The 68,133-nt window shown below is 60.7% G+C and overlaps 3 protein-coding genes across 4 annotated transcripts in view; 1 reads left to right on the top strand and 2 right to left on the bottom strand.

Moving 5' to 3' along the window:
• Positions 1–9,583: 9,583 nt before the first annotated feature.
• MRGPRD (MAS related GPR family member D) lies at positions 9,584–10,537 on the bottom strand (the record flags this gene model as incomplete). Its single annotated transcript, XM_081099293.1, has 1 exon — positions 9,584–10,537. The coding sequence occupies one exon, from the start codon at positions 10,535–10,537 to the stop codon at positions 9,584–9,586; it is 954 nt and encodes a 317-aa protein (XP_080955419.1).
• A 12,229-nt stretch (positions 10,538–22,766) lies between these two features.
• MRGPRF (MAS related GPR family member F) lies at positions 22,767–31,265 on the bottom strand. The gene is made up of 3 exons (XM_081099906.1): positions 30,876–31,265; positions 27,606–27,719; positions 22,767–24,581 (listed from the first exon to the last, which is right to left on the bottom strand). Exons 2-3 carry the CDS (start codon positions 27,651–27,653, stop codon positions 23,598–23,600), a joined length of 1,032 nt encoding a protein of 343 aa, XP_080956032.1. The 5' UTR covers positions 27,654–27,719; positions 30,876–31,265; the 3' UTR covers positions 22,767–23,597.
• An 11,844-nt stretch (positions 31,266–43,109) lies between these two features.
• TPCN2 (two pore segment channel 2) overlaps positions 43,110–68,133 on the top strand; it is a 28,415-nt gene continuing 3,391 nt past the window's right edge. Inside the window, exons 1-23 of one of the 2 annotated variants that reach the window (XM_081100386.1) lie at positions 43,110–43,275; positions 46,053–46,117; positions 46,816–46,892; positions 47,253–47,430; positions 49,271–49,387; positions 52,614–52,720; positions 53,062–53,134; positions 54,152–54,254; positions 55,175–55,240; positions 55,881–55,945; positions 56,324–56,421; positions 57,008–57,089; positions 57,292–57,378; positions 59,183–59,302; positions 59,445–59,504; positions 59,843–59,971; positions 60,727–60,776; positions 63,227–63,326; positions 65,130–65,201; positions 66,503–66,579; positions 67,095–67,173; positions 67,252–67,334; positions 67,815–67,896. In XM_081100386.1, coding sequence (XP_080956512.1) covers positions 43,182–43,275; positions 46,053–46,117; positions 46,816–46,892; positions 47,253–47,430; positions 49,271–49,387; positions 52,614–52,720; positions 53,062–53,134; positions 54,152–54,254; positions 55,175–55,240; positions 55,881–55,945; positions 56,324–56,421; positions 57,008–57,089; positions 57,292–57,378; positions 59,183–59,302; positions 59,445–59,504; positions 59,843–59,971; positions 60,727–60,776; positions 63,227–63,326; positions 65,130–65,201; positions 66,503–66,579; positions 67,095–67,173; positions 67,252–67,334; positions 67,815–67,896 — 2,064 coding nt within the window. In that variant the 5' untranslated portion in view covers positions 43,110–43,181. The remainder of the gene's footprint in view (positions 43,276–46,052; positions 46,118–46,815; positions 46,893–47,252; positions 47,431–49,270; positions 49,388–52,613; positions 52,721–53,061; positions 53,135–54,151; positions 54,255–55,174; positions 55,241–55,880; positions 55,946–56,323; positions 56,422–57,007; positions 57,090–57,291; positions 57,379–59,182; positions 59,303–59,444; positions 59,505–59,842; positions 59,972–60,726; positions 60,777–63,226; positions 63,327–65,129; positions 65,202–66,502; positions 66,580–67,094; positions 67,174–67,251; positions 67,335–67,814; positions 67,897–68,133) is intronic. The other variant, XM_081100387.1, reaches the window with a different exon arrangement.

Below are 68,133 nucleotides of genomic sequence, written 5' to 3' on the forward strand. Positions count from 1 at the left end.
GATTGTCCTGCCACTCAACTGAGTGGTCAGCCCCAGGGAGGAAGACTTCAGCCGTCGGGCAGTCCTGGCCCGAGCTGGCCCTGCTTTTCTCTTGGGGTGCACAGAGCAGGCCCTGCATGAGGCTATGCAGTTGGGCTTTTTGGGGGTGAGTTGGGGTTCACCCTGCCCATCACGTCCCTCGGAGGGAGGGCTCCGGCCTCTGATTTGTGCAGAGATGCTGCCCAGGCAGCTGGGGCCCTGGATGGATGGAAGGAAGCTGTGGGCAGGGCTGGGGGCACCCAGGGTAGATCACACAGCCCAGTGATGGGGAAATTTCTGGTGTATCATTTTTAGCAAATGAAGGGATGCCTTGGTGCCCCAGTTCCATGTACACCCTGTCCTCAGGTCGCGAGTACGGAGTGTGCAGCTTGCTGGTGCCGTCTCCTCCCCCGGATTCATGCGGCCAGGGCCCGGCAAGTCCCCCAGAATGCCGGCTCTCTCTCCGGATGAACTGGGTGGGCGCCCTAAAGCGGGAGCCCGCGGGGCTGTGAGCTGGGGTGAACCTGTGCTGGGTCCCCAGGCACAGAGATGCCGGAGCAGGCCCGGCTGCACAGCACGCTCAGGACCGGGGGGAGGCACAGGCCCCACTGGGGGTGCCCCGGCCCCCACCAGGGAGGGGCAGCCGGTGTGCAGGAGGCACAGAATGGAGACTTCTGGTCAGGATGACAATGCAGATCTTGCTTAGGGACACAGCACCCCCATCCACACGTGACCCTCGGCTGTGATACCAAAAACCGAAAATGTTTTCAAAACATGGAGCCTTTCTTAAAGGGAGATACAGAACCTGTGTCCCAGGAAACAGACAGACAGGGCAGGCGGAGGGTGGGAGCTGGGGCGAGCCCTGCTCTGGCCGTATGAGGGCTGCTTTCCTGTGGGCGACGGGACGAAGGGCCAGGGGGGTTGGGGCCAGGGAGGAAGACTTCAGCCGTCAGAGGTGGGACTGGAGCCCGGTTCCTAGGGCAGGGCTTTCTGACGCATCAGAGGGAATGATGGCTGTGCCCGTTACTATGGCTGCGTCACACATTTACCCAAAACCTTGTGGTTTGCTCCTGGTTCTGGGCTCAGGAACTGGGACAGCACAGCGGGACTCAGAGGTTCAAATGCGGCCCCTGGCCCGGAGGCCGAGGACGCCGGTGTCCCCAGGCTGCTGTGGTCAGGCTCGCTCTGCTCCCCGCTCTCCCTCTGAGCGCCCTGTCCCTGAAAACCACATGCACCTGAGGCCCGCTGGGCTCGCTTCAGGGAAACCGGGCCAGAGCCGCTTCCCCAGCCTTGTGGCTCTGACCTCTCCCCCCAGCTCCGAGCAGAAGCCACTCGTGCCTCACTGAGAGGCATCTCTAACTCGGGGGTCCCGGTCTGAGTGCCTGGGACTAGCCAAGCCTGTGCCCTCCCAGGCGTGGGCCCTGTGTGTCTGCGGGGGCCTCACCCAGCAGCTGGCCAACACCGGCTCCCTTCTGCCCCAACCCCACCCGGCAGGCCCACATGCCGTCAGTTTTTTCCCATGTACTGCCCAGCGGGCTGTTTCCGACCTCTGTCCCACCCCTGACAACCTAGCTATCACCTGGGATGTATCTCCTTCTCCCCATCTCCTCATCCCCATTGCCATCTCCATCTCTATGCTCAACCCCATCCCCATCTCCTCATCTCCATCCCCATCCCCATCTCCCCATCTCCATCCCTATCTCCATCTCCATCTCCATCTCCATCTCCATCTCAATCTCCATCCCTATCCCCATCCCCATCCCCAGCCCCAGCCCCATCCCCATCCCTATCCCCATCCCCATCCCCATCTCCATCTCCACCTCTATCTCCTCATCCCCATCCCCATCCCCATCCCCATCTCCTCATCTCCATCCCCATCTCCATCCCCATCCCCATCCCCATCTCCATCCCCATCTCCATCTCCATCTCCATCTCCACCTCTATCTCCTCATCTCCATCCCCATCCCCATCTCCTCATCTCCATCCCCATCTCCATCCCTATCTCCATCTCCATCTCCATCTCCATCTCCATCTCTATCTCCTCATCCCCATCCCCATCTCCATCTCCATCTCCACCCCCTCCCTATCCTCATCTCCATCCCCATTCCATCTCCACCTGTATCTCCCCATCCCCACCCATCCCATCCCCATCCCCATCTCCATCTCCATCTCCATCTCCACCTCTATCTCTTCATCTCCATCCCCATCCCCATCTCCTCATCTCCATCCCCATCTCCATCCCTATCTCCATCTCCATCTCCATCTCCATCTCCATCTCCATCTCCATCTCCTCATCCCCATCCCCATCCCCATCTCCATCTCCACCCCCTCCCTATCCTCATCTCCATTCCCATCCCCATTCCATCTCCACCTGTATCTCCCCATCCCCACCCATCCCATCCCCATCCCCATCCCCATCTCCATCTCCATCTCCTCCTCTATCCTCATCTCCATCCCATCCCCATCCCTGTCCCCAACTCCATCTCCATCCCCATCTCCATCTCCATCTCCCCATTTCCCCATATCCACCCCCATCCCCATCTCCTCATCTCCATCCCCCTCTCCCCTCCCCCTCCCTCTCCCCATTCCCCTCTCCATCCCCATCTCCATCCCCAGCTCCCCATCTCCATCCCCATCCCCATCCCCATCCCCATCCCCATCTCCATCTCCATCCCCAGCTCCCCATCTCCATCCCCATCTCCATCCCCCGCTCCCCATCTCCATCTCCATCTCCATCCCCAGCTCCCCATCTCCATCCCCATCCCCATCTCCATCTCCATCTCCATCCCCCGCTCCCCATCTCCATCTCCCATCTCTCCATCCCAGGCTCCCTGCTGACCTCGCCCCGCATTTCCTGTTAGAGCCACTTGGCACGATGCCGGTCCAATAATGAACCGTGTGATTCGCTGTGTGGCAGCCGCTGCCCCTGCGGGAGTGTTGTCCGCGTCATGGCACGGAGCCTGGTGCACACAGGCTCACGGTGGGCACTCAGCGAGGGAAGAAGAGGAGCACAGATTGTGGGCCCCCGGCCAGGAGAACCCCTCCCGCCCGAGCCTCGCAGCTGCCTTTGCAGGAATGTTCTCGGCCTCCACGCCAAGCGGGGAGCTGGCTGCAGGCCTCTCCCTTGCTTCCAGCATAAACAACCACTCGGAAAGCCGTGGCGTGGACGGGGTTCTGTGTCCCTTGTTTGTGCCGGCGAAATAGCACCGTCTATAAGGAGAACAAAATTTGCCTGAAATTGTTCCCCCCCAATTATTCACAAATCAATCCCCTCTCCATTAAAGTAGATGAAGAAAGTCATTCCACTCTTTCGAGTCTATCTCTTCTCTGAACGCATAGAAGCTTGTCATGTGCTGGAAACGATTGGGCGCGGCCGCATTCGCCAGGGGTCTGCTTTCTCAGCGGGCATTTCCCGCGTGCGGCAGCGTGGACAAGCCAGCAGCCCTCAGGGTGCCGTGAGTGTCTGGGGTCCTGTGGGCGGAAGAGGAGGCGACACTGAAAGGTCAGAGGAGCGGCCCAGGGTCAGCCAGGGGACAAGTGAGTGGCATGTTTCTAACCACTGGGCCCCCCTGCCTCCCACTCCACCACGGGGAGTTGCGCTGAGTCCTCACCTGCGCTGGCGCTGCATCCTGTCCTGGGGGAGGGTCTCGGTCACTCCCAGGCCCCTGCCAGTGCCCATGGCTGCTCCCCGGGCAGGGCCGGCTCAGGGGGCTCCTGGGGCTCCTGGTGTCCGCCTGGTGGTGGTAACTCTGGGCCGTGAGCTCTGGCCTCAGGTGGTGAGGTGCCAGCCACGTGGGTCCCGGGAGACCAGGCAGCTCCCGTCCCTGAGGGACACTGTTTCCGTCCCTGCTCAGCACTCTGTCTGTCTGATTAAAGCCTGCGGGGGCCGCCGAGCTGATCGCGCCCCGAGAACAGCCTGGAGAAAGTGCAGGAACCCCTCGGGGTCAGAGTGGCCGGGGCCTTCCCTGCTCGGCCGCCTGCCTCGAGCCTCAGTTCCCCGGGAGTGAGAGGGCCACCTGAGTCCACGTAAGCGTGTCCTGGGGCCACCACAGCCAGTGACCACAGACCAGTGGCCTAACACGAAGGTTTCATTCTCTCCCGGTCCTGGAGGCCGGAAGTCTGGGCCCACAGTGCTAGGGGTTGTTTCCCTCCGGAGGCCGGGAAGGATCCGGGGGAGCCCCTCCCCCCAGTTCCTGGCTGTGGCCGCTCACCCCCTGCTCGGCCTCCCCTCTGTGCCTCTTTGTCTCTTCACATGACCTTCTCTCGAGGACATCGGTCTTGGGCTTTAGGGCCCACGCCAACCCAGTGTGACCTCATCCTGACGAGTTAAGACCCTTTTTTAAAGTCCCACGTTGCCCGGCCGTGTGGCTCAGTGGATTGAGCGTTGCCCCATGCATCAAGAGGTCACTGGTTTGATTCTCCCATCAGGGCACATGCCCAGGTTGTGGGCTTGATCCCCACCAGGGGGCGAGCAGGAGGCAGCCGACTGATCTTTCTCTCATCACTGATGTTTCTCCCTCACTCTTCCTCTCTCTCTCAAATCAATAAAAACATGAAAAAGTTTAAAATCCCACTTTGAGGCTCTAGGGCAGTGGCTCTCAACCTTCTGGCCCTTTAAATATACTTCCTCATGTTGTGACACAACCATAACATTATTTTCGTTGCTACTTCATAACTGTCATGTTGCTACTGTGATGAATCGTCATGTAAATATCTGATATGCAGGATGGTCTTAGGCGACCCCTGTGAAAGGGTCGTTCGACCGCCAAAGGGGTCGAGACCCACAGGTTGAGAACCGCTGCTCTAGGTGAACATGAATTTTGGGGGACAGTATTCAGAGTTGTCTGTATTCTCAGTTGTCTGACGTGATGAGAAGAGGGTTTGCAGGAAGGGGGCCCTTCGGTTCCCGAGGCAGAAGGTGCGGATCGAGACTTGGGGGAGATGGGCCTGGTGCAGCCACTGTGGGAAACAGTGAGGAGGTTCCTAAAAAAATGAAAGCTAGGCCTGCCATTTGACCCAGCAGTCCCCCTTCTGGGCCCACATCCAGAGGAGGTGAAATCAGCATCTCTGAGACCTGCCTGCACCCACGCTCAGCGCAGCGTTCGTTACAACAGCCACGACTTGGAGGCAGGAGGCAGCGTCCGTGTCCGGGACCGACCGATGCAGGGATACAGGAGGTGCGTGCGCACCCAGTGCAACACTGTTCAGCCGCAGGAGGAGGGGACCCTGCCGTCTGCACCCACAGGGTGAACTCCGGGGGCGTCATGCTCCGTGATCAGCCAGACACAGAAGGACAGAGACTGTCGGAGCTCACGTACAGGTGGAGTCTAAAAGCCCGACTCCTAGAACCAAGGTCCAGCCATAGAGAGCAGGGTGGGGGTGGCCCGGGGCTGAGGGTGGGGACATGGAGACACGCTGGTCAGACATCGCAACTTCTGGGTCTGCGATGAGTGAGCGCTGGGCGTGAAGCACACACGGCAGCTGGAGCTTACCATGCCACATCGTAAACTTGAACGTTCTTTCAGCTGTGTTCTCACCACACACACACACACACACACACACACACACACACACACACGTACACACACACACGACACGCACACGCACACACGCACAGCAGTGGTGATGGACAGGTGACGGATTTGGACTTGACTGCGGTTATCATGTCACAATGTAAGTGTATTTGAAATCACTATATTGTGCACCTTTAAAAAACCACATCATACAACCTAACCCCCCCAAAAAAGTCTGGGAAGCCATTCCTGCAGAGGAGGTTGTGGTTTCTCTCGAAAGGGGACTGGCCGTTGGACCACCTGGCTACAAGCCCATCTGCACGCCCTTCTCCGAGTCCACTCATTTCCAAAACATCCGTCCCTCACTGCCCAGCGCCGTGGAGTGTCCTGGCACTGCCTGCTCTGGGTCCCTCGGGGTCCTCCCTGGGGTCATGGTGGGTGCAGGGGGACCCCAGCCCACATGCCCTCCTTTCCCCCAAGGACTTGGGGCCCTTCCATCTACATGAAGCTGCTCTCTGCCACCCGAACCCCTGGCCTGGGGGAGTTTCGGATTCGTGTCGACCGCCGTGCAAATGCCTAGGACCACGTCCAACCTTGTGGGCGAGGACTCGGGTACGGTTTCTATAAACACACGCGCATCGAGACATTCCTCTTGGTCTCAGTAAGCGAGCACCTCCCCCGTTATGCTCTCTCCTACACGCGTTCCCTCAGAAGTCACCCGGGGGGCTTACTGGCGTAGTCTGAACGCCTGCTTTTCCCTCCGCCCCGCACTGCACACATGGGGGTCCATCCACAGCAAGGAGGGGGGTGCCGGGGGGCGTGGGGCCAGGCTCTGCCCTGTGGCTCCTGGAACCTTCTCAGTGTCTCTTTTTCGGCCAAGAGACGTGCAGCCCCTTGGGAGCCGTGCCTGGCTCCGAGTAAGCGCTCCTAAACGTTTGCTGAGTGAATAACAAAACTGTGATGTTGTGAATTGAACAGAATGGGCACATTGCAGAAGTGCGTGGCTCTCCCAAATCAGTCAGCCTCCCGTCAGCAACAACAACAACAGCAGCGCTGCTTTCGGCATCCGCTCAGGAAGTCCTCGAGTTTCAGTCCAGATCACAAAACAAGAAATTGGGGGTCTGAGTTGCCACTCTGTTGACCTAAAGAATTCAGTGCTGTCGGAGGCAGCCCCTGCCCAGGGCCCCGGGGCTGTGTGGCGGCCCCTCAGCTGTCCAAGGGTCCTGCTGACCATCTGGAGCGTCAATGGGAGTCCCTCTGCCTTCCACCCATGCTACACTTTGTGGAGCCCAAAGCTTATCAGCAAGAGGGAGGGTGCTGAGGCTGGGTTGGAGCGCTGCCCTGTGCACCAAAAGGTCGCGGGTTCCATTCCCAGTCAGGGCACATGCCCAGGTTTTGGGTTCAGATCAGGGTACAGGAGGCAACTGATTGATGTTTCCGCATTGATGTTATTCTCTCTCTAAGACAAAAACTTTTTTTAAAAAGAAAAAGAATACCAAGGTAGATATGACAACGAATATTTATTTAGAATGGGAAAAGTCATCACAGCAGACCACCGATTTTAAAAAGCGGACCGATACCACAACTAATACAAGATACAAGACATTGTAATGTTTTTTTTACCTTTCTTGGCCGCACACTCTTCGACTGCCTTTTCACATGTCGACGGGTTGGAATATTTTCCAGAGAGCAAGCTGAAAGGCGATTTGGCCTTTTTGGCATGGCTGGCCGCAATGTGTTTCGCATCACGACTGGTTTCACAGCGTTTCTCACCTCACCCGCCTGTCTTGGTAACGTCTCAGGATCGTTCCAAACCTGGGAAGGCCTCTCTCAAGGTTTCTCATAATGAACGGCGGGACTGCAGGGCACCTTGGGGTGTCCTGTGTATGCTTCACCTGAAGTGGACTTTGAGTTGACCCCACCCTTGACTCTGTTGTTGCCGGTGCTCTGGCTGTCATGGGAAGCTATGTACAAGGGTGTTGTCGAATCAGCACACGATTGAAATTACTCCCCCCATGTGCATACGGTGCACTCCTGTTCCTTTACTTCATTATGAAAAACCCAAGAGCCTATTGATGCCTTCTATTCCCAAATGGCTTCTTCCTCTTAATGAGCTACTTCTTAAATTTTTTAACTAGAGGCCTGGTGCATGAAATTTGTGCACAGTGTGTGTGTGTGTGTGTGTGTGTGTGTGTGTGTGTGTGTGTCCCTCAGCCCAGCCTGCACCCTCTCCAATCTGGGACCCCTCAAGGGATGTCTGGGGGGATCGGGCCTAAATGGGCAGTCAGACATCCCCCTCACAATCCAGGACTGCTGGCTCCCAACTGCTCAACTGCCTGCCTGCCTGGTCACCCCTAACCACTCCCCTGCCAGCCCGATTGCCCCTAACTGCCCTCCCCTGCAAGCCTGGCCACCCCCAACTTTCCTCCCCTGCAGGCCTGGTCCCCCCACAACTGCCCTCCCCTGCAGGCCTGGTTCCTCCCAACTTCCCTCCCCTGCCAGCCATCCTTGACCATATGGGGGTGGCCATCTTGTGTGTTGGAGCGATGGTCAATTTGCATATTACCGCTTTATTAGATAAGATTACAGTTGACATTCAAAATTAGTTTATATTAGTTTCAAGTGTACAAATAACGATTAGACATGTATATAACTTTCAGAGTGGCCCCCCAATAAGTCTAGTACCCACCCAGCACCATACATACTTATTACAATATTATTGACTATATTCTCTGTGCTGCACTTTACAATCCCATGACTGTTTTATTTATTTACTTTTAAATATATTTTTTTATTGATTTCAGAGAGCAAGTGAGAAGGGAGAAAGAGATAGAAACATCAATGATGAGATCCCTACTGGGGATCAAGCGGTGCAACTCGGGCATGTGCGGACGGGGTGCTCACATCTGCAGGCTGGGGCGCTTGCTGCCATGGGCTAACATTTATGGACCATTAGTGGGTTTCTCTAGCTTCTCTGAGGATCTGACCTTTGCCCCAGCTGGCTCGAAGCTCCCTCTTTTGGGATAAGACTGGGAATTGCTTCAGAGGGTGCCAGTCGGAAGGACAGGTACCCTTTGGCTTCTGACACTCCTAATAGGATTACGCAGCAAGATGCCAGCCCTGTGGGCCGGGCCACGATGTTTCCACTTCTTTCTTTCCTCCTCCCTCCTCTCCGTGCAGGGCAGCTCTGTGGGGACCCCCCTGCCAGGTGCCCTCCACCCGAGCCCCCAGCCCTGGGGCTAGACACAAGACAGCAGCAGAAGTCCACTCCTTGTTGTGACGCAGGGAGGACGGCAGAGCACGTGCCCACATCGCCTGGTGGGCTCTGTCCCCAGAGGGGCAGAGAGTTTGGGGCAAGCTGAGGGGGACTCTGGGAGGGGCAGTGGATCAGGGACAGCTGCCGACCCTGCTTGGCATCGCGTGGGCCTCTGGAAGGAAGCTGCCTCCAGGCACCGTGCGGGCGCAGTCCCGCCAAGCTCAGCTGAGCATTTCCAGTGTGACCTCCGGGAAAAGGAGCTGGCCTGCCATGGGTGCAGGGCTGGTGCACGGCGACCCGCAGGCAAAGGTCAGGGGTCGAGGACAAGGAGCGCGAGGCAGTCCCGTGGCCTGCAGCCAGCCACGGCTGGGTCAGCAAAGGCGACACGGTTGACTGGCTGCAGGCTTGCAGGGTGTCAGCAGGACACTGGTGGGAGGGGACCAGGGGCATCGCCTGGGGGCCAGTGGGTGCCGCCAGCACATGCCCGAGGACCAGCAGGGCCAGGAGACCCCAGGAGACCCCAGGAGCCGCATCTGAGGGGGAGGAGGCGGAGAGAATGTGCTAGGCCAGGGTGACGGCTAACCTTTGTCCTCCAGCCAAAGATCCTCAGATGCCAAGAGATTACATTTCATCTTCCAGCTGAGTGTCACGTGAGGCCCGGACCGTGCTGGGGGAGCTTTGACTGTAGGAAAGGGACCCCGACAGGGGAAGCGCAGAGTTCCTGGGGGCAACAGCAGGCCAGCCAGGTGCCGGGCTGGAGCAGGCCTGCAGGGTGTTGCAGGGGGCGGGGGGCGGCTCAGACCCCTTCCTCGTTGTTGTAGCCGGAGGGGGTCTCTCTCCCCTCCAGCTCCGGGGCCTCCTGCAGCGCCCTCTGCAGCACGGCCTCCAGGGGCTCCCGGGGGCCCGCGTGGCGGCTGCCCACCAGGAAGTAGATGACCGGGTTGGCGCCGCAGCTCACGGTGGCGGACAGGCGCGACAGGCAGCTGTACAGGCGCACCACCTGGGGCCGCAGGTGCAGCCAGAAGAGGAGGAACCAGTAGAGGCCCAGGGGCAGGGCGCAGACGAGGAACACCAGCACGGAGGCCAGGATGACCACGTACAGCCGCGTGGGCCGCCGCCGCCGCCACCGCCGGGAGGTCCTCCGCACCTGCACGAACAGGGTGGCGCTGGACACGGTCATCACGGGGGTGAAGATGCCCAGGATGAGCACGCTGAACACCGCGTCCACCACGAAGCACTGGTTCTCGTCCGAGCGCCAGTACTTGCTGCAGAAGACGGCGGCCAGGGTGTTCATCACCAGGGACAGCGTCCAGAGCGCCGCGCACACCCAGGCGGACAGGCGCGGGGACTGGTGCTGCCGGTGCCAGACGGGGCAGACGACAGAGACACAGCGCAGCGTGCTGATGGCCGTCAGCATGCTCAGGCCCGCCGTGTAGGCGAAGTACTTCACCCTGCGCAGCACCTCGGAGGCCATGGGGTGCGCCTCGGCGGCCTCCAGGCTGAGCACGGAGACCATGCAGAGCAGGAAGAGGAGGTCGGCCAGGGCCAGGTGCAGCACGTAGACGGTGCAGGGCGTCCTCCGCACGCGGCAGCTCAGCAGCCACACCACCAGGCCGTTGCCCGCCAGGCTGCACACGCAGGTGAGCAGGGTCAGGGCGCTCAGCACCCAGTAGGGCACGCCCAGCGCCCGCGGCTCCGGGCTGCTGGGGTCGGGCGTGGGCGCCTGGCTGTCATTCAGAGTCTGGTTCATCCTGTGGCAGAAGGTGGACCTGCGTGAGGTTCTGTGCTGCGTGGACCCTGGGGACTTCGGGGAGCCCCACCCCGAGTTTCATGCTTCCGGGCCCTCAGGCTTTTGGCAACAGGCCCTGCCCAGGAGGCGACCCTTTGCCCTCCCAGCGGCTTCCAGCCCCCCTGAACCTGCCACCAGGGCCCCTTAGGTGCCCAGAGCTATGGAGGCCCTTGGCCATGTTAAGAGGCTCTTCTAGTTTTTTTTTTTTTTTTTTTTTTAATATATTTTATTGATTTTTTTACAGAGAGGAGGGAGAGGGATAGAGAGTTAGAAACATCGATGAGAGAGAAACATCGATCAGCTGCCTCCTGCACACTCCCTATTGGGGATGTGCCCGCAACCAAGGTACATGCCCTTGACCGGAATCGAACCTGGGACCCTTCAGTCCGCAGGCTGACGCTCTATCCACTGAGCCAAACCGGCTAGGGCAAGAGGCTCTTCTAGTTTTGAGCTTATTTTTTTCAATCACGAAGAGACATCGATTGACTTTTCTCAAAGGCTCTTCCTACATCTATTGATAATATCATTTTTCTCCTGTAATTCAAATCCTGTGAAGTGAACTTCAGGTGCAAAGAGTAGGATGAGTCACGCCCTCCCGCTAGCACACAGGACCAGCAGGCCGTTTAAAGGAAAGCAAAAGCTGCCCAGCCAGCCTGGCGCAGTGGTTGAGCATTGACCTATGAACCAGGAGGTCACAGTTCGATCCCCAGTCAGGGCACATGCCCGGGTTACAGGCTCCATCCCCAGTGTGGGGTGTGCAGGAGGCAGCTGATCAATAATTCTCTCTCATCATTGATGTTTCTCTCTCTCTCTCCCTCTCCCTTCCTCTCTGAAATCAATAAAAATATATTTAAAAAAATAAAATCATTTAGTTTCCCGCTTATCTCCATCCCAGCTCCCCCACCCCCAGCACTTACCTGGAAATGCTCTTAACTACTTTACATGGATGCTTGCTGTTGTTATTTTTTTGTTTGTTTGTTTTTTGTCAACGCTATGATTTTAGGATAGTTACAGGTGATGGCATGGAAAAGCAGTTTTTTGTGGTTTGAAATTTTATTGCTCGAACCAAATGAGCCACTGGCCAGGGCTGTGGTATTATCTTTTTTTTTTTTTTTTAAATATATTTCTTTATTGATTTAAGAGAGGAAGGGAGAGAGAGATAGAAACATCAATGAGGAGAGAGAATCATTGATCGGCTGCCTCCTGCCTGCCCCCCACTGGGGGACTGAGCTGCAACCCGGGCAGGTGCCCTTGACCATAATTGAACCTGGGACCCTTCAGTCCGCAGGCTGATGCTCTCTCCACTGAGCCACACTGGCTAGGGCTGTGGTATTACCTTTTATCAAGGTGAAGAAGTTCCCTTTCTGGCTTTCTGACCATTTATTTATCATAAATGAGTGACAAAATTTATCACAATTTCTTTTTCTGCATCTACGGAATCATTTTCCCCCTCCCTGAATCTGTTTCTGTGGTGAATACACAGTGATAGGCTTTCTGATGCTTATTTAGCCTTCTGTGTCCTGGACAAATCATTTCCAATTTGCTGTTTGCCCCCTGCTTGGGTGCTGGGATTTTTTTTTGGCAAATTTTCACCCATGTCCGTAAGTGAACTGGGCCATGATTTTGCCTTCTGGTGCCGTCTTTGTATGCTTTGTATTCAAAGCTGTAAGGCTTCTCTGGCTTCATGAAAGGACTCAGAGAGATGGCCCTCGCTCTCTCCCCTCTAGAACAGTTTCTATCACGTGAGGATTATCTTTCTTTGAAGGTTTGGCTGAAAGTGGACCATCTGGCCTGGCGACGTTTCTGTGGCTGCGGACAGGCAGAGCGGTGAGAAAACCCTACAGCTCCTGCTGATTTACTGTGAGGTGTGTTCAGATTCTCCATCACTTCCTGACTTAGAGTAGGTGACATTATTTTTCCAGAAAATTGTTCCTGTCCTCTGGTTTCATGTTTATTGGTGTAATGCTTTTATAATTTTTAAAAGTTTAATTCTATCTGCCATTTTTAATTTGTGCCTTTGCTTCTTTTGTCCTTCATCTATCTGCAGGAGGTTTGTATTTTGAGAATTGTTTTTTTGTTGTTAATCCTCATTCGAGGATATTTTTCCATTGATTTTTTTTTTTTTTTTTAGAGAGAAACATCGATGTGAGAGAAACACACCGATCGGTTGCCTCCTGCACAAGCCCTGGCCAGGGCCTGGGCCGGGGAGGAGCCTGCAACCAAGGTACGTGCCCCTGACCAGAATCGAGCCCAGGACCCCTCGGTCCACAGGCCGACGCTCTATCTACTGAGCCAAACCGGCTAGGGCTTTTGAGAATTGTTTTATTTCAAAAATCATCTCTATTGTTTCTTTGCTTCCGAGCTGCATAGGTGCCCTGTGGCTACAATCAGAAGCCTCTTCCTTAGGTTCAAGACAAAGTGAAATAATATTTATCAGACTTATACCATGTGCCAGATACATAGTGCTATATAGAGAGAACATATATACATACAGAATAACACACATACCTGGTACATACACACAGCGATATACATGTATAACGCACATAGGTAAACATAGCATGTACACACGTGCACACATATACACAACATACAATACAGACATATATGTGTACACACACACACTCAGCAGTGACCACGATGGACAAAGCCTGTGCTCAGAGAGCACAGTCCAGGGAGGAAACACACGCTTAGATACAACTACCTGCTACGACCACGGCAGAAAAGTAACAAGGTGGGGACTCAGAGGTCCTGAGGGCTGAAGGCAGCTGGGAGAAACCGGGTGAAGGGATGAAGGACCGAGCAAGGATCCCCTTGGCCTCCCTTAGCAGACCGGACCCCTCCTTCAATGCCACTCAAAGGCCACGCTCAGGCGTGTTTGGGCAGCTCTCCCAGGAGGGAGGATGTGGGCTGAGCGGACAGGGCGGGGATGCACACTGCCACCCCCAGTCCTTATGACACTGGGCCCCCAGGCCAACACCTCCTCCACCTCCCCGCTCACATGGGGCCCTGCCTGCTCTGGGTCAGGGGTCCCTCCGCCTGGACAGGGGCCCTGGAACACCTGGGCCTCTTCCTAGTGGTCACTAGCTGTCCACCCGCAAGTGCTGACTGAGGACAGACTGGGCCGGTGCTGTTCCAGGTCCGGGGGCAGAGGGACAAGCAGACAGACGCTGTGCCTCCCGGAGATGATGTTCTGAGGGGAGATTGTCAGTGAGCAGGAAGAGCGTGGCTTCCCACGTGACAATGTCCCCGTGGAGCGGGGACGCTGTCACGGAGGAGCCGCTCGGGGAAACGCCAACAGATAACGGCTGGGCGAGGGGATGGAGCACTGAACGGAGGGGCTGGTGTCTAAGTGGGGTGGCTCCAGAAGACGGCCCCAGGGGGCGGCCCTCAGCAGCAGAGACACTGTTCTTTCTTAGGCATCCCCTTTTCCAGCAAAAGTAGAAGGGAGGTCAAATACTGGGATCGAGGAAAGAGAACAGAGATTTGGGAGGTTGGAAGAGAGAGGAGCCCTTATCCCGACTGCTGTGAACTGAATTGTGCCCTCTTCAAATTCACCTGTTGAAGCCCTAACCCACAATGCAACTGTATTGGGAGATAAGGAGGCACTTAAATGAGGTCATAAGGGTGGGGCCCTGATCTAATGTGATTAGTGTCCTCTTCTGAAGAGACACCAGAGGGCGCTCCCTCCCTCCTTCTCTTGTGTGCATCTCTCCCCTGCCCCCCAACCTTCCCAACCCTCCTACCCTCCTACTCCCCAGTGTGAGGACAGAGAGAAGGCGCCAAGAAGTGAGCTCTCCATGGCCAGCACCTCCATCTTAGACTTCCAGCCTCCAGAAGTGTGAGAAACAAACGTCTGTTTGGAAGCGACTGCCTGCTGTGTTTTGTTGTTTTGTTATGGTACCCGAGCGACTAATGCACTAACTGGCAGGAACTCAGGACCTGTGAATATTTCCTAATGAAAGCAAACAACACATGCACTGTGTGGAAATGGACCACATGATTCTCTCTTTCTAAAATATATTTTACTTGTTTATTGTGTGTTCTCCATGGGAATGAAAGCTCCTCGGGCAGGGACTTGTCTGTATTCCCTGGGACCTACCGCTGTGCCTGTACACAGCAGGTGTCCAATAAATGTTTTTGTAGACTGGATGGGCATGAGTCCGGCAGATCTTTGGGGTTTCTGCGGAGGCTGGTACCGGAGAGGGGGCTAGAGGGGAACCCTGCCACCTCCCATTTTCACCTTTCAGTGTTGACAAGTGGGTGGAGCTGGACTCAGTGGGGGTCCGTGGGTGCAGAGGTACCCCAAGCAGCCTTTGGGAAGGGATGGGGGAGCTGGGTTCCTGCCTGTGGACCCCCTGGTCTGGGACGGACCCCGGACCTTGAGACAGAACATACACATTTGGGGGAGTCACCCTTCAGGCACCAGCTCCCCGAGGAGCCGGAAGAATGGGTTCTCCTGGGCTTGGAGACACTTGGGGATGGAGGGGGAGGGAGGGATGGGAGGGAGCTGACCCTTCTCCCCCGCTCCAGCCCCTAATCTCTGCGGGGGGCCCGGCTCCCTCTGGGCTCTGTCTCACAGCCCCCAGAGGCGTAGGGCCCCATCCCGAGTGGGGTCCCTCTCATGGAGCCAGCGTTGGAGTGCCGGGCCCAGCAGAGGCGAACCACACGATTCTTAACTCCGGCTTCTCCGCCGTGATGGGAGCTGCACGGTGGTGGGGATGGATGTGCGTGTCCCGGCCAGGCCTGAATCAGGTCCTGGCACACAGTCGGCGCTCAATAAATGTGGACTGGCCCCTGAGCTAAGTGTTATGTTCTGTGCCCCCAGACTTCCAGGCCCTCCTTCCCTCGGCATGGTCTGACCACGCCTGCTCAGGCGGTGTGCCCCTTGGACTGTGAGGCTCACCCCGGGCCTGCATAGGACTTGACCCATCTCCGTGTCCCCAGCACGCAGCCGACGTAGCGAACGCTGAATAATGACCTGCCGCTGGATGAGGGCTTAACATACAGACTCTACCGTTAGCTTTACTCTAAAGCCCCGTCCTCCAAAGCCTGGTCAGGATTTTTGTTGGTTCCACGGGAGACTGGTGGAAATGTGTTATCTCCCACGACTGCTATCATATTGCCCATTTCTCCTTGTGCTTTAAAGATTTCAAAAAAATCTGCACAGAGGGAACACCAGTCTTACTTGAAAAGATCCGAATGCTAAGCAGAAAGTACGATCTCGCCCCGATCTCATCCTCATGGCACTGCTAATGTGTGATCATGTCCTTGCAGGTTGTTTGCTGTGCATTTCCATAGGAATTTGTTTTCACATCAATGAAAATATATTACCCGGCTGTTTCACAAGCTGCTTTTTCAAAACCTAACTGGATGTCTTTTCCTCCCACTGTGCCCCCGGGAGCTGCCTGTCGCACCTCCGTCCTGGCTCTGCCATCTCGTTGGTGGGGGTGCTCCGTGCGGCAGCGCCCGTGGGCCTCATACACTCAGAATGGGAGCGAGACAGGCTCCATCAGCCCCGGGTACAAGAGGCGGGACCGGAGAAGGCGAGACGCCTGCCAGGGGCTGCAAGGTGTCGCTTGTTCCCATCATGCTGTCCCGCCTCCGCCCGGGGCAAACGCAGGGCCTCTCACCTGCTTCCGATGTGGCGCCCTGTCCTTCCGGGACGGTGGCCGCCCCCTCCGCACGCCGCTGGTCCGACCCTTCGGCAGGTCCCCTTGGCCCCGGCCTTGGAGCTGTTTTTCCTCAGTCTCCCACCCGGGCCTCAAAGGAGCCCAGTCCCCCGGAGCCTTCAAAGAACCTTCTGCTCCTTCTGAGGAGCCAAAGGGGAGCTGAGGTATAAATGCAGGAAGGCCCCCGCCCCCGGGGCTGTGGGAGAGCAGCTGGGGCTAATGGTCTGCCAGGCGTGCCCTCAGCTCCTGCCCAGGGGAGGGCTGGGATGCAGGGAGATGGATGGGACGGGGTGGGGGGGCCTTCGGGGAGCAGTGGGAGGCTCCCCCTCTCCCGGCCATCCTTCCCGGAGGCCACCTGGGACAGCCTCCGAGACCTCAGAGCATTAGCAGCTCCCTTGTCGGAAGTCAGGCTCTTGTGGGCTGGGAGAGCCATTATGGCTGCCCGTCCGCCTGCAGGGTGAGGCGCTGGCTAATGGGCTTGCCAGGGGCTCTGCGACGAGGGGTGGGAGGAAGGAGCACCGGACCCCGAGTCCAGGGCCTCATTTCACATCCGAGTTCTGCAGCTTGCTAGTTGGGGGCCCTGTAGTTCAGGTGACCTGAGCGCCCACGTCCTCACCTAGTTGCTCGGATGCCCTCCCGTGCCGCCCTCAACTCCGCCCAGGAATCGGGGGGTTTCAACCGAATGGGGCCCCAGGTGACTGGGAGGAACTGGACTCTCTCTCCCTCACATCTGCTGAGCCCACTCTCCCGCCTAGTAATTGAAGAATCAGATGAAACGGGGTCCCTCCGGGGCAGGACGGAGGCTGACACTGTACCGGGATCACCTGGCATGCCAGGCCGCCTGCTGGACCGAGCAAGGGCAGCGTGTTGGGTGATGGAAGTTGGAGGCCCCTGGGACTGCGTGTTCACCCTCCCTGCCCCGCCCTGGAGTGGAGGGGGGAGCGTGGCACACGCTGGGCACCAGCCTTGGAAACAAATGTGAGCGAGGAGAGGAAAGGTGGGACCTCAGACCTCGAACCCATGAGCGACGCAGATCGACGTTGATAACAGGGGGGACCCAGGACACCCCAGGGGACCTGGACCACCCGCTCTTGCAGGAGCCACTCCAGCTGCCAGGGGCTCTCATTCGGGGCCATGGAGGCCTTCTTGCCTCAGGAGCCTCTCCCGGGCGGTGGTTCTCATCGCTGCAGGGGAGGCCGCTCAGCCGAGTGTGAGAATGGGCCAGCGAGGAACACGGGGCCTCAGCCCTGAGACAGACACGCTGCCCGGGAGGACGGGGGCTTCCCCAGGCAGGAGTGCTCCTGCTCCCGCACCTCCTGTGCCTGGCGTGTGCAGAGGCTCACATTTCTTTACTAATTGTGGATGCATGGACCTGGATCCAGCTGTCCCCGGAGCCCATCCGCCCCTGGACTTTTCTGTCACTCGGACTAACCCATTCTGTCTGTGCGCCCGCACGCATGTGCGTTTCAATGGGGATTCTGTCACTTGCAACCGAGAATCCTGACCAGCGGGGAGCTGGGACCTACGCGAAGGAGGCAGGTTGCAAATCCCCGCCCTCAGACCTGTGCTTGGCTGGGCCTGGCGGGATGACACACACGGTGACGTACTCCCTGCGACAGGAAGCAGCTCGGCTCTCCTCCCCTCGCCAAGGCGGGTGTTTTCTTTGCTCCAAGGTCTCAGGGAGGCCATTCAGCCGAGGCCCGAGCGGGGCCTGAGTCCCCGAGACCTGTGCCGAGTGAGAACGCCCGGGCCCGGGTTTAGAATCAAGGCCTGGGACTCTACAAGGGGCCTGGGTTTGGTTACTAATTCATGGAGCCGATGGCAAACAAGGAAGCCAAGTACTGTTATGTTCCTTGCAGGCTGTTGGACGGAGAGACTCGTTCTGCGTGGGCTTTGCGTGGGCTTGCAGCGGTTCTCAACCTCTGGGTCGCGACCCCTTTGGCGGTCGAATGACCCTTTCACAGGGGTCGCCTAAGACCATCCTGCATATCAGATATTTACATGACGATTCATAACAGTAGCAACATTACAGTTATGAAGAAGCAACGAAAATAATTTTATGGTTGGGTCACAACATGAGGAGCTGTATTTAAAGGGCCAGAAGGTTGAGAACCACTGGCTTAGAGCCAGAAGCTACCGGCAGCTCTCAGGGGGTGGGTTTAGGTGAGGTGGGCGGGGCTTCCTTCCTTCTCCCCTGACCCCGCCTCCTGCTCCAGGGCCCAAGTGTGACCCCGTTTGGCCAAGTAAGATTCAGGGGAAGATGACTAGAAATGCCCCCTTCCCACAATTTACACCACCCCCAGCTAGATTAGAGTTAGGTTCCTGTGCTTGTCACCACACCTCCTGGCTGCTGTGGTATGAACATCTATCTGTCTAGGGAGCTAATCTATAATCGGTCATCGATACTCTCTAGTGGCATAAAGCAGAGTGGCTGCCTGCGGCTGGGGGCAGCAGCAGGGGGAGGGCTGCCTGGCTGGGTTCGCGGGGAGATTTTTGCGGGATGACGGAAATGTTCTTTCTCGGGGGGATGCAAACATCCATGTCTTGACTTGGTGAAGACACGGCGTCCGCACGTGTTGGAGATCATCAGACTATATACGAAATGGGTGCGTGCACCAGTATATAAATCAGATGCAATTAAGCCAATTAGAAAACCTTTGAAAACATGTCTGAGCGGGGAGCCTTCGGAATTGCCAGGAAACTTCGCGCTGGCATTCCGACGCCCTGAAGCCGAGTTTTCCATGAGTCCTCGCTCTGTGAACTGCGCCGTTGTTTCCTCCGAGCCCCTCCTGGCGGCTCTCCAGCCCCACTGGCTCCAAATATGCTCTCTTGCGCTCGCACTCGGCTGTCCCGGTCCGGAGGGTCTGCGTCCTGTGTGCGCGTGCATAGCTTCGGCCTGGTCAGCCGAGGTGGGGGCGCATCTCCCTGGACCTGGCTTCTCCCCATGCACTGGGAGGCGGGGCCCGAACGGCGCCATCTGTCCAGCCTGCCTCCGGCACGAAGCCCGGGCTTCCCGGGAAGGAGTCCTCTGGCCTGAGAGAGCTGTGCTCACGCCGAAGATCTTGGGTTTTAAAATCCTGGCAGAAAAGCCAGGTTATTGCAAATCCGCGGCGGGCGGGGCATTCGAGAAAGCTGGGCGGGTGCCAGGCAGCGTGCACTCCCTCTGGGAAGATGGAGACAGGAAGAGGCCTCGGCCTGCAGGCTGTTCGAGTGCTGCCTGTGGAACACGTGTCGGCCTCCCACCCCCTGCCGGTTGCAGATGCCTTCGAAGCCGTCCCTTTGATCTCAGTCGCGTGTGGAATCCAACAAGGATGGTCTGGGTCCTTGGGCTGTGACGGCATCACCCAGGGCCCAGCTCCCAGGGCTTTGCTGATGGGAGACACGGAGGGCAGAGGCCTGCACTTCCAGGGAAGCGAGATGATTGCTGCGGGGCCTGTGGACGATGACCGGGCTCAGCCAGGGCCCCCCACCTGCTGGGCTGACCTTGGACCCGGAGCTCCGTCTGTGAGCCTGTTGTGAAGATCAAATGAGACGTGTAGGCGGAGCTCTCAGCACAGGGCTCACTGCATATAGTAGTTAGTCCCTTGATAAATGGCGGTCACTGCCTTCATCGCCTGTGCCTGGGATGGGCTGTTACGTGCGGGTCCCTCCTTCCGTGGCCACCTTCTCCCTTCCCTCCTCGTGCCCCAATGCCTGATCGCAGAACTCGAGGAAACAGGCACAGCAACACCGACCTTGCCCTGGACGTAGCCTGCACATCCCTGGCATTGGCTGTGCCTTCTCCTCGTGTTTATTTCTGCAGAGACGGTGGTGGGAAGCACGGGGAAGCATAGAGGTCTGTCCTGACCCCGGCCCACCCTGTCCCTTTCCCCTCCCAATCCTGCATGTCCCATGGGATGGAAAATCCGGTGTGCCGAGCCGTCAGGGCCATGGGTGAACCTGCACTCAGCCCCATGTTGGGTGCCATATGTGCCACGCCCACACAGCCAGGTTCGGTGAGCCTGAGAGGGGGCGGTGAAGGATTAAGAAAAGACAGACAAAAGAATAAAGCTGGGCACTAGGTGGGACGCTGCCCTCTCTGATGGAGAGGCAGCACCACGGCTTGCAAGGCGAGTCTTTATTTTATAGACAGATTCCACGAGGCAAAGTAAGGGCATGGTTACAATGTTCTCACGGGTTTCGAATCTACTCAATTACATGCACCTGATCAAGCTTTGTTTACTTGCTGCACCTCCTGCAGCCCATGTCACTCAGCCACGTGGGGCCACAGGTTCGGACCAATAAGGTCAAGCTTACAACCACAGCCTTTGGCTATAATTGTGCTGGGACTTGCACGTGGCTTTGCCAGGAGAGGATCGTGCCCTCTCATTAGTCCCAGGCTTGAACCTGTCCAAATGCTGTAGCCGCTCTCCACAGTCGGGCTTAGTAATAACCAGAGGAGAAAGACCATCAGTCTTTCTTTGTTCTTGTAGGAATGGTGGTACCCACTCCCTGCAACTCAGTTCTGTTTTCTGTGGACCAGCGAGTGTCAGGGGCGAGTGGCTAGATCCCTGGTTCCAGACAATTTCAGGGTGAACATCAGCAATGCTTGGAGCCCTTGCCTACTGCTTTCACTCAACACCCAGAAAGAAGGCAGCTGGGGAGGGCACTGGGGCCCAGCTGTGCTGCCTTAGGGAGTGGGGTGGGGTGGGAGGACAGCCCATCGCCCCATCCCTGCCTGGCTCCCTGGCCTGCTTGAATAATTAAACACCAGAGGAGGGAAGAGGGAGAGGGAGGAGGGAGCCGTGAGGCCTGCGGCTGCTGCCCGGCGGTCATCTGCCCTCCATTAGCCCAGAGGTGAGGTGGTCCAGGGCGTGGGCGGGAGGTGCAGAGATGCTCCAGGGATGTGGGTGGTCACAGAGGAAGTCTTGCTCCTCAGCCGACTAGCCATCAGCACAGGAGAAGTGGCTGCCGGCTGCAGGCCTAGTTCCTGGGTTCACGCCCCACCCTCCCAGGCCTGGTGCCTGCCAAGGGCAGATTCATGTTCACACCCAGGTCCTGGTCATGGGTAAGGGATGCCCACCCACCCACCTACTGGGTCTGGGCTCTGAACCTCGGCAGGCGGCCTCTCCAAGCTCCTGGGGAAGCTCCCCACAAAGGCTCAGGGCTGGAGGCTGGGGTGGGGGCTCCTGAGGAAGCGGTGAACTCCAGGCACTGAAAACCCAGGCCCCCAATGACCGCCAATGGCCCCCAATGGCCCCCTCAGCCCCTTCAGGCCTGGGAGGGGTTCTGCCACAAGGAGATGCCAGGGGAGCTTTTGGGTGGAGGGTCCTGGTCTGCTCCCTCACGTAGGTACTAGGACCCTCCCGGCTTCTCTGAGTCCCCAGACGTGATAGACATGGTGGCCGAACTCTGCTCTCCTGGATCCTCTGGGTGGCGTGGGGAGGGCACACCCCAGCTGCTGGGAGAAAGGCAGGCCGTCCCGACTGCCTTCACCTGAGGCTCTGGAACCACACAGGGTCCCCTCTCTCTCTGAGCAGGGCCTTGCGGGCAGGCGTGGCTGGGACTGTCGGGAGGGGAGCTTGGGAGCAATGGCCTGCAGTGGCCAGGAGGGACGAGTCCTCAAGGAAGTGCATGTGGGTAGAATGCCAGCCTCTGGCAGTGCTGCTGCCTTGCTGGGCAGTCCACTCCGTTAGCCACCCCTCCTGCCCAGAGCGTGGGCACAGCCCTCCCCCCCTCCCCTGGCTCTCCACAGAGGAGGGGCCTGCCCCGCCTGGTCTCTCCTTGGGCCTCTGCAGTGAGCAGGCTCCCCCGGAGCTTCCGCGGAGCGGCCGGGGCCCGTGCTGGACACCAGGAGCCCAAGGTGGGGGAGACCGGAGGCCAGGGGGCGGTCGGGACGCTTTTGGGCCTGGAAGCCACCTCCTGGGAGGGACCCGGCCTATGCTGTGAAGTAGGGGGGTGCCGGGCAGAGGGGCGGCTCTGCTTCATGGAGTTTGGGAGGGGGAGCAGGAGAGGATGCAGCCCCCAACCAGGAGGCCTCCATGTGGACACACCGTGTTCCCCACAGTCAGGGCGTGGCGCCAGGTGGGCGTGATGAAGACCGAGGCGGCACCGAGGGGAGCAGGGCACCTGGGTGGGTGAGAGAGGGCTCAGGAGGATGGTGTGGCTGAGGAGCGGAGCTCACATCCGAGGAGCGGACAGAGCAGCCGGGAGAGGACACACAGGGGCTGGGGACAGAGCAGGTTGCGCTGGGGGTGGTGCATGGAAAGGAACAAGACTGCCAGGGCGGCCGGTGTGGCTCAGTGGTTGAGCGTCGACCTATAAACCAGGAGGTCACAGTTCAATTCCCAGTCAGGGCACATGCCTGGTTGCGGGCTTGATCCCCAGTAGGGGGCATGTAGGAGGCAGCCAATCAGCGATTCTCTCTCATCACTGATGTTTCTATCTCCCTCTCCCTCTCCCTTCCTCTCTGAAATCAATAAAAAATGTAATTTTTTTAAAAAAAGAAAGGAACACGACCATGGATAGGACAGAGGAAGTAAGATATAAAACGTTTATTGATATACATTTATTTCATAAAACTTCCTTTGGCTACGCTGGGCCACTGTGCTTGGAGGTGGGCTGGGTGGCCAGGTGGAACCAGTGCCCACTTCCGGATGGTCTGCAGGCACCTGAGGCCCAGGGGGCGGCAGCCGGCACGCGCCGTGTGCTCCGGAAGGCTGCCGAGGCTGGCATGGCGCCAGAAAGGAGGGTGACCTTTCTGAGCTGGCTGAAGGTCCTCCTGTCCCCACCTGTCTGCTGGGACCAGAAACACACCCGTGAAAGTCACCAAGGATTCATCAAGGGGGCAGGGACATCACCTGCAGAAAGACTGAGCCACAGGCAGGCTACCCGGGACCCTCTCCACTCACTCAGGTCTGCCACCGACACTGCCTCGAGAGGGTGGCGTGGTGAGAACAGGTGCCCCACGGGGGAGGTGCTGGTGGCCCACCGGTGCTGTGATGGCCGCGCCACTTTCCAGGGGGGCGCGTTCAGAGGGGCAGCAGGTGGACAGGGCTTGGCGGCCCCCTCCTCTCCTTCCCAGACCAGCCTGGGGTGAGGAGAGCCCCCCACTGGGGGACACTCTGTACAGGGGGTGCTGGTGCAGGAGACCCCTGGGGGAGCCTGGCAGGGCCTCAGGGCCTGTTTGCAGGCGGCTGCTGTCTCTTGGTCACTCACAGAGCCTCCAGCCCCGGGAGAAGGAGGCCGAGGGGCCGGAAGCAGACTTTCCTCCTTGTACTCGGGCACCAGGGCAGCAGCCCAGGCCCGTCCCCGACAAAGGGTCTCCGGAGGTCCCTCTGGTCCCTGCCTCCCCTCCAGGCGCCCATCTCTCAGGAGGCGTTCCCAGCGGGGCCCTGCATCTCCATGGTGACGGTGTTGGGCGTGCCGCCCCCAGCCTCGGCCAGCTCGGAGCCGTCTCGCAGGGCGCGCTGGAAGACCACTCTGAGCGGCTCCCACAGCCGCTGCGACTTGTCCCTCCCGGCCAGGAAGTAGACGACGGGCTTGGCGCTGCTGTTGACGCAGATGCACAGGTCGGTGACGTACTCGGGGAAGGGGGCCGGGATCCCGAAGGCCCAGAAGAGGAACCAGTCGATCCCCAGGTAGATGGAGGACACGAGGAAGACCGAGACCACGGCCAGGATGACGTGGTTGAGCTTGGAGGAGCGCTGGCGCCGCCGGGCCCGGCATTCCACGTGCACGACGAGTGCCAGGCAGGGCAGCACCATGAGCGGGCAGAAGATCAGGAAGAGCAGGATGCCCAGGAAGATGTCCATGTGCGTGCAGGCCGCCCTGGCGTCCTGGCGGCTCAGGAACACGCAGAAGTAGTTGTGGATGCCGGTGACCAGGAGCGACAGGGCCCAGAGCAGGGCACACACCACCGCCGACAGGCGCTTGGGCCGCTGCCGCCAGTACCAGGCGGGAAAGACGACCGACAGGCAGCGCTCGGAGCTGATGGCTGGCAGGAGGCTCACGCCGGCGAGGAACGAGCAGAGCCCCAGGATCCTGGACACGGCCCGGACGTACTGGGAAAAGGTGCTCAGGAAGTCGCCGGTGTTCAGGATGGAGAGCACGGCCTTGCTGGAGAGGTAGCCCACGTCGGCGCCCGCCAGGTGCAGGAAGTAGACGGAGAAGGGGCTCCTCTTGATGGAGAAGCCGAAGACCCAGAGCACCAGCCCGTTGCCCACCAGGCCGCACAGGCAGAGCAGCAGGAAGATGTAGTTCACGACGGGCGGCGGCGGCACAGTGGCGATCTGCTCGATGGTCAGGAAGCCGCGGCTGTGGAACTCCGGGGCCCCGAGCACGCCCGGATACATCTGCACGGGCACAGAGGGGAGACTCCGGTGAGGACAGCCGCGGGGCCCACCCCGCCCCGCTCTTGCGTCCAGGTGTGCTGGTCCTCACTACGGACTCTCACCGGAGCAGACAACACCCCTGATTCCACCCAGCGCCTCCACTCTGTGACCCAGGTCTGGAGCTAGCCGCCTTCGGGTGACAAGGGACATGCCCATCACTCACAGGGGCACCGGGTCGGCCGCCCACCTGCCAGGACAGACACCGGTCAAAGCACGTCCACGCGTGCAGGGGAGAGAGAAGCCGAGGAGCCTTTCCTGACGGGAGGAGACGAAGGAGACAGGGACAGGAAATGCAGGGCCGGGTCCGAGCCTGTGAGGGGTCTGACCTGCCGCCCAGGCTGTTCCTGGCACGGCTGCGGAGAGGCGGGGGCACCCTGCACCCATGACGGCCCTGCATCGCTGGGAGAGTGGGCGGCGCTACGTAGGGGACTGTCCCGTCCTTCGAAGATGCAGGCTCTCTGGGGGCAAAGGGGCTCGGTGTCTGCGATTCACTTGCAAACAGTCTGGGAGAAAAAGCGTAGCAAGGGATAGGGACAGGGATGGAGAGAGCAAGCTCATTGGAGCAAGGCCCGCAGTGAACGGCTGGAGGGTGTGTGCCGTGCGCCGTCCTGCTCTCCCAGGTTTTCTGTGCACCTGCACTATTTCACACTAAAATGTGAAAATATTTATTAAAAAATAAAACCGTGCACGTGCAAATGACAAAAAGAGTGGGCCTGGCTCACGGTGGGATCAGAGAGACCTGGGGAGTCAGAGGCGGCCCCTGCAGGGCCAGGGGACCTCTGGGATCTGGATGGTGGGGGGTTTGGGTCTGGTCTGGGGGTCCCTGGGGAGGGGGGTGCTGAGGCAGCAGGTATTTGTCAGGCCCCAGGGAAGCACTTTAACTATTGATCAGCATGTTAACAGTAGATCTGACCGCTCAGCTGTGTCCAGTGAACGTCAGCCTGGCTGCAGGGTCTGGGCTGGCCTGTATGTGCGTGAGGTGGGCCAGGTGCAGGAGGAGTGGGGGGCGCGGAGGCACACTGCAGAGCTCCCCCCTGAGCACGTGGGCAGCCGCTGGGCTCCAGCCCGTCAGCCTTCCCCGTCGCCAGAGGAGCCAGAGCTCTGGATGGTAATGAGCTCCTCCTGATCTTTAAATGTTCACGTTTAAAACACACTGTGGGGCCACCCACAACACGTCTGCACGCCGGATGCCGTGCTCAGGCTGCTGATTCTGACCTTGACCTCGCACCCCAGAGGCTGCCCGGCACTGTCACTCCCGTCCCACGCCCGGGCAGGCATCACTAATCCATCTCAGAGTCTTCACCACACAGCCGGCTGGAACCTGGCCATGGCCCTGGCCCCACTTCCCCACCTCCCCCTCTAAGGCCGGGTATCAGTTCCCATCGCTCATGACTCAGAAAACAAGACAAAAAAACAACAACAAATGGAAGGTCCTTGAGGCAGGACAGTTCTGCCACCTTCCGGATGGCCCCAGCTCGGGCAGGAAGCTGGGCCTGGAGGATTGCTCTCTGGGCCTGACACCCAGGAGCAAAGGGAGGGGCCTTCTGAGTCAGGTCGAGGGGAATCTACAAACAGGGACTGAAGGGTGTTGGCCAAACTTTGGGGAGCCTTTGTGAGGTCACTTTAAGCGGGTCCTGTTCTCCACCTATCTTCCTATAAGTACATTTATGGCTCCACATCTGTCCGTCAGCCCCAAGCCCCTCGCTTGCTCTTTATTCAGCCTTTCCTGCTGGTGGCCTTGACCACTCCAGGCCCGAGTAGCCTCCTGCCAGCCTCCTCTGAGCCGGGGGCGGACCTAGTAATTCCTGAGGCCGGGGCCTGAACAAGCCCCTGGAGCAGTGATTCTCAACCTTCTGGCCCTTTAAATATAGTTCCTCATGTTGTGACCCAACCATAAAATTATTCTCGTTGCTTCTTCATAACTGTGATGTTGCTACTGTTATGAATCGTCATGTAAATATCTGATATGCAGGATGGTCTTAGGCGACCCCTGTGAAAGGGTCGTTCGACCGCCAAGGGGGTCGCGACCCACAGGTTGAGAACCGCTGCCCTGGAGGACCGGCCTGGACACCGGGAGGGGACCGGCTGCAGGGGCTGTGTCGGACGGAGCGGACCATGGGCTGGAAAAAGCCTGCAATCCGGTCCTGGAGTCAGAGCGGGAGGCCCGGTGAGTCACTGGGCGGGGAGCTGCCATCCCCAGACACATGCCGCCTGTAAAATGCCCGCCCTGGAGCCAGGCCCCCTCCCCGCCCTGCCTTTTCTCAGGGGTTTCTGGAGGCTCCGCCCAGCCAAGCCCATCTCTGCTCCCCCGTGGCTGCCGCTCCACGTGGTCACTGCCAGGGGAGGGAAATGCCAGGGGCTGGAGGTCAGGGCCCTGGGCCGGCGTCCCGGCTCTGCCCCCACCTCCGGGCTCACCCCGCCAAGCCTCTGCACTTGCGGGAGCCTGTCTCCTCCCGGGGAAAGGCGGCACTAGGTGAGCTCGGAGTTTCTTCCACCGTGAGCGCGTCGCCCGGGTCAGAAGGGATGCCAGTGTTCAAGGGCTCTGGGAAGAAGGGGTCCCGGGTGGGGTGGGGGCTGTCGGTCTCAGCCACCGCTGGCGTCTGAAGACAGGAGGCGGGTGTGACTAAGACCCCGGCCGTGGGCGGCATGAGCAGGGTGATTCGGAGCCGGCCTCTCAGGGTGGCCGTGGGAGGTGGCCAACTGCCCATCTCCACAGGGAAGAGCTGGAAGGAGGTCTCCGTGTTGGTGACTGATGCCCCCCCCCGGGATTCAAGGTGTCAGTCCCCTGTGCTGGCCTCACTGAGGAGCACCCCGGGATCCGAGGGACCCAGCGACCAGTGCCAGGCCGTGTGGCCAGAGGGGCCCTGCTGCCCCCCTGCGCCCTGTGGAGCAGAGCGGGTGGAGCCGGGGAGATGCTGGGCGGGTCTGCCCCTCCCACCACACCTGTCCCACAGACCGGGGCCGTGGCGGGCCTTGGGCACTTGCCTTGTTCCTGTGGGTGGGATGGGTCTCCCAGGAGCCGTTCGCAGCCATCTCCGGGCCTGGGGAGTCCCGATTCCTCGAGGCTCTGCTCACAGCTCACTGGCCGGCGCACCCCACCTGCAAAGGCAGGAAGGGCCACATCAGGGCAGCAGGGTTCCCTGTCCCTTCCCAGGCCCTGTCCCCAGGGCCTCACCGTAGAGGAGAGGTGACAAGCAATCGCCTGCCTCCCTGTGAGGCAGGGCCATGTGGGAGGCACGGGGGTCATTCTGCTGAGTCCAGAGCAGGTCACCTCCTGCCTGGGCCCCTCGTTCACACCCTGCTGACATGGTAGTGGGGCCCACACATACTTCCTGGTACCGCCTCTGGGCTTAGCCCATGGTGGGACACGGGTTCCCCGAAGTCAGACCCAGAAGGCAGGGAGGCTTCCTGGAGGAGGTGGCCTTTGGCTGGGCCTGTGTTTGTAACATGCTAAGGGGTCTGGTCTTTCCCTTGAAGGTAGGACAGCTTGGTCATCACCATCAAACCCTCTGTCAATGACGGCCAGCTGGGAGCTGAGTACTGTGTCAGCTCCACATCCATCATCCTGTTTGTCCTTGATTTTTTTTTAAATATATATTTTTTGCTTTCAGAGAGGAAGGGAGAGGGAGAGAGAGAAACATCAATGATGAGAGCCATTGATCAGCTGCCTCTTGCACACCCCCCACCAGGGACCTAGCCTGCAACCCAGGCATGTGCCCTTGACCGGAATCGAACCTGGGACCCTTCAGTCCACAGGCCGACACCCTATCCACTGAGCCAAACCAGCCAGGGCCCGTTTGTCCTTGTGACCAGCTATGAGGCAGGTATTGTCATTCCCCTTTGATGGGGGTATGGGGCTCCGGGGGGTGAGGTCGCCTACCCAGGGGCACGGGCCACTGCCACTGCATGCGCTGTGGCTTTGCAGGCTTGTGGTCAGGACTCCAGCGGCCGTGAAGGCAGGAGCAGTCGGAGGGAGCAAGCCAGCAGGCCTCTGCCGTGGCCCAGGCTCCAGGCTGGTGGAAGGGCAGCTGGACCCAGTCAGGCAGGTCTGGGGGGCCTGGGAGGGGCGACAGTCTTAGGAGGGGGCTTCCCTGCCAGAGACAGGTCCCCCAAGCAGAACAGAGCTCATTGGCCCGCCTGATCCAGGTCCCCACCTGAGCTCTGCCTCCACAGGCCAGCACCTAGTCCTACTGTGCAGGTGGGGAAACTGAGGCTGTGTGCGGAGGAAGGGTCTTGCAGGGGCACAGGCGCGGCCAAAGGCTAGGCCTCTCCTCAGCTGGAGGGAGCACAGACAGCTCTACTCCCCCGGAATTCCTTCCTTCGCAGGCTGGGCAGCCCCCTCCACGCCCCCGCCAGGCCGGGGCGGAGGCCCCTGCAGCAGCCAAGCCCATTATTGGCTGGAAAGGGTGGCTGTCTGTGTGGGTTGCCACCCTTTCTTAACCCTTGGTAGCCCCCACCACCCCCACCCGCTGTGCCAGTGCAGCCCTCAGAACACGAGGCCACATGTGGTTGGGCCAAGCGGCCCTGGACAGCAGCCGGTACAGCGTGGTGGCGGAGCGGGTGCCCCAGAGAGGTTACTTGCGGGGGTGGGTGGGAGTCCTGCGGGCGAGTCCTTGATGTGCGTGCGGTGTGGGTTTGCAGATGGCAGTGCAAGGAGGTGTGTCGCTTAACCCGCCCCCCGCCAACACACACACCTCTCCAGTCTTGACTCTAGTTGGGCCACTGTTCCCATCACCAGGGGTAGGCTGCGTGCCTCGCCACCTACTGGGCTTGCCCAAGCTCTCCACGCCAGCCTGCAACCCCAACCTCCCCGCCTCCCCATCCTTCACACCCCTTGCACTGCGCCCTCGCTTCTCAGTGCCTGGACCCAGGGATGTCCTGAGGCTAGAGAGCCCTGCCCTTTCGCCAAGGCAGGTAAGACCCCCAACACACAGGGCCCCCAAGGGCAGCCGGCTGGGACCCGCGCATGGTGCCTGGCGTGTGCGGGGCCTGGAGTGGGCCTCGAGCCCCCCTCTGCTGACTGACGGAGGGGTGGGTGCCGTGTGTGTCTGAGCCCTCAGAGAAGAGCTGTTGCACTCACACAGAGGGACCAGAAGCCGAGTGGGCCCCAGATGGGCCCGAGAAGGACACGTGTGCAGCATGTGCATGGGACATGTGTGAGTGCGTGTGAATGTGTGTGCTCCTCAGGTTGGGATCGGGCCTACGAGAGCTAAAGCAGACAGAAAAACAAACAAAAAACCCCCCCAAAACCCCAAACTGCCAGCTCAGCTCACTCCCGACCCTCCTTTCAAAACCCAACACCCAAGGAGAGGCCCCTGACACCTACCTGTCTGCCTCCTCAGCCTCAGGAAGCTCTCAGCTCCTCCCACCCCCACTCACCTCCGCAGCCCCAAACCCATGCGGGCCCCAGGCGAGGCTGTCCTCCAGGAGGCCCAGCCCGTCTGCCAGCCCCTCTCCTGTCCCCGGGCTGCCACCTGGGCAGGACGAGAGCCCTGGCAGTCACTCCCCCAGACGCAGAGGCCTGCCTTGTCTCACCCCAGCCTCCCCCTGCAATCCTCTGCTCACAGCGTGTGTTGAAAGGCTTTTCTGGGGGAGTGGTACCTTCCAGAAAACTTCACAAACGGCCTCATCCAGTGCCAACTCCACCTCAGGTGTCTCAGGCCTGGGAGAAGGGGGGACCCAGCTGTCCACCCTCCGGTGGCTGCCAGGCTGACCCCTCTGTCCACCCCAGCGCCGGCCCCACACTGAGCCGCCTGAGCCTCGGTGCCCGGGGAAGGAGGCAGCGCAGCACTGGGGTGTGCGGAGTGCGTGCGAGCAGGGAGCCCTCTCCGGAGCTTGGGATGCTGCCGGCTGGGTGTTCCCTCCCCACCCTTCCAGGCGTGGACAGCTGCTGCCGAGGGTGGTGGAGGGACAGAGGGGGAGCCCACACCCACTGGCGGACAGAGCAGGGCCCTGGGGTGGAGGACAGCTTGAGGGTTGGGAGTTGCCAGAACACCAGGGCCAGCCCCACAGAAGGGGGACGCTCGAAGGTCCCCAGTGTCCCTGGGACTTCTGGAGCCTTGAGAGTTTGGGGTTGGTGACAACTCTCTCTGGGGTCTCAGGGCTCCTGCTTGGGGCTGTGGTTTCTGGAAGCTGCCTGCCCCAAAGGTGCCCACCTCATCCCCCTTCCCAGCTTGGCCTTCGCCTTGCAGTGTGGGTTTGCAGATGGCAGTACCTGGTTCCCGGACCTCCCTCCCCTGGGCCCCATGGAGCTACCTGCAGCTGTCCGGACCCTCCAGGCCGCCCCTTTGTGGAGGGCGCTTCGGTGATGCCCGCCTCCGGCTGCGATCCCCGAGGCGGCAGGCCAGTGTGGAGCGGGGCTGGAGCCTCAGCAAACGAAAGCCCAGAGTGTGGAGAGCCCGCGCCTGCTGCTAGGGAGATGGCTTTGGAAGCAGAACCCGCCCCAAACCCAATTCCAGGCCCGGCAGGAGGGGAGGGAGGGGGGAGGGGAGGGGCGGAGCGGGATGAGGCTTGGGGAAGGAATGCCCTGCTCAGGAGCCCCCCCCACCCAGAGCCCCACTGGGAACTCATCTCTCTGCCTGGTGACGTCAAGTTGGCCCGAGCACTGTGGCCAGAGTCCAGCTGTTAATCTCCCGCGCATCCTGGAGAGAGGGGCGTTCGCTGTCCACTTGCCGGTGCCTTCCCTCGGCAGCTCCCACTGGGCCTTCTGGGGGCACAGGTCCAGGAGGGGGGCCCCACTGGTTGTTCCAATGTACTGAGGGGCTGATATGGAGATGCCAGGAGACAGACAGCAGGCGAGGGCTCCGCGGAGGGGGAGGTGCAGGCGTGTGAGAGGTAGGCTTGGCAGGGGACAGGGAGGCCACCCAGGTGGCACTCCTCTCCCCCCTGGTGCCTCCCCTCCCGACCCCGGAATCTGCCCAGGGCCCCCGTGGGCCCGTGGAACCAGGAATTCCCTTCTCCCAGCCCTAATAGCAATCAGATGGCCCAAGTGGAAAATCACTGTGCTTGCCTGGGCCGAGCCGGGAACTGGCGGCTGCGGGTGCCTGGTGTGTGCGCTGTTCGCGGGGAGGATGAGTCAACCTCGACTCCCCCCCACGAGCACCACGGGGTCCTGGGGCCCCGAGCCAGAGCCTGGGGGATGCAGGCGCCCCAGCGGGGCGGGGAGGAGTGGCTTCCCAGCGAGCCCCTTGGGAAGGGCCCTCCTGCCCTGGTCCAACTTTCTCATGGCCAGGGAGCCGAGGGAATTCCAACCAGTGTTTCCCAGAGAGGAGCCTGCGGTGCCCAGATCGTGTGTGGGTGCCTCTGTGGGCGTCTTGAAGGGAGCCTGGAAATAGAGCTCCCCCTGCACCTGCCTGGGGCTGCGGGCCTCTGTCCTGGAGGAAGCGGGTGTCCCTGCCCCAGTGCAATCCTCCCCGGGAGGAGGGAGGGGGGTGCTCCCGGCGAGCCCAGCTGGCCTGGGGCGGGGCAGAAGGAGGCTCCAGGATGCGGAAGCTCAGGCCACGCCTGGGATGAGAGGCTGGGCAGGCAGCAGGCAGCGGGATCCCCCCCCCCCACCGCCCCTCACTCCCCAGGGCCGGCCAGCTGGGGCCCAGCTGGGCCACTTGTTTATGTGGGGAGGCCAAGGGGGAGGTGGGGGAGGCGGGAGGAGGCCGAGTCCAGGCAAGTTCCAAGTGTAATTGCATTTGGACACTTAAAAGGAATTGTGTGAAGTGGGCAGTGGCTCCGAGGTCCGCCGCCTTATTTGGTGTGGAAATTGGTTTCCTTTAAAACTAATGAGAGGTGCCTGTGAGTGGGGCAGCCATCCCCTGCCTGGGTTTGCTGCTTCTGCACCCCGGGGTCCCATGCTGGAGGCTGGGCTCCTGTGGCGGCTTCAATGCCTGGCGGTCCTGGGCCTTGGTGTCCTGTCCTGTCGGGTGGAGGAGAAACGACCCACAGAGTTGCAATGAGGAAGGGGTCAGATCCAGGCAGCAAAGCGCTGTGGGCACCCCAGAAAGGCTCTGCTCAGGAATTTTGTTTTTAATCGCCCCCCACCATGGGCCTCACAGATGGACTCTGTGGTCCCACAGCACACCCCACGCCCCCTCAGGCCAGGACCCGCCTCTGCTGGGGGTTCCTGGGGGCAGGAGGTTCTGGGCAGGGCTGTCTGCTGCCAGATCTGCCCCCTGCAGGACGGTGGCCGTGGAGCAGAGCCTCTGCCGGCTCCTCTCCACTGTGGAAGCCAGAGCACCTGTGGGGCGCCAGGCACTGCACTGTAGGCGGATGACCCCACTGAAGGCGAGCGGAGAGGCAGACCAGAGCCAGATGATCCGCATACGTGTAAAACCACACCTGGACAGCCAGCACCACGGCCAGGTGTGCCAGGGAGATCAGGATGGCTTCTCTGAGGAGGTGATCATGGAGCCCACGAGGAAAGCTGGGCCGGAGTGACTCGGTGAGAAGGGGAAGGAAGGCATCCGGCAGAGGAGGTGGTGTGAGCAAAGGCCCTGGGGCAGGAAGGCAGGCTGCACAGGTGAATGGCGGCTGCATGAGGCTGAGGGACGCAGACAGGGCACCGGCGGATGAGGTGCCCAAGCTGGGCAGCTCTGATCAGCTTGCTGGGTCCAGGATCTCACGCTCCTGGGTGTGTTCTCACCTCTCTGCTGCCATTTGTCCCATCTGTCGGGGGACAGGTGCAGTGATGACAGCTATAGGCCACTCACTGTGTCCTGTGAACCAGAGCCTGCATAAATGGAACCACTTAATCCTCACAACAGCCTTCGCCCCCCCCCCCCCCCCCCCAGTTTACAGATTATCAGGCATGTATTTACTGGGCATCTACTATGTGCCAGGCACTGTTTTAGGCCCTGGGAACCCAATGGTAAATGAAACAGATGGAGATGGGCCCGCATTCTGGAAATGAGGAAATTGAGGCCCAGGGAGTAACTGTGCGTGTCTGTAGGACCTGTGCTCAGGGGCTGGGACGGCTCCGTGTCCCCATCTCCACTGCTGGGCATGGAAACGTCAAGATGTGTGGGGAGAACTCTGGACCCTGGGATCCAGCCTGGCTCTGCCTTTGCAGACGGAGGGAAACGGAGCCCTGGTTCCCCAGGTGTGCCGCGGAGAGGGTGGTGGGGTCTGATCATACCTGTGCTCCGTGCCCATCCTCACTTTCCACTTTAGCTCTAACAGGCCGGTTCTTCTTTTTTCTCAGGAGGAGACAAGGCAAACGTGTGTGTGGTCTGGGTCTCCCAGCTCCATGCCTGAGGCCCTTTGGCTTCAACCCTTGAGATTAAAAGGTCTCTCAAGGTCTAGCGTGCTTTCCTGATGGGAAGGGTGAGTGGGACCTTCTTTTATTCTTTCCCCTGCGCTAGCCAGGCTGGAGCGCCTGTGATAGAAGCTGCCTCATGGGAATCTTTGCAGAAGCCTACATTTTCCTCTTTCCCTTATGTGGGAGACTGTTCATTTGTTCATCCATTCAATATTCATCTATTATCCATCAATTATCCATCCACCATCCATTCACCCATCCATCATCCATCATCCATCATCCATCCATCCATCATCCATCCATCCATCCATCCATCCATCCATCCATCTATCCATCTATCCATCTATACATACATACATACATACATTTTCCCATCTATTCATCATTTATTCATTATCCATCTATTCATCCATCCATCCATCTATCACCCATCCATCCATCATCCATTTACCCACCCATCATCCATCATCCATCCAACCATCATTTATTCATTCATTCTTATCTTTATTTAACACATAGTTACTGAACACCAACAATGTTGTTCCTGGGGAAGAAGAGCAGGTGGTAAACAGAAACAAATGAACAAAAGAATTCTAACTGGGATCATCGCAGTGAGGAAGAGGAGCAGGTGTGGTGATAGGACGTTATATGGTGGGAGAGAGGAGGGTGTGCCATAGGCTGAATGATCTTAAAGATGTTGGTGTCTGAGTTCCAAGATCCCGAGAATATGTGACCTTCCGTGGCAAAAGGGACTTTGCAGATTTGATGACGTGAAGGATTTGGCGACGGGGAGATTATGCTGGATAATCCAGGTGGGTCCCCTATAATCACAAGGGTCCTTATAATAGAGAAGCAAGAGGGTCAGAGTGAGATGTGATGATGGAGGACAATCAGGGGGTCAGGCAGGAGATGTGATGCCCTAAGGAAGAGGCCAGGGGAGTGTGAGAAAGGGGCCATGAGCCAAGGATGCCAGTGGTCTTAGAGGCTGAAACAGACAAGGAAAAGGGTTCTCCCCTCGGGGCCCCAGGAGGAACCAGCCCTGCAGACACCTTGATTTTAGGCTCCGTTATCTCTAGAACCACAGGAGAATACTTGTGTGTTGTTTTAAGCTGCTAAGTTTCTGCTCATTTGTTACAGCAGCGATCGGAAACTCATACAGAATGGCAGATAGGCCTATTTTTTTTAAAAAAAATATATTTTATTGATTTTTTACAGAGAGGAAGGAAGAGGAATAGAGAATTAGAAACATCGATGAGAGAGAAACATCAATCAACTGCCTCCTGCACACCCCCTATTGGGGATGTGCCCGCAACCAAGGTACATGCCCTTGACCGGAATCGAACCTGGGACCCTTCAGTCTGCAAGCAGATGCTCTATCCACTGAGCCAAACCAGTTAGGGCCAGATAGGCCTGTTGATTGAGGGTGGGCTAGAGGCTACTTCTGCTTGAGCTGAGGCCTGAAAGGGGGAAGGAGAAGGAGCCAGGTACTCACTGAGCCCACAGGAAAGCATTCCAGGATAGACAGCAGCAGGTACAAAGGCCCTGAGGCGGGAAAGATCTGTCTGTCTCTATTTACTAGAGAGTTGTGTGTGTGTCATTAGGGTGCAGACAAGGTTCATTGCTGGATATGCCTCTTTCCCCTTATTTTAACCTAGGGTTCCCCTGCAGCATCCCTTCCTTCCTGCTTCCTCATTTCCCTTCCCCTTCCCTCCCTCTGCCCCAGTTGGATCAGGAAACAGACACATCACACTCCCAGGGAAATAAGGAGTTTCATAGAGGAGTGTGTGTGGGCTGGGGCAGGGGAGGATAGGAGAGCCGGTCCCTCACCAGCCTGGAGCCAAGAATCAGCACAGGAGCTGCAGAAGCCGGGGAGGCTGCCCCATCTGGCCCGGAGCCTGAAGCAGGAGCTCCTGGAGAGGTCTGCAGAGCCACGGCCTCCACTTTGCTCCACCTCTCAGGCCTCCCAGGAGCCCTCCTCACAGGCAACCTCTAACCCAGTGTCGCTCCGGGAGGGAACTCAGGGAAACCATTTCCAGCCTTAGGAAGATGCGATGGGGGGCAGGCAGCCTAGCACAGTCCACCCCTTTGTGGCTGTGCCAGGCACACACCACCATCCCTTCAACCACACGGTGGGGGCCACATCACTTATTTGGGTGGTGATCCTGGGAAGCACCACGTGGACATGGGGCCGTGAGACAGGGGAGGAAGATGATGGGAATTCCCTCCCGCCTTGCTCTGATGGGCCTCGTCTTCAGCTCACCATCCCCCCAGCCCCCTTCGGTAGGTGATTGTGACACCTACACAGGTGTCCCTGGTGAGGGGGAAGAGACAGGCAGCCAGGGCGGCTGCCAGACACTCACGGGGACTGGTGCCAACAACTCCTGACTTGGGGGAAATGGGAGGCAGGGAAGCCAGGGAAGATACTGCCCTAAATCCTGAGACCATGTTGTGCAGTTCCGTCCAGGCCGGCCGCTGGCGCAGACGTGCAAATACAATGAAAACCTGCCTCGACCCCAATCCTCATTAGTTTCAGCTTCCCGTGGGACGAGCGCAGAACGGCAGAGCTGTTCTCGAGTCCCAGGGACCTGGTGTCTCCTGGTGGGGGGAGGCCAGGCTTCCTAAACCTCCTGGCAGAAGCAGCTGTGTTCCAGAGGAAAGTCACGATTGGCAGCTCCTGGTGCCTCGGTCTGACCTGGAGCTTCCCCGAGGTTTTGTTCCATCTGCCAGCGGAACAGATTGTTCTGATTGTGTGTGTGTGTGTGTGTGTGTGTGTGTGTGCGTTTCAAGTCATTAAAAAACCCACCAGGGCCCGGCTGGTGTGGTTCAGTGGGTGAGCGTCAACCTATGAACCAGGAGGTCATGGTTCATTCCTGGTCAGGGCACGTGACCGGTTGTGGGCTCTGTTCCCCTGTGAGGGGTGTACAGCAGGCAGCCATCAATGATTCTCTCTTATCATTGATGTTTCTATCTCTCTCTCCCTTCCTCCCTCTGAAATCAATAAAACAAAACAAAAACCCCACAGGATCTGTAAAAATATTATGGTAAGATCTACCGAAGGTTGCCGTGACCGGTTTGGCTCAGTGGATAGAGCATTGGCCTGGGGATTGAAGGGTCCCGGGTTCGATTCCAGTCAAGGGCATGTACCTTGGTTGCGGGCATATCTCCAGTGGGAGCTGTGCAGGAGGCAGCTGATCGATGTTTCTCTCTCATCGATGTTTCTAACTCTCTATCCCTCTCCCTTCCTCTCTGTAAAAAAAACAAAACAAAAAAAATCCACCGAAGGTAAACTTTGCCATTTAACCATTTCGAAGTGCCCAGCGCAGGGGTATCAGGCACACTCACAGTGTTGTGCAGCCACCCCCACCATCGTCTTCAGAACTCATTATTTTGCATAACAAAACTCTGTCTCCATTAAACATGAACTCCCCATGGTCCCCTGCCTGGCCCCTGCCCACCCAGCATGACGACCTGTCATGCAGGACACACTTGATATGGCACCAGCGTCCCAGGGGGGCACGCTCAGCCTGCTCTGAGGGGAGCCGAAGGTCCCTGGGCCTCATTCTCTGAACGGCTGCCTGGTGTCAGCTGCTGGGGCGTTGCTGGCTCTGAGGGGCTCACACCATCCATCCGCCGCCTGAACCAGGTGGGGACTTCTCCTCCCTCTTGCAGAACAGACCTTGACCCTGAGCTACCAGGTCCCCTCGCCTGGCTTACCCCTGCAGGCCGGGCACCAGCTCTCCCCAGCCTGGGTGACTCCAGTCCCCCTTCAGCCTAGAATGCAGGGGCCTCTCTTCCAGGCTCCTGGGTCCTGGTTGTCTCTTCCCTTGGACCTGTGCCCTGCCGAGGAGCTCTGGGCAGCTGGCCTGGCAGCAAGCTCAAAGTCTGGGCTGCTTTCCAGGCCCCGTCCTGCTGTCTCTCGCTCATCCCCATCTCCGTGCAGGGAGCTCCGTGCCCTCGGAGTGGCCCCCAGCTGATGGCCAGCGGTGCAGGGGGTGGAGAGAGCACCCAGATTCCGTGCCCCGAGGGCCCCGCGGCACTGAGCTGGCTGCTACCAGCGGATAATGCACCTTCCTGTTTCTTGCCGGCCCTGACCTACTTTTTGGGACCCACATCCACACCGACTCCTCGGGCCCTGTCTCAGCGGCTGCCGGTTCAGGAGGAGGCCTGCACTGCGGTCTGACCTGGCGAGGCCCCAGACACCACCCTGGCCGACGGGCCTGTCCCGGGCCCTGACCTAGGCTCCCCGTGGGCCTTCTGCTCTGAGCTGCACCCCAACCCCATAGGTCTCTGGGCTCGGCCTTCAGCCCTCCGCTCTCCCGCCTCCACCCTGCTGACCCTCATCACCCTCCCCCCTCCCCCCACTTAGTTCCCACCACAAGCTCAGTTCCCAACACAGCAACGGTCGGGTCTCCCCAGATTCTTGTTGCTTGTGTCACGTGAGCGAACTGGAAATAGCATGCAGCCCGTGTGGCCTGGGAAGCATACGGTGTTCCACACACTTGTCCCCAGGGCATGGGTTTGCTGCCAAGGCCCCGGCTCGTGGCCCGTGCTCTGAGACATGGTGTCCCTCCGGTCCCGGGCCAGGCTGCGTGCCCACTGCGCCCCCCACTCACGGTGTGACCTGGGACAGAGCATGTGGCCTCTCTGAGTCTCCGTTTTCCCAAGAGCAGCAGCAGGGTAACTGCTGAGCTGCTCTCGGGGCAGCTTCGGGGCCAATGTGTGAGGAATCTGAGAATCCTTTGTGACCCTAAAACACTGGCTCATTCTTCTCCAGAGACGGTGTGGAAGGAAGTGGGTGAGGGGGCAGGGAGGATGAGGCCCTACTGTGTGCCCATCTTGCTGCAAACCCCGCTTCATGGGGGTGGAAACAGAGGCCTGAGGATGGGGGTGGGGCGGGGTGTGAACTCAGATCTGAAGGATTCGGGGCCCATGCTTTCCCCACGTGACTGGGCGGCTGGGCGATTTTTACGTCGTTCCACGTGCTCTTAGAATCCATCTGAGCACTCTCTGTATCAGTTCACAGGGCCTCGCTCAGTCCCTGGCATGCAGTAGGCACTCAATAGATGTGTGATGCTTGAATAAAAGCCCTGATGCTACCGTTACAAAGACCCACATGGGCACATGCTCCCTGCTCGTGACGAGGAAACCCAGCCCCGCGTGGCCGGATGCACCAGGAAGGAAATGAACATGACGAGAGTGAGGAGCAGGCCCAGGGTGCCCGACTGGTGGTGGCCGGTGCCTCCGGAGGACAGTGGCCCCTCTTGGGATCTCCTCTGCACCCCCACAGGCTCACCAGGAAGTTTCCCCCTAAAAAACAAAGTGGGAACCGAACAGGGCGGTGGTTGGCACTTTGCCCAAAGCGCGGAGCACATGCTTGGGAGCCGAGGGAGCATTGCTGGCATTCCAACCAAGTGTGGTGCAACCTCTGGCTGGGTATCTGGGGAGGAAGGGCTCTGTGCTGAGGGAGCCTTCCCAGTGGCTCTGCTGTGACAGGGAGTGGTCCTGAGGCTGAGCCAGACAGTGTCTGTCCCCACCAAGAGGACGCCTTTCTCCACTGCAGGCTCCAAGGGACACCTTGTGAGGGGCGGGGGTGGGGGGCGCGGCGAGGGGAGAGGAGGACCCTGTGCCCTAATGAATCTCAGGCTTGTTTTCTTGCCTGGGGGCAGGGCAGGCTCTGGACTTCCTGCCAAGGACCCCCTTTCTCAGCTGCTTTGCAAAAACCACTGGCTGTGACGTTGCTGGGTCCTCCCTCCGGGCTGGCCGCAGCTGCTGCTCTGTAACTGCAGGGCCAGCCCGTGCCAGGACCCAGCTTGGCCCTCCCCAGGCCTGCTGTGCTGCGCGCTGCCCGCTGGGCTTCCTCCTCTCCTGAGCAGGTCCTGTGCTCCTGGCCTCCATTGATGGGGGGCAGGGCTGTTCTTAGACATGGCGCTTCCAGCCCATTGGGTGAGGCAACACGGAGCCCCTTCAGACTCAGTTTCCTCATCTGTCCCGGGGAGAGGGACCTCTGTCTTAGCTCACAGGGCAGATGGGAGACCCGGATGAGAATCGTGGTGTGGCAGGTGCTCTTAAGGGCGCAGGCATGGACACGAAAACAAAGCCTTTCTTGTCACCTATGGTGGTAGGTAGCCTTCTAAGATGACCTCTAAGGGTCCCCACCTCCTGGTGGTCTTGTGGGATGTGGTTCCCTCTCCTTGAAGGGGGCTGGGCCTGCTGACCCGCCTCACACAAACAACATGGCACGAGTGATGGGATGTCTCTTCCGAGATTAGGTTATGAAGGGTGGTGAGTCCCATCTTGTTAGTCCGCTCCCTCTGGCTTTTCTCGCTTGTTCCTTCTGACGGAGCCGGCTGCCGTGTCCTGAGCTGCCCCATGGAGCGGCCCCTGCGGCTGGGAACTGAGGGCGGCCTCTCGGGGGAGCACACCTGAACCCACGGAGCCTGGGAATGGCTGCAGCCCAGGCCACCCCGTGATCGGGCCTGTGAGAGACCCCGCGCCGGGGGCATCCGGCTGAGCCACCCTCGGAGTCCCGTCTCAGCAAAATGGGAGATAACAAGTGCTGTTTAAACCGTGGAGCTTGGGGTTATTTGTCACCGTCACATAGGGGCCAGTGAGATGTCTCTCTGGTTTCACCTCCAGAGCAGCATCGATCCCTCGACACTGCCGGCTGTGAAGGGAGTGATCCTGAGGCTGAGCCGGACAGTGCCCCCGTGCCCAGGAGACCCACACAGGGGCCTGCTGTGAGGACCCAGCTGCCCAGAGGGCCCCACGAGCCCTTTCTCTCCTTGCAGGCGCCCCTAAGTACCAGGCAGACTGACTGAAAGCTTAGTGATGGACACAGCCTAGAGGGCATCTGTCTGCATCCTGGGGACAGTCTGGCTGCACCAGGGACAATATGCTGGCCCTCCTATGGGCTAAGCTGGGCCCCTCCCCACTAGTTAATTTCCACCTCCCCTTTGGTGAGAGATCCCGTTAGCCCCCTGTATTTACGCCAGCCTCAACACCAACACCATGCAGTCGGGACAAATGCGTACACTGTGCTGTAGCCCATTCGGCAAACATCGAGGGAATTCTTTAATTGCAGTAAGACAAGTCCTTAGGGGATGGGCCATTGTTGCTAAGAGCTGCATGCATCTATTAATTCCTTTTTCAGAATAAAAATATCTTACTTTTGTCAAGTTTTAAAAATGTTAAAATTAAAATCAAACCATGAACACACCCCGTGGCTAGCCACACCCTGGCCCTCTGAGCCCTCTGAGCATTATCATCTTTCAAACCTTAGCCAATTGATGTGCTCACCGATCTCATTGTTATTATTATTACTAGAGGCTCAGTGCATGAAATTTGTGCACAGGTAGGGTCGCTAGGCTTGGCCAGCGATCAGGGCTGATTGGGGCTTTCTGGCTGCCGGCCGGGGCCTTCCTTCGCTCTGTGCCACCCCCTGGTGGTCAGCGCATGTCATAGCGAGCGATCAAACTCCCAGTCTCCCAGTCGTACTCCAGAGGGGACACTTTGCATATTAGGTATATATATATATATATATATATATATATATATATATATATAATTTTTAATCCGCACCTGAGGATATTTTTCCATTGATTTTTAGGGAGAGTGGGAGAAGGAAAGACAGAGAGAAATATCAATATGAGAGAAACACATCTATTGGTTGCCTCCTGCACTCTCCCTGAACCAGGGCCCAGGCTAGGGAGAAGCCTGCAACTGTGGTATGTGCCCTTGACTGGAATCGAACCGGGACCCTTCAGTCTGCAGGCTGATGTTCTAGCCACTGAGCCAAACTGGCTAGGGCTCGTTCTTTTAATCAGCATCTCTTCTAATGAGGCAGAGCTTATTTCACGCATTCATTGTTGATATATTTTCTTTTGTGAACTCAAAAAAAATTTTTTTTCATTAAAAATTTTTTTTACTTTTTCAATTCTTACCAGAGGACATGTTCAGAAAGTGAGAGAAACATCGGCTGCCTTTTTGCACGGGCACGACAGGGACTGCAACTGCAACCCAGGCATGTGCCCCGACCAGGAGTTGAGCCAGCAACCTGCTGTTGCACAGGATGATGCTCAATCAACCGAGCCACTCTGGGGGGCTTTTGTGAACTTCTGGCTCATGTTCTTTGCTCCGTTCCTATCTACAGAGAATTTAATCTTTTTTTTTTTTTTTTTAACTGACTTTTCTGAGCTCGGTGGGAGGCGGAATTTTGGCCCTCATGACCTTCACCCACTGGCATCAGGCCTGTAGTTATGATAGGTTAGCGGCAAAAGGGATTTTACAGATGTAATTCAAGTCACTAATCAGCTGATCTTAAATAGAAGAAGACGATCCCGGGTTACCCGGGCTGCCCAGTGTAATTGCATGAGCCCTGGGAAGCAGAGAGATGTGGCCGCAGGCAAAGCCAGGAAGATCTCGGAGGGAGTTCTGAAGCCTCGCATTCGGAGCAGGAAAAGGATGCGATGCGCTCTTGATGGCTTTGATGATGGAGGGGCCATGAGTGAAGAGATGCAGTGGCCTGTAGGAGCTGAGACTGTCCCCTGGCCAGCCTTCAGCGGTGGGGACCTCAGTCCTAAGCCCAATGGCAGTAAATTCTGCCAGGACCTGCTTGAGCCTGCTCCAGGCGCTGCCACCTTGACTTAGGCCCTGCGCGGCCCTGGGATGAGCACCTGGCGCCGCGGGACCTCTGACCTCCAGGCCGGACAGGGACTAAAACGGGAGCTGCTTTAAGCCAAGTGTGTGGCAATGGGTCCCAGCAGGCCCAGAAAACGCGCTCTTTCTCTATCCGCGCTGCGAACGCTTTCATACATGTTGTAAAGATTTTCTCAAGTGTGTCATTTGTCTTTGAAACTTCACCCTCAAATAAATTCAGTCTTCCCAATGCCATTATCAGAGTTCCGTGCTGGGAGATGTCCTTTGCGGCCACGCCCCCATACCAGCTCACATGCAAAGCCCATCCTAGGCCCTCCCTGCCCCCAGAGCTGCAGATTCGGTCGGTCTGGGAGGGCCCAGGCCTCTGCATTTCTGACGCTCCCGTGCTGGCTGAGGGCCGGGGAGGGGGCGGTACCATTCTGTGACAGAACGCGCTCCTCCAGGGCCTAGGAGGGTCCTCAGGGCCCGCCTCTCCCTGGAAGCCCCGCCTTCACACTCAAGAACTCCGTTCTCATTGGCTGGAAGCGAAGGGCTCCCCTACGTCACAGTGCTGTTCACTTTTCGCGAACTCCAGGGGCGGGGACACTGCGCCTGCGCGGTGGAGCTCGGCGCTCTCCTCCGGAGCGTGTGCGAGGGTCCCGGCGGCGCGCGGAGACCCCATGGCGGAGTCGGAGCCCCTTCTGAGCCGGGCCCGCGGCGGCAGTGGGCGCGACTGCCCGGCGGGCTCGCACGCTTGCGTCCAAGTCGGCCCCGGTGAGCGGCGGCGGGGGCGGGGACCGGGTCCCGCGGGGGTGGTGCGTGGGGGTCCCGCGGCCCGCGCCGGGTCGCTGCGGTCATTGCGGGCGCGCCCCGCTCGGCCGCCGAGGTCGGATCGGGCCCGGGGCCGCGCGGGGCGCGAGGCCGGCCGCCTTCCGGAAGGCGGGGCGCTGCGCCCTGCGACCCTGACCCGGGCGCGGAGAGGGGGACGCGGGCGGCGGTCAGGCGCTGCGGGGTCGCGCCTGCCCGGGACCGGCCGGGCGGAGAGCGCCTCGCGCAGCCCCCGTTCAGTCGGCGCGCGGCGGCCAGCCCTCTGCAGCCCCCTCGGGGTGCCGGGGTGGACCCAGACCGCGTCCTTCTCGTGGGTCGCCGTGGTCACTCCTAGGAGGCAGCAGTTCCATTTCCGCCTGATTCTTACGGGGAAACTGAGGCTCAGGGGGGGGGCATCGCCCTACCCAAGGTCACACGGCCAAGAAGTGGCCCAGCTGGGATTCCTCTTGCTCTGCCTTCTCATTCTCGGTCCTCGGAGGCTCCCAGGGGCTGGTCCCCTTCAGTCTGGGGCTGGGGCAGGCCGCTCCCCACCAGGGCAGCTTCCTCCCCTTGCCCCGGGCTCTCCCTCCTGGCCTTCCTGTTTACCCCGCAGAGAGATTGCTGAATCCCCAGAAGGGAGGAGGGCTGGGAGGGCGGAGTCCGGCTCTCCCTAGGGCTCCAGCCTCCTTTTGCCGAGGAGGGAATTGAGGCTCAGAGACGCTCTGGGACCTGTCGAAGGTCACAGTCCTGGATCTCCTGCTGGCACCGCGGGTGCTCCTCCTGGGCCACTTTCCCCCTCTCCGTTCAGTCTCCTCTGTCTGGGAGGGGTCTGTGTGTGCACCCACCCAGGGAACAGTGGCTGATCTTGCCAGGAGAGATGAGAAAACTAGAGGCCCAGGTGGCCGCCTGCTGCCCATCTCGGAGACTGTCTCCGGAAAGCTCTCCATCCAGCCTGTGCCAGGGCCGTGGACAGGGACGCATGGTGGCATTCAGGGGGCACGGACTTTGTGTCTGGAGGTCTGGGGAGACCCGCGGAATGCCCACAGCACAGGGCCAGGGCAGCCTGGGAGCTGGTGCTGATGGCCCTTCTAAAGGGAGGAGTACCATGACAGTGCAGGTCCCGGATGACATTGGGAGTGTGTAAGCGGGGGAATGCTCTTTGTCCAGACGCTGTGGCCTCAGCGAGGGCCTCCGAGAATGTGAACAGGATCTTCCTGCCAGGCTACCTGGCTGGCTCTGGAGACCCGGGGGCAGTGGGGACTGAGAACAGCTCATTGAGTCTCTGCCCAGCCTCTGCCTGGGGCCTTGTGCTCGGTCGGGGGTGCAGGTCCCTAAGTCGGATGCTCCTACCAGCAGGGGTGGGGCCCTTGGCTGTTGGGTGTCCCACTGACCCCAGTGAACTCCCGCAGTCGGTCCTTCTGACTGAGCCCCACCTAATGGGCCAGGGCCACAGGGTGAGGCTAGTGGCTTTCTCTTCTCCTTGCTCTTTCTGGGCATGAAAAAGTCGGGGGACAAGGACTTGTTATGCTATAAAAGGGGCTTTTTATAATTAGACTGGCAGCTGTTACGATGTTACCGTGCACAGCACTTGAACTACGTACGGCAACCCGTTCAGTCTGCACGTCAGTCTGTGGCACAGAGGGGTTAAGGGGCTTGCCCAGGGTCACACAGGGAGCTGGTCAGGTTGTGCAGCGTGGAGCCTGAAGTGAGAGGGGCAGGGAGGCTGGCCCAAATCTGAGGGGGGGGGGCGGTGGGGGGAAATGCAGTTTGGGCTCCTGTGTGTCCTGTATGCTCTGTTCCACCCTGACATTCCCACCTGCTGTGGCCAGCAGGGTGCTGGGGTGCCCGGTGCTGCCAGGTGATTGCCACCCAGGGTGATGAGTCCCTGGACCACCAAGGTGGAAGACTGTGCTCCCAGTGGGGCTCACAGCCTGTGCGAGGGCTTGGGGGGTTTGGAGGGCTTGGCCTTGGTGGAGCCAAGTTCAGGGTGAGTGTCATGGAGGGCACAGGGTGGAGGAAGCAACAGGAGAGGAGGCCGAAGCGCCAGGCTGGGGCGGAGCCTTTCTCCCGTCGCAGTGGGGACCCACGGGAAGCTGTGGTGTGCTCATGAGGGTTTGTGACAAGATCCCTCTGGCTGCTGCAGGATGGGGAAGGGAGGCCGGTGTTGGGGCCGCAAAGCGGGGTGGGATGGGCCTTCCTGAGGTTTGGTTCCTGGAGGGAGGGTGGAAGGCCAGGTGAGCTAAGGTGGCCACACCCAGAATTTTACACAGCAACAACCAAAGCCAGGCGATCGTGTTGGACGAGTGCTGGACGGTTCCGGGGTGCCCCGTACTCTTGGCCTGTAGTGGCCTGCCCGGGCCTGAGCCCCTTCAGCTGCACCCTGGTCCTGGGCCTGGAGCGAGCCTGGGCCCCGGCTGCTTGTCTCTTATCTCAGAAGCTGTATCCTTCGGTCTCTCCAGGCCCAGATTCCATTTCTTCCCCAGGGATTCGGTCACGGGGCAGGAACCGGAGTACTTGGCACACAGCGAAAAGCCATTGTCCCTGTTCAGGCCCCGCCACACACCGGGCAGGGCGCCGAGTGGGGTCCTCTTCTGGGTGGGTGTGGACACGCAGCAGGTGAAAGGCATCTTGATCCGGAGCCTGGGGAGAGAACGGAGCCAGGTTCCTTCCTCGGCGTCCGTCACGCTGCAGCAGTGGGCATCGTGTGATCCCTCTTCACCCAGATGCTCCTTCTCTGCCCCCAGGTGCCGAGGCCAGGCGGGATCTGTGCTTTGAACAGGCTGTGATCTTTATCGAAGACGCGATCCAGGTGGGCGCGCCCGCTCCCGGTGGCGGGGCCTGGGCTTGTCTGGGGCTGTGGAGCTGTGGGTATTGGGTGATGGATGTCCCGATGACCCTTTACTCCTCGCTGTCCTGGGGTCAAGGCTGAGGTTGGTAGACTGTGTGGTCCACGTAACCCTAAAAGTGGGCGCTGGGATTTCTTCTGAGTCCCCAGTCATTCGCTGTATTGATTTACCGCCTACTGCAGACCTGTTGTCTGCCGCCTCCTCCCGTTCCTGTGAAAGATGCCCGAAGATGGCAAGACCATCCCCTGCCTCCAGACGACACGCAGGGGAACAGGGGAATAGAATATGGAAGCGAGCCATGCCCAATCGTGGAATTAGGCTGCAGGCTTCCTGGGGGTGACAGCTGAAGTGGGGGCAGGGTGTGGGCCTCGCACAGGGGAGAGAGCTCCCAGGCACATGGGCCCAGCTGTGCATTCAGAAAATGAGTGTCCCTTTGGTGGACCTGCCTGGCCAGGGGTCTGCCCCTTGGGATGCACTCTGTCTGCTTGGCACAGTGCGGCTTTGCTGGGTCACAGTGGGGCATCTTGCCCGCCTGCTGAGTCGAAGCTCACCCTACAACCTGTCCCCCCACCCTGGGCCCACGTGCGGCTGGCTGTGTTGTGTGGCACTGAGACCGAGGGGACCCTCACTGACGCTCCCCTCTATGACCGTTCACTTCCAGTATCGCTCCATTAACCACCGCATGGACACCAGGTCGATGTGGCTCTACCGATGGTATTACTCGGACGCTTGCCAGTGGTGAGAATGCACACGTGTGGGGTTTGGGGTTCTCGAAGCCTGGCTGGGCGGGGGAGGCTGTCTCAGGTTCAGGCGGGCGGGCCCCTGTCCCCAGGTGGAGAAGATGCTCTGTGCCCTCCTTACTGGAAAGGAGTGGACGGTAGACAGGAGGGCGAACATTCCGGGCAGCCATGCTAATGGTTTCAACTCCCTTTGAGTTACCTGAGCACACGGGTAGTCACAGGGCAGGAGCTGTGGTTCTGCCTGGGGACCGCGGCGTCCGCCCTGCTGCGCTCTGGGTGTTCTGCCTGCCCATCTGGTTTTTCGCCCAGAGTGTGGCTGGTTCTCACGTTCTAAACTTTTTTTTTGTTCCCTTTCCAGGATTTTGGGCTTCATCATTTTCTTGATCCTGTTTCTGGCTTTTATTGAGACCCCTTCCTCGTTCACCAGCACCTCGGACGTCCGCTACCGCTCCAAGCCCTGGAACCCGCCCTGCGGCCTGACGGAGAGCGTTGAGGTCCTCTGCCTGCTGGGCTTCGCGACCGACCTCTCGGTGAAGGTGAGCCGGCGGCGGCTGTGGAGCCCGGGACCCTGCACCCTCCCCACCTGCCTGCTGCTTTTCTGGTTTATTTATTTTTAGTTCTCACCCAGTGATGTTTTTGTTTTTTTAAAGTTGATTTGAGAGAGAGAAAGAAAGAGAGAGAGACAGAGAGACACTGATGTGTCCATCCATCGGTTGCCTCCTGTGCCCACCCCAACCAGGGATCGAACTTGTAGCCATCTGGTGTACAGGACCCCTCAGCCACCGGGCCGGGGCTCTCATTGATTTTAACGCCCCCAGAGCTGTCCGCCAAATCTGCAGCCGGTGCACTTTGACCCGCTGAACAGAGGCCTCAGTTTCTTGGAAAACTCTGGGCCTCGAAGCAGAGGCTGTGTGGTGCTCAGCGTGAAAACAGTCCAGGGAAGGAGGTGGGGGGGGGGGGCGTGGTGGTGGTGGAAAGTGGTCGGTTATGCAGCTGCTGCCGCCTTGCATCCGACTCTCGATTCTGTCTGTGTCCTGAGTCCATGCAGGGCTGGGGCTGGCCCTGCCTTGCTCATTGAGCTTCTGATTGGGTCAGAGCCTTGGAGCCTTAAAGCGAGGAGGGGCTGGGCCCTCAAACGAGGATTCCAGCGCTTCCGAGGGTTCCAGCGCTCTGCCTGGCCCACAGCGTGGGCTGCTCCCGTCTATGGGCTCCGGGTCACACGGCGCCTGGTGCCTTTGGGCTGACGGGCAGTCCTGCTGAGGGCAGGGTGGGTCAGCCTGGGATGCTGACCAAGAGAGGCGTGCGTGCGTCTGTGATGAGGGCCTCGGCAGTTTCTTATTTCTCCTTTTTAGCTCATTTTGCGGTTAGGAGGTCTTGGGGGTTTTTAAACTGGAACTGAAACTGGTGAGAAGCACTCATTAGCATTTCTGGAATGGTCTGGATGGTGGGGAAATCTCTAAAGGTGACGAGTTCACCTGAAGGCCCTAGTGATGGTGGGAAATAGCAGTTAGGTGCTGTTTCCTAGTCTTTCCTACAGTGAGTCCTGTGCCTTTGCATTTTGTCGCACAAACTAAACAAATGGAGATGTGACACTGGACGGTGTACCAATGGGTCTGGGCTGCCCGCCACTACTCATGCCAATTCAGCAGAGACAGGGTTGAATCATATATGAGCGTTTATTCCAGTAATGTCGGCAGCGTGGGAGAGCAGTGGGTCATCCACGAAAATCTGCTCTGCACCCTCCCCCGCTGCTTATATTGGGTAGGATAAGGGTTACATGGGAAGTAGGCAAAGGGGATAAGGATGGGTATGCAAAATGGGTATTACAGGCCTGGGGAAGTGGGCAGAGCAGGCTGGGGTGGGACCCCATTGTTTGGGCATCTGGGTTGTTAATCTTCCCATGATAATAGGCAGTTGTTGAATGAGAATGGATCTCATTCCAAGGTTTACTGCCAGGTCCAAGGTTGACCCTCAGGTCCCAGAGGCCGTACAACTCCAAGCCAGGTTAGCATGTCCATAATTAAAATAAGACGATCAAGGTTAACAGAGCATGATTAACATTTCACATAGCTCTATTCCCATATTCTATTTTAGCCCCTAACAGATGGGCAGAGCTGGCAGGGACCGCATTACCGACGAAACCGGCGCCTGAGCTGTTAGGTGCCAAGCTCAAGGTCCTCAGCTGCCTGAGGTCACTGAGGGCTGGGAGGGAGCTCTGTTTCTTGCTCCCCACGTCATGTAGAGACCTCGCTGCTTGCTGAGGTGCTCTGCCCCGGCCACCCAGCCTTGCCGTGTGCACTGACAGCCTCAGCTGGCTGCAGGGCCATCTGCACGGAGGCCCACCGCCCACCCACTCACCCACTGTCTCTCTTGCAGAGCTACCTGGTTGGGTGGCCCCAGTTCCGGAAGAGCCTGTGGCTGCTGGCCTACCTGGTGGTGCTGGTCTTGTCTTTCGTGGACTGGATGGTGTCGCTGAGTCTCGTCTGCCAGGAGGTAGGTGGTGAGCTGGCTCTGGGGGTGGAGTGGGGAGCTCTGGGCAGGCCGCACAGTGTAGCCACCCAGGTGAACAGCTGGCATCCTGAGGTCCTGCAGTCATTCCACCCACCCCCCCAGCTCCCGGCTCCCGCTCCGCCTGCCCTGCATAGCCCTCCCTGCATAGCCGTGTGTCACTCATTGCCCAGGGAGCCCGTTCCCACCTGGTGATGACCTTGAGGCCTGGAGAAGGCGGGAGGACCTGGGAGCATGTTCCAGGGTCCTGATTCCTGCCCCACTCCTTTAAGCTGATTCCTTGACTGGATGGGTCCCGCATTAAGCACCACCCCAGGGCCTCACCTTAGCCACACGCCCAGAGCTCTGTGACCCCGACAGGGGAAATCCCATGGGAGCAGGCGGCCCTGCCCGTCTGACTGCAGCCTCTTCGCTTCCCCTCAGAGCACCCAGGAGCACTGCCCTGTGGTTCGGTGGGACAGAGCTGGGAAGAGTTGTTTTGAGGACGTCGTGTCCGTCAGGGCTGGTGAGGGACCCAATGCTGGAGGCCCACCGGGGGCTTTAGAGGAGGGAATTTGACACAGGGACTTAAGCAGGGGTTGAGTAACCACAAGAGCAAAAAGGGGACCCAGTGGAACTCAGAGAGAACTGCGGGAAGCATCCCCTCCCCCACCCCGGGCTCCCAGAACTGGGACCTGCCCTCTGACCTCTGGGGAGGGCACCCTCTGGTGTTGCCCAGAGGCTCGATGAGGTTGGTTCTGGGAGGCGCCTCCACTGGCTCCATTTCCGAGTGCCGTCATTGCGTCCGTGTTACCGGCCACTCGAACCTTCTGTCACTTCAGCCTCAGTTGTGACCCACACCACCCCCAATCCTTGGATGACGCTGGGAGGAAGATTGGCTAATACACACAGCCGTGTCTGTGTTGCTGCTGGTCGCTGGTCCTAACAGAAATCTGTAACTTCCTCCTGCTCCCACCCACGTGCTCCCAGCTGGTCTGGGTTCGTTATCTGGTGGGGGGGCCACATTCGTTCCTGAGGGGCATCAGTGTTCGGTGGTCCTGCCTCCGGTTACTGGACAGTAGTCCCCCAATCTGTCCTTGGAAACGGACCACTCACCCCGCTGGCACCCAGCCCCTTTTCGCCAAGAGTCATGGTGTGTCCTTGGGGGGAGCACCCCCTTTAGAAGCAGGTATTCGCAGCCGGCAGGCCCGGAGCTGGGGGCAGGGAGCGGAGGTGTTGCCATCCCTTTCGCTCTGTGTTCCTGGGCCTTCCTAGGGCCCTGGGCCTGCCCACAGGCCGCCTGCTTTGGGCGAGGGTCCGTGGCGAGGCCGGCGAGGGCTGTGAGCTCTTCCCTGGTCTGAAGCGGGGTTGGCCCTGAGGCGTGGATGGTCCTGGGAGGGGCCTCAGGCAGGGCAGGCAGAGCCCGAACCCGCACACCTGTCTGCCCAGTGGGCAGAGCAGCACCCTGCAGGGGGGAGGGCTGGGCAGTCACCACCCACCAGGGGCCACATGGGGGCCGGCCTGGGCTCTGCTTCTGGCAGGGTGGGCCCTCGGTAGTGGCCTCTGTCCCTGGAGATTGGAGCGGGGTGTTGAGGGGCTTGGGACATCCATGGACTGTCATCCTGTCCAGAGAGCCTCTCCTGGGGCATGCCCTGGGGTGCATTCCCTCCTGCCCACACATGTCCTCCACAGACGTTCTCGTCCCCGGTCGTCCGGTCTGTTCCCTCCAGGCCCTGACCCCCCACCAGGAAGCGTAACCTTTCTCAGTCCAGTGACCTGCCCCCGGCAGAGCTTTTCCTCGGCGCCGTCTCTTAGGGACTGACTTCTGCTTGGGGCTGGCCCAACACCCAGACCCGCCTGCACACCAGGCCCGAGGTTTGTCTCCGTGGCCAGCTGGCTGGTCAGCAGGAACTCCTGCCGGCATCGGGGCCCTTGGGAGGCCTTGGGGCCTCTGACCTGCTTGAGCCCTGTCTCACTTCCATGCTTACCAGACGGCCTGTTCCTCCCCCAACTTGAGGCCGAGCGGGGCGGGTTGCATGTGGGCTGCAGGTCACCGAGGGGCCGTGGTCACGGCTCAGCGTGGCTGTTGCTCACAGGAGACTAGCGTCTGTAGAGCAGTTGGTGGCTCCTCCCCAAAGCCTTGGGACCTGCGCTGCAGTGCCCGGGTGGCCTTGCCAGGGCTTCCCAGGCGCTGGGCCGGCTCCTCCTGCAGGCGAGCCGCATGGCGGTGCCTCCCACCCCTTGTGAGCTCCGCGTGTCCCTGCCCTGACGTGGCCTCAGCTTGGGAAGCTCTGGGGACTGGGTTATTGTGTCTGGATGAAGCCGCACTCTGGTCTGTGTCTGACCACAGCCAAGGGTCCGAGACTGGGGGTGCCAGCGGCACCTGGAGGGAGGCTGCGGGACTCTGGCTGGGCCTGGGACGGAGCTCCTGTGCAGTGGGCCGTGGGCAGGGTGTGGGTGCCCGTGTACTGTGGGTTCCTTGGCCTTCGAGGTGCTGTGTGGGGCGCAGGGGCCCTTCCGTGAGGAGTGCCGCGCAGGAAGGTGCAGGGCATCCTTGCCAGGTGGAGGGCCTACTGTGCGCCAGTGCTGCGGCCCTTGTGCTGCGGGGAGAGACTGGAGTCCCAGGAAACACCGGATATGTACTGGGATCTCAGTGCCAGGGAAAGGGGCCCAGGGCAGCACTTGAGGAGGTGGCTCTTCCACCGAGACGGGAGGGACGGTGACAGGGACAGGCAGCTGGCTGAGCAGAGGGGGGCTGAGTGCCGTGCCACGGGATGGTGAGGGGCAGCGGGGCTGGGCTGGAGGGCCCAGGCAGCCCTGGACGCTGGGGACGGAAGGTGACATGGCCAGTCCTACGTTTCTAAGACAAGTCATCCGTAGGACGTGACGTGGGTTGAGAGCCTGGATTAGAGGTTGAACTTGGGAGTCCAGAGCATAAGATGAGGCTCTCTGTGGGGTGGGACAGCCCCACTGCCAGAGCCACGTGCAGGCTGCTCTGTGAGGTGTGGGGCCGCCCCCTCGGGAAGGGCACTGCATGTCTGCAGAGCTGGGCGAGCTGGGACAGCGAGGACGCCTGAGTCTAGGTCAGGGCTGTGACCAGGAGCCGGGAGGGAAGCAGCTGGGCGTGTGGCCCGGGAGGGTCTCTGTGGTTTGCCCACCTCCCATGGCAGGTGTGGGGTGTGGGTGGCACTTGAAAGCCCGGCCTGGTGTTCAGTGTCCTGGTCTCTTCCAGCCCCTGCGGCTGCGCCGGCTCCTGCGGCCCTTCTTCCTGCTGCAGAACTCCTCCATGATGAAGAAGATGCTCAAGTGCATCCGGTGGTCGCTGCCGGAAATGGCCAGGTGGGCTGCGCCGGGCGTGCAGGCAGGACGGACTGTCCTGCTCCCTGCCCTGCGGTCAGCGTCTGGGGCTCCCCTCATGGCTCACGTGGCTGACGCTCATGCTCCAGCCCCTGGGGTCCTGGAACTCCTGGGACGTGCCCCTGGGTTGTGGGTTGTCCCTGCCAAAGAAAGAGGCTTGGTTAGGGCAGGACCCCGCCGGGTGCATGGCAGGCTGTGGGGCAGAGAGGGCACCTGCCCTGAGGCTGGCTGCGGGAGCTCCCCGGGTGGCTGGGTCCCTGGACCCCCATCCCGTTGGGCATGCGGGCACCTGCCCGGTGCTGAGCCCGTGCCCGTCCTTCCAGCGTGGTGCTGCTGCTGGCGCTGCACCTGTGCGTCTTCACCATGCTCGGGATGCTGCTCTTCACCGGCAACAAGGTACCGGCCTCAGCCGCTCTGCTCGGTTTGATGGCGGGGTGGGCCCTCTGTTAGTCCGCCTTGTGGGAACCCCGCTGGGTGGTTCTCGGGCCAGCAGAGAAGAGGACTGCCTGCCCACCTCACGGGCAGGGCAGTGGTGCCCACCTGCAGTCCGCTGTCTTGCTTCAGATGACCGTGGTTTAGAGCTGGCCCACTGCTCCCCTGCCCGGGCTTCCTGGGCTCCGGGTCGCTCTGCCTCTGCCTGGCTGCCTCCCCTTCCCTCCCCTCCCCAGGCTCTGGGCTTTCTCTGCACCCTCCTAGACAGGCCCCTCAGATTGACACTTGGGGCCAGCGGGATGGCCCCTCTCACAGCACCTGTCCGTCTGTCCAGCAGGCACCTCTCACCATGTCCCTCTTCTCCAGCCCTGGGCTTTGCCTGGTCCCCTCCGCCCCTGCCCTTGCTGCTTCCGGCCCCCAGCAGCTTGTTGCTGTGTGGCGGTGCCTGCTCCGTCACCCGCTTGCCCCTGCACCCGCACATCTGTGGTCCCTTGTGTGTCCTCACTTCCTGGCCAGGTCACTGTCCTCCTCAGGCCAGAGCTGCCCTGCATTTCTGTCTGGGGAATGTGGCCAGCGCTTGGCCAGGGCTGGTCTGCATTAGCCTGTGGCAGTGTTTGGGGCTTGGTGCCGAGCTGCCCACAAGGGAGACTGAGGACTGTCCGCCCCCCCCCCACCCCCCCCCCGCGCGCGCGTGTGTGTGTGTGTGTGTGTGTGTGTGTGTGTGTGTGTCTGGGTGGGACCAGCTGGCAGACTCTCAGGCCCCAGGGGCTGTGCAGTGGCTGCCCTTGCTGCTCCCTGCAGAGCCCGCGGCAGTTGGGCCCAGAGGGTTGCTGATTTCGTGGAGCGGCCTGGGCTGAGGAGAGTGGATGGTTGGCCGTGGGTAGGAGGGTCCCCCTGGCTGGGTCCACGGCCTAGAGCTCTGCTGGCCCACGGCCGGAGCTGGCCCGCGTGGCTCCTGAGGGCTGCCCCCTCTGCTCTCAGCAGGACGATGGGCAGGACAGGGAGAGGCTGATCTACTTCCGCGACCTGGCGGAGTCCCTGACCTCGCTGCTGGTGCTGCTGACCACGGCCAACAACCCTGACGGTGCGTGAGCAGCGGGCTGGGCGGGAGCGGGCGCGGGCTGGCCAGCGGGCAAGGCGGGGAGGCCTGGTTCCTGTGGAGCCGAGAGCCGGGGTGTCCGAGACCTCCAGCTCAGTAGGCGGAGGGAAGCAGGGTGACCTGGATCCCCCCTCCCGCCTTCCTTCCTTTCTTGTTTTCCTTTCCCCCTTTTTTCTTCCCTTTTCATTTTACTTTCTCGTCCCTCCTTTTGTAACTGTTCCCTGTTTCCTCTTCCCCCTTCTCTCCTGACTCCTCTGAGAAGCTAAAAGCTGTTCTTTCTGTGGTGAGGAACGGCAGTGTCGGGGGGTCCCCCGCTGGCCTCTGGGGCCCCACCATTTCCCCAGCTGTGAGGTGCGGCTCAGCAGTTGTGTGTGTGAGGCCCCGGGTTGTCCCTGGCCATGGCGTCCCCTTTGGGTTGCTGACGGGGCCTGTGTCTGCTCGGGCCAGGGGTGGCCAGGACGGTGGCTGTCGTCCTCTAAGGCCCGGCTGTGACCGGCCACCTGGGCTGGTCTCTTCGTCTTGGACTCGGATGGTCACCACCACAGAGACCTTCCCAGGAGCACAGCCCTTGGCTTCCACCCGCAGAGCAGCCGCGGGACTCGGCCCCATGCCCACAGGTCCTGAGAGCCCTAGCCCGTCCCCGAGGGAGAGCTGGGCTCTCAGCCTGTGGGTGGTCGCAGGAGGCAGACGTCAGCTCAGCAGAAGGGGTGGGCATCCTGACGGTAGTGAGCTCCCCGTGACCAGGGGTGTGCGAGCGGAGGCGGGAGGGTCAGAGTTTGGACCAGGAGGCTCCAGCTCTCCCTGAGCAGAGCCCGCTCCAGAGAAGGCCAAGGGTCTGGGCCCGGCAGGAGCGGGACCAGTGCCGAGCTGTGAGCCTGTTTCAGTTTCTCTTATTTCTTCCTCAGTCATGGTTCCTGCGTATTCCAAGAACCGGGCCTTTGCCATCTTCTTCATAGTTTTCACCCTGATCGGTGAGTCTGGGCGGGTCTGAGGGGCCACTGGGGTAAAATTCTGTCCCCTCTGATGCTCAGGGGTAGGTGTGCTGCCCGACCCTGTGACTTCACGTCTGGGGGGTCCCCGACCCTGTGACTTCACGTCTGGGGGGTCCCCGACCCTGTGACTTCATGTCTGGGGGGTCCCCGACCCTGTGACTTCACGTCTGGGGGGTCCCCGACCCTGTGACTTCACCTTGGGGGGTCCCCGACCCTGTGACTTCACGTCTGGGGGGTCCCCGACCCTGTGACTTCACCTCGGGGGGGTCCCCGACCCTGTGACTTCACCTCGGGGGGGTCCCCGACCCTGTGACTTCACCTCGGGGGGGTCCCCGACCCTGTGACTTCACCTCGGGGGCGGGGGGCGTGCCCTGTCTGCAGTCTGCGACCACTGAGACCGCTGTCCTCCGTGCCCACGCTGGGCAGGCCGGTGGCACCTGCACTGTGTAGATGAGGACAGTGAGTGACGTGCCCAGGCCCTTCCTGCTCTGCGATCGTCCGGGCCCTTTTCGCTGGTACCCCTGGGGTTGCTGTGCCGTGTGACCCTCTGCACCTCTTGGCACGCCCCAGGCCCCCTCAGCTGCTGCCCCTCACTGACCGAGGCGTTTTCTTCCTGAAGGAAGCTTGTTTTTGATGAACCTGCTGACGGCCATCATCTACAATCAGTTCCGGGGCTACCTGCTGGTGAGCGAGGCTGCCGGCCCGGCAAGCAGGCTGTGGGGGCCTGGCCAGGTCCCCGTGGGGCAGGGTCCACAGTGGTCTCTGCACTGCCCTCTGGCTCCCTCTGTGGATGAGCTGGAGCTGTGCCGCCTCCTGCTCCTCGGAGGGAAGCGACAAGATTACAGCTGCCAGGGCAGTGGACTCTGGACCCTCCTGTGGGAGAGCCAGGACCCCCACTGCACGGGGAGGGAGCACATGCCCTAGGGACTGGCTCAGCTCCTTCCTGTGAAACCGTGACTGTCCTGTGACCGTCCTGACCGGGGCGGGCCTCAGAGGCTGCGGGCTGAGGGCTGTGCTGTCCTGCTGGGCCGGGCCGGCCACTCAGAGGCACCCTCCTTGCAGAAATCTGTCCAGGCCTCACTGTTCCGGAAGCGGCTGGGGACCCGGGCTGCCTACGAGGTCCTCTCCTGGATGGCGGACAGAGAAGCCCGCCCTCAGGGGTGAGTGCGGGGCTCCCTGGGGGGGCCGTGGTGCGCACTGGGGGGGCTGTGGTGCACACTGGGGCTGGAGCTAAGCACCACCCTGCGAGCTCCCTGCGGACTTGACAGCTCCCGCGTCACGCCGCCCGCTCGCCTCCTCACCTTGCCCGCCCCGTGCTCCAGGGGGCCCAGCGGCTCCGCCTGCTCACCCACCACACCCTTCCCTCCCCACACACCTGGGCCCCAAGCTGGGTGTTGGAAACAGAGGGATCTGGGCCATGTCCCCACTGTGCCTGGTTGGAGGCTGCCCGTCAGCGCCCTGCCTCTCACCCCCTCGGGGAGGACCTGCCTCCCGCCCCCTCGGGGAGGACCTGCCTCCCGCCTCCTCGGGGAGGACCTGCCTGCCGCCCCCTCGGGGAGGACCTGCCTCTCGCCTCCTCGGGGAGGACCTGACAGTGTCTTGGGATGTTAGAGGATGGCTGGATGCCCGTGGTTGCTCCTGTGGAGGCCTTGCCATCGCCCAGGGCTGCGTGGTTCAGGCCAGAGGTCAGGCGCCTGGGGGACTGAGCTAGTGAGCTCACTGGGTGTGGGTACTTTTTCCCCACAGAGTTGGGGTGAAGGCCCAGGACCTCCTGCAGGTGCTTCAGAAAGTCCAGGTGGATAGCACCCACAAGCAGGCCATCATGGAGGTACCAGCCCCCGCCCTCCCCGCCCTCCCCGGCCTCCCCGGCTTCCCCGGCCATGCTCCTCCTGGTGGTCCTGTGAGTCAGCAGCCCCTGATCAGGACGGGTGTCATCTCAGAGCAGGCGGGGCCAGACCGTGTGGGACGGTGGGGGGCTCACCCTCTTGCTCTGGCCTTGGCCCGCTGACCTGTGCCTCCCTGCTTTGCAGAAGGTGCGCTCCCATGGTGATGGCCTGCTGTCAGCTGACCAGTTTCAGAAGCTGTTCAACGAGCTTGACAAAAGTCTGGTGAAGGAGGTAACTGGGCCAGGGCTCCCAGGGTCAGGGGGGAGTTTGCAGAGGCGGAGGGCTTGACCGCCTGGGTAACGTGGTGGCCGGTGCCGGGACTGGCCTGCCCAGGGATTCTGGCCCCTAGGACGGTAAAGGGACGGAGATGGTTGGCTATTGGAAGCTGGGAGGTGTGGTTGCCTCATGAAAGCCACCGAGGAACCTTCCAAATGGCTTTCTGTCTCCGTGACAAACATCCTCTTCCCCATGTCCTTCTGCGGGGGCTCCGAGCTGTAAAGCCGCGGTCTTTGTCCTGACCTCACGGGTGAAACCCCCGCATGGGCCGCGGCGTCTGCTCAGCACCATGTGCAGACGCCCCGCCTGCGTTTTATGTAGAGGGTTTCCTGGAGATGCTGGGGCTCACAGGCCGTTCAGGGTCGGGGGGGTGAGCGGGGGTGTTGCTGGTCCAGCCACTCGGTCTTTGAGAATGGGGTGTGGGCAGCAGGCAGTGGGGGAGTCTGACGTCGGCTAGCTGGACTCCGCACAGCTCTGTGCCGCTGCTCAGTCAGCTCAGCGGCCATGACAAGTGCCCGGCTGGCGGCTCAACCAGCCCGTTTGACAGGGTTTACTGTCCCCGTCCTGGAGACTAGAGTCCAAGACCCAGGTGTACAGGGCTGGGGAGGGGTTGCTGGTCCAACCACTTGACCTTCGAGAATGGGGTGTGGGCAGCAGGCAGCGGGGGAGTCCGAGACCCGGTGTCCAGGGCTGGTTCCTCCCAAGGCCTCCCTCCTGGGTGTGTAGACGGCGTCTTCTCCCTGTGTCCCCACGTGGTCCCTCTGTGTGTGTCTGTGTCCTGACCCCAGTCCTGTGGGATTAGAGCCGCCTCCTGACCTTCTATGTTAATACTCTTTAGAGCAGCGGCCGCCCACCTTTCGCACCTCACGGATCACCAGTGGTCCGCGGGCCGCCGGTTGGCGACCGCTGCTTTAGAGAGCCCTTTTCTACGTACGGCACGTCCTGAGTGCTAGGGGTCAGGACTCCCACGTGGGCACTTCGGTGGGACACAGTTCAGTCGGGGAAAGTTGTCAGCTTTGCAGCATGCGCGGTCTCCCTCCGGCTCCTGTCAGGGCGGGTTCCTTACGGACGAGTTTCCTAAAGTCTTTCTAGGTCATTGCTGACTGCCTCCTGTATGTCCCTCACGGGGGAACAGAGCCCACAACCCGGGCATGTGCCCCGACCGGGAATGGACCGTGACCTCCTGGTTCATTGGTTGACGCTCAACCACTGAGCCACACCACCAGGCTGTATTTTATTTGATTGCCCGTGAACTCAGTAGCCCCGTGCAGTCAGTGGCCGCTGTGGGCCGGGGCGGGTGCGGGCATTCTCGCGCTCCTCACCTCTGCGTCCCCGTCCACTCAGAGGCACATTGGGGTGGTCCTGTCACGCCTGGTGCTATATGAGGGACCCACACCTCTTCCCAGTGTTTCATGTCTGTGTTTACTGCCAAATTGCCCTCCATCACTTCCCACCCCTGTCTCTTGCTCTGCGCCATGTTTTTGTATTTCTCAGCATAGGGTTTATCTGTGTTTTTCACATGACGCTTTTCACATCGTGGCAAACACGTAAGATGGCTGCGTGCTGTTTTGTTGTGGTTCCTTACGGTGCTAGGCACGCTCAGGGCACTGCTGCCTCTGTTGTTACAAAGACTGTGATGGCGTCTCCGTGGGAGGGACCGCGCCTGGGTTTGTGATGATTCCATGGGCTGGTGATGGGCAGGGACGTCGGGTCCCAGGACGAGGGGCACGGCCCCGATTCTGAGCATGTGTCCCCCCAGCACCCGCCACGGCCCGAGTACCAGTCCCCGTTCCTGCGGGTCGCGCAGTTCCTGTTCGGCCACCGCTACTTTGACTACCTGGGGAACGTCATCGTCCTTGCGAACCTCGTGTCCATTTGTGTGAGCACAGGCGTGCCCTCGAGTGGCCCCGGGAGGTGTCTCGTTCCTGGGTTCCTGGCCCTGCCCCCCCGACGGCCGACCGTGGCCTTGCGGTCGGCCCAGCGCTGGGCCGGGCTGCGAGCCTCTCCCTCCGGCTCTGCAGGTGTTCCTGGTGCACGACGCAGGTGTCCAGCCCCAAGACCGTGATGACTTCATGCTGGGGGTGAGCTCTGAGGCCGCTCGGCTGTCCGGCCTTGGCTGGGACTCCGGGTCTGCTGGAGGAGGGCCATTCTAGCTCCGAGGGACTGGTGTCATGGGGCCCCTGAGTTGGGGGTGGCAGGCTGTGGGGGGAGGCTGGCCGAGGCTGGTGCAGGCCGGGAGCCAGGTGCAGAGGCCCCGGTGAGCGCAGTGTGGTCGCCTAGTGGGGCGGACGGCAGAGGGAGGGTCGGGGAGAAAGAGGGACCTGAGGGGGCAGCCGGGGCTCGAGACCGAATGGCCAGGGGGAGCCGGGGAGGCCAGCGGCACTGGGACTGAACGTGGGCACCTGCGGGCCCCTTTCAGATTCTCAACTGCGTCTTCATCCTGTACTACCTGGTGGAGATGCTGCTCAAGGTGTTCGCGCTGGGGCTGTCGGGGTATCTGTCCTACCCCAGCAACGTGTTCGACGGCCTCCTCACCGCCATCCTGCTGGTGAGTCCGCGGGCCGGTGCCGCCTCCCTGGGCGGGCGGTGGGCGCTCGCACTGGCTCTGCGCTGGGGACCTGAGGGCCACAGTCCTGGGCTCCTGCCTCCAGGGACCAAGGGCCTGGCTTTCCCCAGTGAGCTGCTTGGCGGGTGGCGGGTGGGGGCAGGGGAGGGTCTGCAGTGTCTGAGCATGGGGCGGGGGGTTGGGGGGTGTCAGGCTGCTTCTCCTGACCCCTGGGGGAGGCCCAGATTGAGCCCACAGATCCCCCTGGTCACCCCTGCCCCAGGCACAGCCTCTAGTGCCACTCAGGGCAGTGAGATGACGTGGGTGGAGATGACATGTCCCATCGCTTTTCCCCAGAGCAGCAGGGGGTGGGGTCGCCCCATGGGTCACAGCGAAGTTAGTGCGACACGTGCTCCTGTGTGACTGCTGAGAGCCGTGGGCCCCTCGGGACAGTGGGGCTCATTTGAGAAAGGCCTCCAGCCGTCTTTGACCAAGTGGCTCCCCGCACCCCCCCCCCCCCCCCCCGTCCAGCCTTTCCCCTGTCCCCCCTCACGAGTGTGGCCCCGATCCTGAGACCACAGCGCCTTTCTCAGCCTCGGGAAGTCCCAGCATGGAACCCACCCGTGGGGCCAGGACCGAGCTCCGACGCTCCCCGAGGCCCCCTGTGGGGCGCCTTGCTCGGCTGAGTGTTAGGTCTTCCCAGAGCCGCCCGGGTGAGCGTTGCTGTAGCGATGCCTTCTTTTCTTTTGTAATTAAAGGTTTTGGAGATCTCAACTCTGGCTGTGTACCGATTCCCACACCCAGGCTGGTATGTGACTGGAGAACCGAGGGCGGCCACAGCAACCCGCCCGGCTAGCACCGGGAAGGGTGGCCCACCGTCCCGCTGGGACTCGCGGGCGAAACACCCGGCTGTTAGGAAAGGGGGCTCACGGCCCCGCCCCCTGAGGGCCTCTCTCACGTTTCTTGACTCACCGTCAGGACGTAGTGCGCAGAGCGCTGGCAGGAGGCTGTCGGTGCCCCTCTGAGGCAGTGGGCCTGGCCCTGGCATGGGCGGACGTGTGGCCCAGGGGTGCCGGGCCGGAGCAGGGAGGCCCCAGCTCAGGGCTGGGTGACGTGGGCACTGGCATTGGGCGCAGCCCTCCTCTGGCTTGGAAGGCCTGTGGCTTCGGGCTGGGCGAAGTCTACCTCTCCATACGGCGACGGGCGGGGCCTGGGGCTCGCCGATCGCTGCTGTTGGAGCCCCAGGGCCCCTGGTTCTGGCCGCACAGAGGGATGAGGGGGCAGGGTCCCAAGTATCTTGCCATGTAGCTGTGGCAGCCTCGGGTCGTGCTGCCCAGAACACAGCCGCCCGGCAGGCACACGTGCTGGCCTCGGGCCCTGGCCGGCTCTGGTCTCTGGGTCCCTCTGGGGCTGAGCAGCTGGGAGTTGCTCTTGGTGGAGAACGGGCCTGAAGGGCTTGCTGTTTGGGGTCAGCTCTGCGGGAGCCGCTGGGAGGGTTGATTCGGGAAGTCGCTGGGCTGGCGCTGTCCTTGGAGCCTGAGGGGCTGGGCCCGGGGTGACAGGTGCTTCATGGGGGCCAGCTCTCCGGTGTCTAACCTGTCCTTTTGTCTGAGAATTCCGGGGCTGACATCCGGGTGAGCGTGGGTTTAAATTTAAATAGAAAGGAGGGCATGGTGAGGCCATGAGGGACACGAAGGGCCGGGGATGGGACAGGATCAAGGGCCGGGAGACGGGGTTAGAGGAAGGGGTCAGGGTGGGGCATGTGGTTAAGGCTCGGGGGACAAGGTCAGGAGCTGGTGGGCAAGGGAGAGGGTCAGGAGACGGACAGGGTGGAGTCAGGAGATGGGGGTGGAGGGAGGGGTCGGGATAGGACGCGGTTAGGGGTTAGGGTAGAGTCAGGACAGGGTCAGGTGATAGGACAAGGTCAGGGGCAGGATATAGGGTCAAAGGAAGAGGTCAGGAAATCGGATACATAGGAGGCAGGGCTGGGGAAGGGGTCGGAGGTAGGGATGTGAATGTGGGTTAGGGGGTAAGGGATGGAGCCGGGCCAAGTCGCCCAGTTCTGCTGGGACCTGAGCTGAGTGTCCGGGGTCTGGAACCTCAGAGGTGTCCCATGTAAGACGGAGGGTCAGCTGGTCGGGCGCCGTGCGGGACGGTGCTGTGGACGGTCCGTGACCACTCTGCCCTCGGTCTCAGTGAGGGTTCTGGCTGGAGTCCGAGATGGGCAAGTTCTTGTTGCCCCCCCTCACTCTCTCTCGCTCACCCCTCACTCTCTCTCACTCCCCCCCTCATGCTCTCTCGCTCTCCCCCTCGCTCTCTCTCGCTCTCCCCCTCGCTCTCTCTCGCTCTCCCCCTCGCTCTCTCTCGCTCTCCCCCTCGCTCTCGCTCTCTCTCGCTCTCCCCCTCGCTCTCTCTCGCTCTCCCCCTCGCTCTCGCTCGCTCTCCCCCTCGCTCTCGCTCGCTCTCCCCCTCGCTCTCGCTCGCTCTCCCCCTCGCTCTCTCTCGCTCTCCCCCTCGCTCTCTCTCGCTCTCCCCCTCGCTCTCCCCCTCGCTCTCTCTCGCTCCCCCCCTCGCTCTCCCCCTCGCTCTCTCTCGCTCTCCCCCTCGCTCTCTCTCGCTCTCCCCCTCGCTCTCGCTCGCTCTCCCCCTCGCTCTCTCTCGCTCTCCCCCTCGCTCTCCCCCTCGCTCTCTCTCGCTCTCCCCCTCGCTCTCTCTCGCTCCCCCCCTCATGCTCTCTCGCTCTCCCCCTCGCTCTCTCTCGCTCTCCCCCTCGCTCTCCCCCTCGCTCTCCCCCTCGCTCTCTCTCGCTCTCCCCCTCGCTCTCGCTCGCTCTCCCCCTCGCTCTCTCTCGCTCTCCCCCTCGCTCTCTCTCGCTCTCCCCCTCGCTCTCGCTCTCCCCCTCGCTCTCTCTCGCTCTCCCCCTCGCTCTCTCTCGCTCTCCCCCTCGCTCCCTCTCGCTCTCCCCCTCGCTCCCTCTCGCTCTCCCCCTCGCTCTCGCTCTCCCCCTCGCTCCCTCTCGCTCTCCCCCTCGCTCCCCCTCGCTCTCCCCCTCGCTCCCCCTCGCTCTCCCCCTCGCTCCCCCTCGCTCTCCCCCTCGCTCTCTCTCGCTCTCCCCCTCGCTCTCTCTCGCTCTCCCCCTCGCTCTCTCTCACTCTCCCCCTCGCTCTCTCCGCATCTGCCTTTCTCCGTTTTTAACCATGAGTGTCCAGTTGCTGGCGTCCTGGGCCTCACCCGACCCATCTCTGTGTGTCTCTCCAGGAAGCCGGAGCTGCGGGGCCTGCTGTCGCTGTGGGACATGGTTCGCCTGGTGAACATGCTCATCGTGTTCCGGTTCCTGCGCATCATCCCCAGCATGAAGGTCCGTGGCACCGCCGACCCACCCCTCGCCGCCCCGTCCTGCTCACACTGCTCCTCCTTCCCTGGAGAAGGGGAGCCTGGGCAGGGAGGGACCAGACCCTGCGGTGCGCCCCGCCCCTCACCTGGCTGGGGGTGAGGCGGAGGCCAGCACGGTGGGACTGTTGCAGGGGAGTGTCCAGCTCGTGGGGCCCTGGCAGGTGTGAGGGCAGGCGGAGCCCCTGGGACCACATGCTCCCAGGGTCCCGAGGTTTCTGAGTGGCTTCTGGCAAGGGCTCCTTAGTGGCTCCTGGGCACGAGAGCAAAGGTAGGCTTGACCGCAGCGCTCACTTCCAGGACCCCAAGTGCAAGGATGGGGGGCTTGTGAGCATCTCCGAGCCTCGGTGTGTCTCAGGGTCCCCACCAGGAGTGACATCAGCCTGGAGGGGCGGGCAAGGAGGTGGGCAGCGGCTCAGGCCCAGCCCAGCCCAGAATGGAAGTGGACTTTACTGCTCCGTCTGTTCTCCCAGGGCCGTTTCAGGGGAAGAGACACCGAGGACACCAGCCCCTTTCTGTGTGTCCGGGGCCTTCCCTGCACCAGGGCTTCCACCCGAGGGCAGCTCAGGACCCTGGGCACAGGCGGGGCTGCCGCCCTGAAGTCTCTGTGCATGCCACACAGGCACATGTGATCACATGTTTGTGTGAACACCTCCCTGCACCGGGGCTTCCACCTGAGGGCAGCTCAGGATCCTGGGTGCAGGCGGGGCTGCTGCCCCGAAGTCTCTGTGCATGCCACACAGGCACATGTGATCACATGTTTGTGTGAACACACAAATACCCACATAAGTCATATGACCACACACATGACTACAGCCTACACATTTATACATGAAACCACACACATGTAATTAGTCACACAAGGTAACCACACATAAACACACATAACAACATGATTATACACATGTCATCACAGACAGTTGTATACACATACATACCCAGAAATGCATGTGCATGTAACTAACACAATCACATGCAACACACATGCAATCACACACATGTACACTATACACAAACACACACAGCTATATGCACAGATACACAAATTGCATACATACAAGCCCCACACATGCACACACATGTGTACACATATACACACACAGTCATGCACATGTGCACATGCACACTGGCTTCCCCTGCCAGCATCCAGCTATGATATTCTAATGTATCAGCTGGGAAATGGGGCTCAGGTTCGTGTGGGTGGGGAGCAGCCGTGTAGCCGGGGTTCCTGGCTGTGTCTCTGAGGCCCTTTCCCAGACTTGGTCCCTAGGGGCTGGCCGGGGAGCCTTCAGACCAGAGGAGCTGCCTGGCCTCAGCGGCTGGAGGGCAGCATGGCCTTTCCCGCACGCGTGCCTCACTGCGGGGACTTGGAGCCCAGACCCAAGGCTGGGCGGGCAAAGTGCCTGGATGTGTGGGGGTGAATGGGTGCCTATGGCTGTCTAGTGTGTACAGCTGTGTGTGTGTACCACTGTACAGGTGATGTGTGTGTGTGTGTGTAGGGGTGGCTGTGGGGTGTGCGCCAGGTGTGTGTGTATGTATGAGTGTGTGTAGGGGTAACGAGTGTGCACGGGTGTGTGTGTGTGTGTGTATATGTGGGATGTGTGTGCACAGGTGTGTGTGTGTGTGTGTATGTGTATATGTGGGGTGTGTGTGCACAGGTGTGTGGGGTGGTGCTAATTCACCTGCCCTTGCAGAGGGGGGTGATGGGCAGGGTTGGCGCCCCCTAGTGAGACCAGGAGGAACAGTGGCTCTGCCTTCTCCCTGCCCTCAGCTGATGGCCGTGGTGGCCAGCACCATCCTGGGCCTGATCAGAAACATGCGGGCGTTCGGCGGGATCCTGGTGGTGAGTCTGCGCCATGGGGCCGGTGGGGTGGGCACTCAGTGGGAGGTGGGCTGTGATGGGCGAGCTGGGGGGAAGCACCAGGGCAGGAGGCCAGAGCGGCCCCTTCGTGCCAGACAGCTTTTCAGTCACTTTCAAATCCCTCCTGTTCTCTGGGCCATCAGCTCTGCCCTGGCCCAGCCTGGTCAGGGGGCCCTGCTGCTGCCTCAGGCACAAGGCCCGTGGCCGTGTCACGAGGCGGAGAGCCCTGCTGCACAGATGGTGCCTTTTGTCCTTTATGTTGAACAACACCCTGGGGGTGGGGAGCCCCTGGGGGGAGCCCAGGCCCTCCAGGAGGCTAGAAATAGGATCTTGCATCAGGCCCCGTCCCAGACCCCTATTTGCACATTGGAGGAAACTGAGGCATAGGAGTGGGCTGGGTTAGTCCAGAGTGTGCACCGCTCCCCAGTCCGCCTGGCACCTTCAGGAAGAAGCTGGGTGGTGCTCCTTGGACGCCCCCTGGTGGATGTGGGAAACATGGTGGGACTTCTGCCTGGAGAGGCCTGATCTTCCCCTCCCTTCCCTGGGACCAGCTTCTCCCTAGCCCAGCTTCTCCCTAGCCCAGCATTTCCCTGGCCTAGTTCCTCCTGGGACCAGCTTCTCCCTAGCCCAGCTTCCTCCTGGGACCAGCTTCTGGGCCCAGCTTCTCCCGGGCCCAGCTTCTCCCGGGACTAGCTCCTCCCTGGCCAAGCTTCCTCTGGGACCAGCTTCTCCCGGGCCCAGCTTCTCCTGGGCCCAGTTTCCTCTGGGCCCAACTTCTGTCGGGACCAGCTCCTCTCAGGACCAGCTCCTCCCGGGACCAGCTCCTCCCTGGCCAAGCTTCCTCTGGGCCCAGCTTCTCACGGGCCCAGCTTCTCTTGGGCCCAGTTTCCTCCGGGCCCAGCTTCTGCCGGGACCAGCTCCTCCCAGGACCAGCTCCTCCTGGGACCAGCTACTCCTGGGCCCAGCTTCTTGCCCTGTTGTGGAGTCCTCCTCGTCACTCTCCCTGCCACACTGGTCCTGATGGGGCAGGCAGCCTTCGCTTCCTTGGCCTCCCCCTGGGCCCCAGTGTATCTGTGGGGCTCCCCGGTGGTGACTCCTCCCTTCTCCCCTTCAGCCACTGTCCTGTGCCAGGAGAGGGTGTCTGGAAGTAGAGCCAAGTGTTGTGGGGGGTAGCAGCGCCCATAGTTGGGTGCCGTGGCCAGGCTGGGAACCCTCACAGGCCAGCCTGGCTCTGTCCTCCTTTGGGCGGGGCTGCCCCCGCTGACCGAGCCCTGCCTCCGCAGGTGGTGTACTACGTCTTTGCCATCGTTGGCATCAACCTGTTCCGGGGTGCCATTGTGCCTCCTCCTGGAAACATCAGGTGAGGTGGGGCCTAAGGTGCCGAAGGAGCACTTGGGGGGGAGGGGGGTGGGGTGGGACGGGTGTAAGGACAGGTGTGAGGCCTCGGCAGCGTGTGGGTCAGCTCTCCAAGAGGAGTCTCCTGCTCTTTCTCTTTCTTCCCTGTCCCCTGCCCTCCCCTCCCCCTGGACCCCTGGCCTAGAGTCTGTGCTGACTGTTCCGATATCTGCTCAGAGCAGCCCTCCCAACCCCTGTTGGACCTTGAGCTCCTCCACTCAGCTCCCCCAGGCTCCCCCCAGAGACTCCCCGCCGAGGCCCCCCACCGGGCCGGTGCTGGCAGGGCTGTGAGTGTAGAGCTGACCGCTAGCCACAGCTCTTGTCTCCCAGCTGCCCTCACAGACCCTCCGGAGGCCAGGGGCATTTCTTCTGCCTATTTCTGGGGGCCCAGAGAGGGTTCCACGCTGTGGGGGGCTGAGGGGGTGTAGGGCATGCCTGGTGTGCATGTCCTACACCCCACCTGACCCGCCTGTGTCCCAGCCTGGCCCCTAACGGCTCGGCGCCCTGCGGCAGCTACGAGCAGCTGGAGTACTGGGCCAACAACTTCGATGACTTTGCGGTGAGTCCCTCCCCCTTGCTTCCTGGCCCCCGGCCCCCGGCCTCCTGCACCCTCCTTGACCGTGCCCGTTGCCCACAGGCTGCCCTGGTCACGCTGTGGAACGTGATGGTCGTGAACAACTGGCAGGTGTTCCTCGACGCCTATCAGCGCTACTCGGGCCCGTGAGTGACCCGCCCGGCTCCTGCCCATCCTCCCGCACCCTTGCCCGGGACTCTGGGTGGCACCTGGCGTCGCTGGGGATGTGTGGGAGCTGCACAGGCCCTGAAACATCTGGGGGGTTCCTTGGGTGCCTGGGGGTGCTGGTGGGCGTCTGGGAGGGGAGCCTGGAGGGAGCTGGGTGGAGGAGGGGAAGTCTGGGGGGAGCAGGGAGGAGGAGCTCAGCCTGGAGCGCAGCCCAGCCCCGGGCATGGTCCTGGTCCCAGCCCCACTCCACCTCCTGCTGGCCCTGCCGCTTTGGGCAGCTCATTGTCTTGGCTTCTGGGCATCTCTAAAGTGGGAGGACGTCATGGGGTTACCGGGCAGGACCCAGCGAGAGCTGCCGCAGACTCGCGGGTCCCAGACTCGTGACGGGGTCTGCGCTCCTCCCGGGTCTCGCTGTGCTCACAGTGGGCCTGCGTGAGCCGCCGCCTCGTCCTCCGCAGGTGGTCCAAGATCTACTTTGTGTTGTGGTGGCTGGTGTCGTCTGTCATCTGGATCAACCTGTTTCTGGCTCTCATTCTGGAGGTACAGGGGGGTCCTGGGGGCTTCGGGCGGCCCTGGGCTCAGTGCAGCTCACCTGTTGCTGGGAGGGTCTGGGAACAGCCCTGACATTTGACCTGAGGGTGTCCTCAGGGCCCCGGGAGACATGTGGCTCCCAGGAGCTGGTGGCCTTGCTGGCCCTGGACCCGGGCTTCCTGTGCCCCACACCAGGCGGGGGTGGGGCGGGGGAGGTGAGGCTGGTTTCACGCAGGGCCGGCACCC

Source organism: Myotis nattereri (genome assembly GCF_964212035.1).
Source record: "Myotis nattereri genome assembly, chromosome: 9".
Taxonomy (NCBI): Eukaryota; Metazoa; Chordata; class Mammalia; order Chiroptera; family Vespertilionidae; genus Myotis; species Myotis nattereri.

What these genes read in the sequence shown, in the direction of transcription:
- MRGPRF (XM_081099906.1), bottom strand. Translation starts at nt 27,653, where the DNA reads ATGGCTGCGAACGGCTCCTGGGAGACCCATCCCACCCACAGGAACAAG. An exon ending in ATCCCACCCACAGGAACAAG is followed by an intron (nt 24,582 to 27,605) that starts GCAAGTGCCCAA and finishes GTGCCCGTGCAG; the next exon opens with ATGTATCCGGGCGTGCTCGG.